General features: G+C 42.9%; 2 long non-coding RNA genes across 2 annotated transcripts; both read right to left on the bottom strand.

The window, feature by feature from the left end:
* Positions 1–47,951: 47,951 nt before the first annotated feature.
* Positions 47,952–49,167, bottom strand: LOC119716248 (uncharacterized). Its single transcript, XR_005264020.2, has 3 exons — positions 49,054–49,167; positions 48,473–48,677; positions 47,952–48,389 (listed from the first exon to the last, which is right to left on the bottom strand). It is a non-coding gene; the product is annotated as an uncharacterized lncRNA (long non-coding RNA).
* A 237-nt stretch (positions 49,168–49,404) lies between these two features.
* On the bottom strand, positions 49,405–64,351 carry LOC119715983 (uncharacterized). Its single transcript, XR_005263582.2, has 5 exons — positions 64,146–64,351; positions 63,348–63,446; positions 51,032–51,201; positions 49,798–50,073; positions 49,405–49,526 (listed from the first exon to the last, which is right to left on the bottom strand). It is a non-coding gene; the product is annotated as an uncharacterized lncRNA (long non-coding RNA).
* Positions 64,352–72,089: the final 7,738 nt, after the last annotated feature.

The following is a 72,089-nucleotide window of genomic DNA, read 5'->3' as shown; positions in this document are numbered from 1 at the left end:
CCAGCAACAATCTTTATTCTTCCTCATACCTATACCTTTTCCGTTGCAGGTAGGCTTTTTCCTTTTTCTGTCCTGCCTCTTGCCCTAAAATAAGGGCAAGGGTCCTAGGGTACGAGTGCCGCTTTCGAGGGTGGGTCTCTTTGCTGCATAGCTGACAAACATCACAGGGAACAGTCTCCATCTCGTGCTCTTTAGACTTTACCCCAAAATTTATGGTTTCTCTGGGAGATGTCATGTCCACCCCTGCTCTGCTGACCATAGGTGTGGTCTCCCAGCTCACTCCACACAGCACCCCACCTCCACTTAGCACTATTGTCTTTTCATCCCCAGTGGAAAGCAGGGGGACTTCACTCCTACATGGGGCAGAAACAAACAGGCTGAGCAGCATTCATCATGATTAAAAGGAGTTGTGCTCCTGCTTCTCCAGTCTGGAATTCATGGAGTTGAAGAAGCCTGGAATGCAGTTTTGCTGTTTCACATCTTTCTAGTTCAGTTTTATCTTGGAAAATGGACACAGAAAGAAAGATTTTGCTAGAGACATGACATATAAAGCACTTCATCTTTTCTTTGTTACTATGCCTGGCACAGTTGTATGCTGAAGTCATCTAACAGCACAGCCTACTATTTCTCTCCAGCAGACAAACACCTCATTCTCCAAGGATCACATTGTTGAGACCTGGGGAGTAAAAAGCATCTTGAGACAGCTGATGAGAGCTGAAGTGACAACTGTGTCCTGAAAATACACCAAAAAAAAAATCAGAATTTTTCCTAGGCTGTTTGGTGCCCAGGCTGTGACTTTCTCGGTGTCTAGCCAAAGGTCTGACTGCCTACAGCTGAACAGGTAACCAACAACACTTCTGATACTTAGGGCAACGACTCCAGACCATTGTATTTGTTCTTATTGCTACAACAGAGCTGCCCGTCATCAGAGAGCACAGGGGAGGCAGAGTAACCAATTAGCCTTAAGTTCTTAGCCTTGCCTTCCTCTGATGTATGCACCGCTGCCCGGTGGATGCACTCAAACCCTTTGGTGCTGTACACCATGTTTCCACAGGCACGCATCACTTTGCACTTCACTTAATCTAAAAACGCAGACCGCAGACAAGATGAGGACAAAGGCAGTGATGTAGAAGGCAGAATTACAGTGGGAATTTTCCACTGGTTCAATAGGTCACAGAGGGGCTTCAGGCAGTCTAAGCCTATGCAAGCCAGTTCTCAACACATCCTGCTTTGTACCAGCTCAGAGTAGGTCCTGGGACCCCTAATTCTGTTCCAAGGTGCATCAATGTGCACCTGAACTCACCCCACTCTTTCACCTTTCCTGTAGTTACCATGTATTAATTCTGATGTAATCCAACACTGGACAGGTAAACAAACAGGAATTCATTATGATGACTCTATATAAAACCTACCTTTAATATTTACCTCAGAAGCTAAATCTGTGGTTGAATTTTCACTATCCATGAATATTTATAGCAGGCTATCAACATGTTTTCAACCACATCTCTTAAGCATCTTGCTACGATACTTGTATTTTCAAAGTGATTTCTCACTTGAAAAACGAGGTCAGAAATGTTCCTTGGGTCCAAAGAATCACTTGGCTGTTACAAAATCTATCAGTGGCCAGATGATTCCTAAATTACTGGTACTTTTCAGGAAAAAGGGGGTAGTAATCTTTAATTATTCCAAATCAAATATGCAGAGAATTTAACTTGATCAATTAAGCAATTACTACTACAACTTCTAAAGTCCTAATATATGAAAAGGAACAAGCAGGGAAGCCACAGGAAAAGAGTTTTTTTAGCCATTTTTGTAAGGCTCATTTTGTCCCTTTCTATTTTGCCTCTGTAAGTTATAAATGTTAATGATTCTCTCACAAGGATCCCCTCCACCCGTAAATTCATTGCTGTTGGAGGGAAAAAAAAGTAAGCATAATTGAATAAAAGTCAATACTATTTAAATGACATTGTCACACAGTAACACAACACAACAAATTTCTCTGAAAACTACCCCCACTGCAAGGCAATAAATCCTGGTGTAACTCTAGTTAAAAGCAGCCAAATAGGCGTATGAAATGAAAGAGGAGTTGACCTCAGCATTCAGCTTGGTCAACAGTCATACTGGAATGAGAGACTGGGATCACAGAAAGATGTTGTAAACAAACAGTACTAGGAAGATGAACGTCTGTATTAGCAGGCCATGGTAACACTTCTTGGCATGCTTTGGGAGCTAGAGCAAGTGCTTTGTGTGTAGCCACCTTGGTGTGAAGGCTAAGCCCGTTTATCAGCATAGATGTGGACTCTTCCATGACAGCTGGCCTTTCCACTCAGGTATTTTATTAACAGGCAGAGCTGAGAGTCGGAAGGTTCTTTAATATATCCACCTCCCTAATCTCCAGTCTCACGAGCTAACACGTGCGCCCTGGTGTCTGTGTCCCTCATATTGCAGTGCTTAAAACATGTCAGGCAATATGAATGTGAGTGCCAGTATCTGTAGAAATATTTCTGTGAACGTGAATTGTCTCAAAAAGTCGGAATTGCAGATTTAACTCTTTTTAATAGCCTGTTAGAGATGGGTTGACCTTTCTGCGAGGATTCTGCCATTCTTTTCCTGCTCTGAGTTTCAGTTTGCACCACACATTTGCTAGAACACAGCCCTATGAGGATAATACGTAATACACCACAAAATATCCTAATCCATCAATATTTTTATTACTATTTTATTAGATCTTCTGAAGTAACAAAAGATGGCAAGTGAGAACTGGCTATATTTGTCAGTCTGTTAGGACTTGTCCACATCCTTCTGAAAAAGTTTTTCCATCTAAAACCATAATTCCAGCCACCATCACATTTTTACTTCATTATGCTTCTCTTAGTTTCTCCCTTCAGTTTTTAATTCACAGTTTAAGGTGAGATTAACTGTTCCTATGCTGAATCATGTCGATGCTTTCCTTGGGAATTCCCAAAACCCAGCTTTTTCATTCAAAGCTCCTTGTAGGGAAAACTTCTGACTTACCTGTCAGTTCTGCTCTTGGTTTAGAGTTTAAACTTGATTAAACTTCTCAACACAACAAACAACTCCGTCTCACAAAACCTCATTCCGAGACACCAATCTTGGTTTGATATATAGACATTTAAATCACCACAAAGTCCATCATTGCCTTCAACAGGCTTTAGAGGAGAACTTCAAATGTGCAAAAACTGTGGTGTATCTTCCTATTTTTCTCCCTGAGAAGAGCAAGAACCCACTGACAAGAAAAATCTAAGACAGCACATAACTGTGGATAATGCTATTATTTATCAAAATATTTTCCTCTAGCTTGGAAGGGGACATGTTGGGAACAGCTCTTTTGCCACGTTACGCTATGTTTCTAGGGATATAAGTAGAAAATAGAATGATTTAAATCTAACTCACCTAGCATAAACAGAAAGTCAAGCCATTCTAAAGTAAACGTGCCCAGAATACATTGAAATGTAACACTTGACAAAAGGATTAAAATGCAGCTCTAGCTATCCTATGTCTTCCTGGATTTCGTGAAACTTTATTTGCATTGAAAGTTGGAAAAATATAAGTCTGATGGCTTTGAAGTCACACAAATGCATTTTAAACACGAATTTGCACGATGGCCATGTAACTTCTTGCTAGATCAGTACAAAGAGGATGTACTGATATTACAACAAAAATTAGCTAATGTTTTGAAACTTACTTTCCCTATCTAAAAGCTGGTTAGGACTAAGAATATTTCAGCCACTGCTTATATTTCCTCAATTAAGATAATTATTGAAGATGTAAAAAACTACAGATGTTAAATTGAGCTAATTATCACAGAATTGTCTAGGTTGGAAGAGCTCTCCAAGCTCACCTAGTCCAACCTCTGACCTAACACTACAAGTCCTCCACTAAACCATATCACTAAGTTTTACATCTAAACATCTTTTAAAGACCTCCAGGGATGGTGACTCAACCACTTCCCTGGGCAGCCCATTCCAATTATATCATGTGTTCAGTGTTGCTTATACCTCCCTTCACTTGCTGACCTTCCCTTGAACACCACACAATTCTCCTCAGGACCAAATTCAGACCCATGAGGAAAAGATGCAAATCATATTTCTCTCAGTACAGCTGTCTCTCCTCAAAGACTATCAGGCTTTGTATGATACAAATCTCAGGAAAATATTTTCCCATTGTGGAGGAAACCTTTGCATGTCATGAATTCTAAAGTCCTTTTGGGTGGACTATGAGCACCTCTACTTTCTTTCTTTTCCCTTCAGCCAGATACAAGTTTGTCATGTGCTCTAGTCATGCCTACTGGCGTTAGCACGCACTTCCTGATTAAGCCCTATCAACTAGCATAATCGCTTAGACCTTCCCTGTTATACTCCATTATCCCTTAGGCTCGATGGAGCTCTGCTATCAATAGCCACCTCATTTTATGACAAATGGGAATGATTTGAACAATCATTTCTGTGGGACTTGCAATCACTCTCTCAAAAGGTTTTCATTTCTTAAAATTAGAGATGATGATCTGATATTTAGCAATAGGTTTGTGTTTTTTCTTCTTCAACTAGCTTTTTAAAACCTGAAATGTCCAGTAAGAAAATGCCAATAATATAATAATATTTCAATGCATTTGGATTAGATTCAAGCAAAAAGTTTACATTAGGATTATTCATATTCAGAGAACCAACTGCAGAAGGTACTGCACACTCCTCTTTTCCAGTAAAGACCCATTCATTGATGCAAGAAACCCTGACTTCATTTTCTGTTAAGGATGTTTCAAGTAGGTGGACAGAGTCTTTTCAAATAAAGTCAATGCCAAAATGTATCACAGAATCATAAAATAATTGGTTGGATGGGACCTACAGAGGTCATTCAGTCCGATCTCCTGCTCAGAGCAGGCCAGCTGTGAGGTCAAATAGTGCTATCCAAACACTTCTTGACAACTTCAAAGCATGGAGACTGCACAACCTCACTGGGCAACCTGATCCAATGTTAACTGTCTACACCATGACAAGAACATTTCCTTTTATCCAGCTGAACCCTCTGTTACTTTTATTGCTTTTGTCTATCGGCATCTCACCACGCACCACTGTGAGGAACCAGGCTCCACATTCTCCAGAGCTCTCTTCTTCATGTTAAACACCAGTTCCCCAAGCCTCTGATGGGTCTCTTCTGAGACTGGTTCACTTTGTCAGCAACAGTTCCAGGGACAGGAATTGTTGGGCCTCTGTTCTTGTTGAATTTTGTGGGGTTCTCACTACTCTGTTTCTCCAGCCTGTCTACCTTCTGAATGGCAGTCCTACCATCAGTGTTATCTGCCAACACCAGAGAAAGCACCTTACTGCCTCTTCTAGGGTATTCATTTATAAAGATCTTAAGGGTGTTGTTCTCTTAAACACAGGAGATTCTAGTTCTGGAAGGAATCCTAATTACAGAAAATTGTGTCTTTTTTTTTTTTTTTTTTTTTTTAAATGAGCAATTTCTAAATAAAGGATCAAAATAAACTGCAAACTCATTTGCTGAAAAAAGGTCCAGACCACCCAATTCTTGCTCAGTTTGGTAATTATGCTTGGCAGTGAAATAATTGATGCTTGCAGACTCAGCAGTTACTGCTGGGATTGTAAACACACAAGGCACAGAGCATTTTTTCTGCTACAGAAACTCTATTCACCTTTCCAGGCTTCAGCCAATCATACTTTGCTGGAACATACCACTCCTTCCCTCACCAATAACGAAGGGCTGATAACCAAAATTCTGTCCTATCCCATTTTCCTTTGGGATTTCCATTTCCATTTCTTCTGCTGAGCTGGAAGAAATAAAATCTAGATCCATACTGAGGACAGAAAAACTCCTTGTACTAGAATACACAGAGACTGTCATCTTCTGTCAAAGAAGCAATTAGGGAAATGATATAGTGAAGATTGCTTCAGAGATAAGAATGAAATAACCTTGGGGGATTCCATCTAATTTTAACACCTTTTCTTTATGATTTTATGGTGCTACAGAATCATTATATTTAGCTAGTGGTACCTTACCATTTCTATCACTTTGCTGTTTTCCCTTTGCCATATTACAAAGTCATTTTCAAAGCAATATAAAAAACAGACATGGCTTTTTTGTGAACAGAGCCCCTGCTTACACCAATAGCAGCACACCCAGATAAGGTTAATCCACAAAATGCAGTGCCAAGAAAGCTCTTTCTGAACATTTTACCTTTTCTGTAGGAGAACACAAAGTGTTCTTGCCAGGCAAGTTACAGCTGTGACTTGCGTTTTTTCTTTCCCCAAGGACTTTTCTGCAAATAAATAAGAATTTCAGAGACAGGTTACTAACATGGAGCCTAGATGACCTGGCTCTTCCAAAGATTCTGGGAGATCTTGATCGCAGAATACAGTTTGTGCCTCTATTTCTTCTCCCGTCCTTTGTCTGTTTGGGCTGTAAAAATTCTGTGACAGTCTCTTGTTACGTGTGCAGGTCACATACATACAATAGGGCTTTTTATTGGCAGCTGTTTTGCAAACCACATGGCACATGAAATACTATTCCTACAGAGATTTGAGATCCGTCACCACTTCTGACACAGAAATACACCGGCCCTCCTGAAATTCGAGAGTTTATTAAAGAAAAGAAGAATTCAAACTACTGTTTGTTTAGTCATTCCATCAGGTTAGAGGTTAGGGAAAATGTAGGGTGCATCATTCATGTTAATGGAAACAAAACAGCAGTTTCAGGATCCTTTTCTCTCAAGACACGAGGAAGCAACAGCAGTGACATCTACAAAGTACAAGCATAATAGGGTGCCTCCAATCCCTCCTCCTCTTCCCAAGGGAATGAAACAAAAACAGCAGCCCTGACAGTATGATTCTGCAGCCTACCTGAAAAGGTTCATTCAGCCACCTGCTTGGTATTATAATAATAATAATAACATTTATAATAACATTGAATACGCTTCCCCAGGGAGGTGGTGGAATCCCCATCACTGGAGGTACTTAAGAGATGTGGGGACGTGGCACTGAAGGACATGGTTTAGTAATGGGACTTGTTAGGTCAGGTTGACATTTAGACTTGATGGATCTTGAAGGTCTTCTCCAGCCTAGGTGATTCTTTGATTAACACTGGTGGACCGGCACAACCAACACCCCAGTTGTTCATGCTCAGGTTTGAATAACACCACCACATGTTCTTCTCCAGGTATCACACTAAACTATAAAAAGATGAAGAATAACATTACTAGAGGTTGAGAGAGGCAAGAGGGCAAAAGCATTTAGATACTGCCAGAATACAGTATAAAGAAAAAAAAAAAAAAAAAAAAAAAAAGCTGGCTGGTATGAAGTTTGACCCAATGCTATAGGCAGGAAGCTCTATGGGATTGGAACGGTGCTGTAATCCCACAACAGCCAGGGAGGAGAGACACTAGAACAGCATGATTTTAGCAGTCATAGCTGTGTTGGAAGGTGGCAATGCCTGCCACCTAGTGACTCTGTGACTCTAAGCCAAAGACCTTTCAGTATGGTTGGGAGGCTACAGAGTTGTGCACGGTGGGGAAACTACTGATACACCTGTATAAACTTTCTTTGCAGTTAGTGGAGAGAAGCAGGCACTTCTCTCCACAGATTATAAAAGGCAGTCCCAGTAGTCAACTCTGGTGCACTTAGATGAAACAACTCTCATCTTTAGGGGGTTATACTAAAACAGACAAACAAACAACCCCATGAAAATGCGTATTTTTGGGTCAGATAGAGAAATGGGGTCTAGCACCGCCATTCCATAACAACTGCCTACTACATGGCAAAGCCATTTCTCTGTCCTGGTTGATAAGAATTAGAAAAAAAAAAAAAAAAAAAAAGAAAGTCTATTAAATAGAACACAGGCTTGAGTTAATAACTTTTCCCCTGAAGAAAACGATATTTAGAGGTCCCAGGTATTGCTTAAGCATCAAAGCCAAAGGACAGTAGCATTACATCAGGCCTTTCTAAAAGCTTGTGATGATTTTTTTTTGTCACCTTTGTGAAGGCAACTTCACCTCTCAAAGATTCCTTGTTGTGAGTCTTCATGAAAGCGCTTTTGTTACTGTTAATTGATCGTCTCTGATGATCTCAAGAAGGGATATTTCTGCTTCAAATGTACATTAAACTTAAAGCAGAAGTTGGGAGTGTTCAGTGAGTGCTGATTCATCACATGGTGTTAGCGGAATTCATCATCATTAAAACCTTAAAATGCAAGAAGTTAGGATGACTTATGTTTCGAAATAGCAAAACAGCTAATATTTTGTCTATTAATAATTGATGCTTGCAGTTAAAGTATCTGTGCTCTGTGGTAATTAATCTTCCTAGCAGTATCCCAATGGACAGTATTTCTACTAGAGGGCTTTCCCAAACACTACATAAAATGGAGTTTTTGAAAGGTCAGTTGATGTAGCAGAAGCCGTAGCAGTAACTTATGCTTAGATCGGTAATACACTGGCATTTCTTAAACAAGCAGTTAGGTTTTAATTGTATTACCTTATGCTACAGTAACTGACATTAACTCAGGGTAAAGCAAAAATAATTTGGCTTAAATCTTCCATGCACCACACTACACAGCACAGTCTCTGTGAATGATAACTTGCCAGGAGCTCTTAGGAATCCTATTAGATCTCTTCATTTGGAAGCCAGGAACAGATATCGGAAACAGCAACAATTATGAGCTTATTTCACTGATTCATAATAAGTGCAAAATACTAACAAAACCATTGGCAGCGAAGTTTGGATTTGTTTTAACTAAAAACATTCTTGTCAAAATTAGATATTTAGAACAAGATACCAAAAACAATAATTTGAGAATCCCTATTTGCCAAATATACTTTATGTAAAACATTTAAGTCTAATTTTTAAACAATCAGATGTCTAGTCATCATTGAGAAGTACTCACTAGGATTTTCTCTTTTATGCAGACCATCAACTAAGGTTTGGAAAGAGATTTTGCAGATGAATAAAAGAGACTGAAGCTTTTGTTACTACTGGGGCTAGCAATCAAACCTACAAAGTCATTGAGATCTAGAGATGACTCGTCTGTCTTTAGTTATTTGACAATGCTATTGAAGACTAGAGCATCGGATACTGTGACAAAGATTTACTGAAGCAATGATGTGAGGATAGACCTAACGTATAACAACATTATCATGATCCACTGCAAATAACGTGGCTAGCCAAATCTGTTGATTCACTGTTATTTACAAGTAGCTTTATAATGGTGACACCACGAATTTGAGAGAGAATTCACTAGATAGGTATAAAAACAGTATTTTATCTGCATGTGCTATAACAATTAAAGAACTAGAAGAAAATAAAACTTTTTTTTCTTTCTTTCTTGAACAAGTAAGTCATCTCTCCATCAGGAGTGGTTTAACTGTGTTAGAAACAAGTGAAGATATTTAGATAGTTATCATTAGTAATTTGGAAAACCATATAAGACATGAATTAGAGAAAATTCCATGATAGTAGCTTAACTGAATGAAAACATTTTGACTGTCCCTGAGATTAAATAATACAGATAATTTTTCCTTCATTCAGTAAATACTAGATATTCCTTCCCTGAGTAGTCTTATTACTTGGCAGAAGAAAAAAAAAGATGAGCCTCTGCTAGAGAAAGGGGATGAAAAATCCTGTGTATTTCCATACAGCATGCTGGATGTGTTTGTAACAAGGTACCCACTGAGTGAAATCTTGTTCCCATGACTCTGTTGAGCTACAGGCTTGGACCTGACCATTTACGGGTCAGCAACATTGAAAAACAAAACAACCACTACCAAACTCTGCCTTTTTTTTTTGACAAGCCAAGACTCTTCTGTGCATTTGTAAGAGGCATTTTCCCCCTGAGAGGCCACTGCTGGGTTTCCATTCTTTTCCTTCAGAAATGACAGCCACCAATTTTTTACCTAAAAGCTAGTGTTTTTGTTTTCTTGTTTGTTTGTTTGTTTTCCAGTTTTATTGTTGTTTTGTTTTAGTTATTGACTCCACATAATGATACAAAAGAAGATACGGGTCAGTCACAAACTTTTGCATTGTGTTTCCTGCAGAGAGGAAGATCTGAAAAAGCGTGGTTGGCAGCAGTTCTACCATTTCCAAGCCAAATTCACTCAAAGCCAGGAAAAACACCAGTACATAATTTCCTTCAGCAGCTACTCTTCCATGCCCTTTTCCAGTCGTCATCATCTTTCTCCCACACCATCTGTTTTCTCTTCCTTGCACTACTTGTGATTTTTGCACCTCCCTTAGCTTAAACCTGCTTCTTAACTTCCAGCCTGCAGCCTCACATTCCAGTTCCCTCTTCCCACTTACACCTCGCCCCAAGCCCTCAGGCCAGCTCAAAGAACAACTGCTCACCATTTCCTTATTCCCCCTTGCACCAACAACTCATCTTCCTGTGCATTGCCTACTCAATGTCTCTTCTTCCTCAGGTTACTTTTCTGTGCTCCTCATGCTCCTGTTGTTACTATTTTTGTCCGATGTTAATAAATTCCACTCTTTGAGTTCTGTAGCCAAACACTATAATCCCCATCAATGTCATGCTGCATCTCTAATACTGCTAGTTATCAAAATGTTGCTAATTACCTTATCTTAGTAATGCACATCATCTTTTCACTCTAAATACTTTCATTGACTTACCAATTGTAACTGCTCAAAATCAGAGAATTACAAATTGATGTTTCTTTTCTTGTTTCTACTTCATTCCATCAAAAAGGGAAGCACGACTCCAGCTTTACAGAAAGGTTTATACTTCCCTGTGTGATCTACTGTTGACATCATTACCAACAAGATGATTCAACAACTTACAATGCTGGCTGATGGCAAGCTAGGTGCTCTTTTAAGACACAAAGAAGGCAATCATACTGCCAAATTCTCTGCATTTTCCTATGCTATGCAGTACAATTTCCTTAAATTCAGTTTTCACAAACTCATTTCTACCTTTTCCCTTGTGGTACATCTCATTAGCACCAGCCAAGCCAGAGGAACTGATCAGCTCTGGGGACGTGTAAACGTAAAGTGAACAGTGAAAGTAAATTATGCTGTGAAAAGGATAGTGAGATTGATGGAGACTGCTCATTTTGGTACTGAAATGACTTGTAGGATGAGTAGCTTCAGGAGAAAATATAATTTTATGCCATAGTACTCTACCCAAGGTGCTAGCACACCAAAACACATTCTCAAGTTCAAAAAGGTTTGCTAAGTGTTCATTATATGGCCGGGAAGCTCCAGTTACGCTACACGGCTGTTTATGAAGTCATTCATTCTGTGCATGCAATGTTCTCGCTGCAATTTTTATTAGCCTTTAGAGCATGCTTTCCATGTCTCCTTTGTAAGGAGAGTACAGGGTGACTCAGCAAGCTATTTGCTGCAGCCCTAAGCCCATTACTGGTACAATCAATTTAGATGCAACTACAACCAGGTTGTTTCATTGTAAATCCCTGAAGTCTAGGCTTGAGCCACTGAGAATTAGTTCTGAAATAGTTACTGCATCTGCGATTGACTGACTACAGTATTCTGGAAACAACGGAAACAATTTTAAATAAAATTACCGTAATGAGGATAAAGATAATTGCTGGGGGGTTGGGTAGTGACACATGCAGTTTTCATAGGGATTCTTCTCCTAAAGCTTTCTTGATCTGGAAGAATAAATTAAAAGACTTCCACCAATTTTTGACAGATAAATGCAGATCAGCTTCTTTCTGCTCTTGTCTCTCAGGTTCCCAGTATGTGTTGGGGAAGGGCACTGTCATTTGAAGATGTGCATATTTTCGAACCTTAACACACACCTGAGCTGGTATTTTCACTGTAATGCATATTTCTGATCACAAATTTAGAACAGAGACTAATTCTTTCTTCCTTCTGAAATGTAACACCTCCCAGGTTTCAATAAAAGCTAGTTTATCAGAGTCCTACTCACTGCCTCAGGTAAGGGCTCTAGAACCCAATGTTGCCTGTGTTGGCTGATATCTGTTATAAAGGGTATGCCCCACTGACACATAGCAGATACAGGATGTGGGCATAGCCAGGTTGAAAGCCTGGTATACCAGAAGATGCCAAGATGTTTGATTGTCTTAGGTTTAGGCTGCACATTATCTGGTAGGGAGAAAGATTTTGCAATTGGAACATGTTATAGGAGGATGGGTTACCAAGCTCACCTCAGATACAGTTTTGAAGTGGCATCAGTAGTACCCACAGAGCTTACTGAGGCTAGCTGTAACTAAATGAATCAATGCTTGTCACAGCTTGGCTGGCTGGAAGGTTCTTTTCTCATTTATGTCTTTAGGTATTTTCATAAGGGTCTGAGGAAAATTATGTTTCCCTTTAAAATAGCTTGAATCATGTACCAGGAAAAATAATCTGCCAGTATATTTGCTCTAGTTCAAATTATTTTTGCTAGGCAAGAAAGGAGAGAAAATGATATGTAAGAGATACATAAGTATATGCAACTAAACATTGAAAAAATAGATTATACTGTGCTAAAGCAAGAACACTGTGTTTAACACACCCTAATTGTGCAAACTACACAAATCAGAGCCAAATTCCATAAAATGCCCTTCAGATTCTGCAATCAGCATGAAATCCTTTATAAATTCTCCACTGGATTCATTGCATTGTACCAGTCCGCTGTCTAATCCACATACAGATTTCCATTTCCACAATATATTATGCTTAGCAATAAGATATGCTTATAACAAGGAAGCCTTGTGCAGTTTACTTAGAGACAGGATGCTTTCCATGTCTTGAAATAATCAAAATTGTCACCGTTTAGGAAAGCATTCCACTACATTCAAATGCTCTCCCCCAAGAGATACAGTTTGTTAACACTACCCAGAAAATTATCCTATTTCCACAGGTCTAAGGCACACTGCAGTCCCTAATCCTAGCCTTCAACATATCCATGGATATTTGTGACTTTTATCTGAATTAAGTCAAGCCCCACGTCCCATAATGACCATGTCATCATATGATATATCCTCTGCCAATTTGTATTATCAGTTTGAGAGCTTGTGCCTCCACAGCACTTTACTCTCACTGAGCTGCTTAAGACATGGATAGGTTATATAAATAATAAGGAATAGATGTGGAGCTTTTAGCTGCAAGCAGAAAATAAATTAATACACGAATATTTGGCCAGATTTTATTTTCACCTTATTAGCTAGTCATTCCACCAGCATGCCAATTTGCAAACATTTCCAGTTACACAATTGAAACATACTGAAAGCCACTCCAGCTTGCATGAATAAAAGCATCTGAAGTGACAGAGATATGCATCTCCCCTCTCCAGTAGGTTGGCCTGTAAGTCTTTGGCTCCCTGTCTTAAAGGTCAAGTTACCAAACTGGGCTGAAACTCAAATATTATATATTCAATGACCTCCAATGGCTAGGTGCTCCACATGTGAATATTATTAACCAGCTGTATTTTACATAATATTATTGGCTACAAAGTGCTACAGGATTAGCCTGCTCCCCTGCCAGCTGTAATAACTAAATGAAACAAAACCATCCCCAAACTCATCCCAAATTCACGCCATGTCACAGAGAGTTAGCATTTCCTTGGGATGTATTCATAACAAAACATTGCACCATAGGCTGCATCTGCACTAAAGGAACCAAAAAAGTATTGTTGCATTAAATGGCTGTCACAAGCCCCCTGTGATTTCTGGGTTTCACTGGAGGGCATTTGGATTTCCAGACAAAGTATGGTGGGAAGCACGAGCTGTGAAAATTTCAAATCAGCCTATTAGAGAAACAACCAAGAGCTGTACACATGTGTACTGATGGTGGCACTACGACTGCCCATGCCTGACTTTCCGCTTCCACAGTCCACAATACATTCTTCACAAATTTCTGTACCAGTATCACAGTTTTTGTTTGGAAAAGAATGCATCTTTTGCTCAGCTATCAGCTCTTGAATTAAAAGACTTCATTTCCCACGATGAATTGTTCCAAGGCTTAGTTACCCACCCCATACAGGATGTCAGGCTTTCAGGGCTCAGGATGAAAGCAGGACCTTAGTTAACTTCTGCAAACTGTATGACATTACCAGAAATACTTCCATGAAACCTCTAATTAACATTAACTGTAACAAAAGAAAACTGCCAGGAAAAATACTTGCAAATATAACACCACCAACAACAATACAACAACAACAAAAAAACGAGTGCTCACATTTTCCTCTTTCTTCCATAAGAATCTTAGATTCAGACCATGAGATCACTACCAGGAACCTGGCATATGAGAAATACCTTTTCTGTACCCAAACAAAACACTGCTTTTGAGAACAACCTGTACATTTGAAAAAGCTTGTTTTTAAGTTCAGGACAAATTGATGATTTCGGCTAAAAATTCAGTTAAGGCAGAGTGCTCATCCATGCTTGCACATACCTACACACGTTCAGAATCAAATGTCTCCTAAATGACCTCAGAATGTCAAATGCCACAAAAAATTAATGTTTTTTTCTTGCTTGAGAATAAGTGTGGGGCTCACAAGCATAAACTTTTCTTAATAAACTCAATCTTTGTGTCAAGAACAATTAAAAAATGAAAGACAAAAGGAGAAGAAACTCACAAAATTCAATGATTTAAGACAGTACACTATAACGTGTACCTCAAAGGCTAGTGAAAGATATTCGTTAAATGAAATCAAAGTAATTCTGTTGTGAGGAACTTGAAAGGCTGGGTGCTACAAAGCGCTAGTTGAATATTAACATTAAGGATGTGGCATTACATGCCATGAAATACAGCTATAAAGTACATTGACATGAGCTGCCATCCCTCCTTCGGAGTTTCAATAATCACAGAGTAATTTAATCAAGAACCATCAATGTCAATCCTCATTTCTTTAGCCACATGAAATAAAATGAATATGAAGGGGAGAAGGGGGAACCATTCATGGTAGTGGGGGCATAAAATAGAGAAGAGAGGCTACATGAATATTTTCCTACTGAAGGGATGTTGAAAATTATATCCTCTTCCTTCAATAAAATATTTATCAACCAAAGTAGAGCTTTATGTTAATCACCCACTAAAAGACAGGAAAAAGTCCTTAATACCAAATCCTGTAGAAGTAAAAAATCTCGGCTGTACATGCAGCGTGTCCTCACAGACCATGAGTGTCTGCAGCTCAGCTTCAATGAGACAGCTGATACATCCACAACATCGTGACCATAAAAACTCATCCCCTAATAACGGCAGGGTAAAATACTGCACCTTTGACAACACAGACAATCTTGCAAATATATCTTCCATTAAATAAGAAATTATTTATCTAAACCTATCCAATGCCATGTAGTTCACTTGCTTCTCCTGACGTGCACAGGGTGAAGGAGAGGCTGAATCTCCAATGACAGCTCCCAGTTGCATCCTTTTAATGGAGGGCTGCTAGGCACTCTAATTGTTGTGGAAAAGGCTGCAGAAGAATTTCTGTTGCTTTTCAGAGGCTTCTAAAGGGCAAATGGCACAGCAATGGTTAATTCTTTCAAAGAATATAAAGAAAAATGAGAATTCATCACCTGGATTTGAAAGAATCTATCCTCTACCAGAATGTTGTACTTCTGGCACAGTACCCAAATGCTGAAAGATGCCTGCCAGGCACTTATTAGAGTTATTCATTTTAATAGAATTGTGCACAAGAACGAACACTAAACACATCATTTATTTATCTGACTAATCTCTACAACACCTGTTGCCCTGCCTATTTATTAAGTAATGTAAATCAGCAAACACAATGCTGGGAGGAGAAAAAAAAAACAACAGCCATAATTAAAAAAAAATAATAAAAAAATAAAAAGATAATTAAAAACAAAGCAAAACAACCGAATCAAATGACAGGCAGATGCGGAGAGCATGCTTACTGCCCATGCACTGATTTTCCTGATGCACTGGTGGGCTGCTCATGTTTCTGTGGTACTGCATGGAAATTCTTCAGCCTGTGAGCTGCCCACACAACCTCCTCCTCCAAGAAGGAAATACCCTGGACAAGTGTTCATGGATGAGCTACCTGCACCATCTTCTGCTTCCTCTGGACCCTTCCCTGGGTCCCATGAGCTGCTTGCAAGCAAAATACTAAGCTGATGCATAGGTCAGAACCTTGTCTTTACATACCTTGATTTGGTTTGGTTTTCAAATTCTTTGAAAGGTAAATCTAACAGTCCACTACAGAGTCATTGAGTGAAAGATCTGCCTTTTTAAAAGTACTTGGAAAGCAGGAATTTCATCTTTGACAAATCTAGTGTCTGGCATACAGATGCGAGGTGCCTTTTGGTAAATATTTCTAGACACAACCTATATGCAGTGCACTCATACAAATTCCTAGCATAACTCCAGCTGAAGATTTGGGTAGGACTACATGTTAAATTTGTATTTCAATTCTATCACCTTGCTTGGTTTAACTGAATGATCTTGACAGGTTTCATTTTTTCAGTTCCCAGTTCTTCAGACCAGAATAAAAAGCATAAGGGGAAAGCATTCCCCACCTGAGCTCATACTTGACCACCAGTGTAAGCCTTGGATATATCAACATTTAAATTGCAGGAATACCTTATGCTCAAAAATAGCAAAAGGGAGCCTCAGCCAGCACACAGTGCAGGGTATGAAACATGTTAATTCCTGTTGAGCACCCAAAAGCGTGCATTTGCCTGTAGCACAGCTCTCTGCATTCTGCTGCTGCTGACTGAAGCAGACAGCATCCCTCGTTACTCAAACACAGAGCCAATCTTCATGTCAGACGATTTTAGGAAATTAATTCCTGTATGCGAGCCTCTCCATCTCATCTGACCAAAAACAAAGACAGCCTATAAAATACATTCATAAAACAGTCACCAACTTTGTATGTTCATGAAACACTTTTCTTAATGTTTATTTTACTCTGCTGGAATAGTCATTGATTTTCCATGGAGTACAGTAATTACATTCTACCCAAAGTTTTAACGTTACACATCTTAATTATTTACAACATTATGTGTTTAATGGTGCATTGTATTACTTACTTTGGGTAATACATCTCCAACATTATGATACATCAAGCTGGGCAATAAAATTATTATGCAGAGAGAGACAGCTTAACACTTATCTTTCATTGCTGATGGCCCCACTTGCCTTCTAAGTCTGAGTAATTCCCCTCTTTAATTTAGTTAGCTGCCTGGAAGGCTTTTCTAGAAAACTTTCCATGGACCCCAAACTTAACCAAATATGAAACAGGCAGGACATGCCATGCAATGTGGATTTAACAAGCTTATTACTGATATGCTGGTCTTTTGATGGATGATTTTGCATTAGCAAGCAACTAAAAATGAAGCCTTTTGGCTAAAAATCAAACAAAAACGTGCAGATTCCAGTACCATGATGACTTAGCAATTTGTTTTCTCCTTTGGTAATTTAGATTTGTTTTTTCCTTTGGTAATACAAATTTGTAGGTGCTATTGTAAAAAAAAAAAAAAAAATCATTTACAGAGAACACAAGATTCCTCTGAATCATTTCCTACAATAACAAGCACTAAACTACAGAAACATGCTACAGAATTTTTAACTGCCCAAACAAAAATATGATTAAGCTTGGAGTTTGGGTTCCAAATGTACTTTGAAAATTCAGAGGAACAATGTTTATTAGGTGTACAATTTTTAAGCCACTAAAATATTAAGGATTTAAATTTAATCTTTCTAATAGGATACCATTACTCATAACAATACCTAAGGCTCCTGCTCTGACAAAGAAACAGTGAGCTGAGGCCACTGTATGCTAAAGATATCTTCTTTCCTCTCCTCCCCAAATTCTACACCCCCGTATCGCTCTGCACTCAGTCTCATGCTACCCATCCTTTTGCAGGTAAGCAGCATCCCCAAAATGTGAAGTGTGTGCAATCATGGTGGTGATAGCATCTCCAAAACATGAAGTGCATGCATACACGTGTGTCCATGGAGAAAAGGAAGAAATTGTCAAACCAAATTCATCTCAGCTGTCCAAACATGCCAGTCCACTCTGGAAGGTGCGGAAGCCACGTGGAAGGTGGGAGCAGGAAGACAATGGAAAGGAAACTGGGATAGTGCACCTCATCCACAGAAGCTCATACAAAAGTGAAGAGGAGGTATTGCTTGTAGCAATTATAAGCAAAGTGGAAGAGGAGATTCCATAACTGAAATAAAATGTTTACCTGGTTATACACATAAGTTCATGCAACTTGTATACTGCTACTTTCTGAGGGCTGTATTTATATGATCATAGCTTTAGCTCTAAAGATAAAAGGAAAGAAACTCTTCAAGAAAAGGAATAAAATAAAAGAAAGAATCATCAGCTCTCTAGAACACTGACTAACTTTCCTGAGTGCTTTAAATCTGCCCATGTCTAACTAATCTCCAGAACGAGAGCATGCCATTTATGAAGGGTTTGGCTGTTTCTGGAGAAGTGAGGGTATTAGACAATTAAAGCAGAGAAATAACTCATATCAGAAAAATATAGAAAAAATGCATTCTGTAATTAGCATTCAATGCAAAAGACAAACCATACAGATCTGAACAACAAATATATTGCTTGCTGCCATGAAATCAACACAATAAACGATTCCTCCATTCACCAAAAAATAACATGAAAAAGGTGCAAAGCAGTATAAAATACTGACAGAGGTCCTGAATGTTTTCTACAGACTGATCACATTCATTTTCTTCTCTGACTTTCATAGATAGCAAGTAGGAAACTGCAATGCCATACAAGCACTACCCATGCTGAAATATAATCCAGAGGATGGAGGAAACTGCCCACCCCAGGGGGATTCTGTGGCACTCTGCAATCCAAAGTAAATCAGAGTGGGAAACTTGAATGAACAGCAGTGAGCACATTCTACTAGTGGAAGTCACTTGTTTTCAATGGGTTATGAATTTGGCTTTGTGACAGAAAAACGATAGCAAGAGGGACAGCGATTGTATGTTCTTCCACACGTGTTTGCACGCATAGGTGTATGTGTGGAGAAAAACCCATAGTTCCCTGTTTGAGGAGTAAGAGTTGCCTATACGCTGCTCTGCCACAACTCAACCATCGGGGTGTGATCGGCAATATTGTCACCCCAAATCCAAAACACAGCACCACACCAGCCAGTGTGAAGAAAATTACCTCTATCCGTGCCAAAACTAGGACAAGCCGCTACTTCTTCACGAGGGCTGCAGGAAGGCACAGCAGGACTCCCACAATCAGAAGGGGAGACGAGCCTGCATGCAGTCCCCAAAGAGCCGAATAGGAGAGGAGAGCATTTGTACCAGGCGGTGGTATCGGTGTTTTATTGCTTCCTGACCAGTCATGGGAAGAGCTCCTCATGAAGCACCTCAAAGGGACCTCAACGCTGAACCTCAGCACTTCTTTCCTGGCAGACCTGAATGAAGCCTTTTGCTTCTCCAGAGGAACTGCTGCCCCTCTCACTTCTTTGCTCAGTCTCCTGCTGTGCTTTGGGCACTGCCACGGAGGCTCTGGCTGCATGTTCAAGCACCCTCTCTTTAGCCTTCTCATCCCCAGACTGAGACACCTCCCAGCGTCCCCCCTCCCCAAGCCCCCTCCTGTGACACCAGTACAGCAGCCACGTCCCCTCCTCCCCTCTCCCCTGGGGCTCCATAGGGAAGAAGAGATGCCACTTCTTCAAGGGCGATGGGAAAGAAGAGCGCAGAATCACAGAATTTCTAGGGTGGAAGAGACCTCAAGATCATCGAGTCCAACCTCTTACCTAACGCTAACAGTCCCCACTAAACCATATCCCTAAGCTCTACATCTAAACGTCTTTTGAAGACTTCCAGGGATGGTGACAACACCACCTCCCTGGGCAGCCTGTTCCAGTGTCTAACAACCCTTTCAGTAAAGAAATTCTTCCTAACATCTAACCTAAAACTCCCCTGGCGCAACTTTAGCCCATTCCCCCTCGTCCTGTCACCAGGCACGTGGGAGAACAGGCCAACCCCCACCTCACTACAGCCTCCTTTAGGGTACCTGCAGAGAGCAATAAGGACGCCCCTGAAGCCTCCTCTTCTCCAGGCTGAACAAGCCCAGCTCCCTCAGCCGCTCCTCGTAGGACTTGTTCTCCAGGCCCCTCACCAGCTTCGTCACCCTTCTCTGGACCTGCTCAAGCACCTCGATGTCCTTCTTGTAGCGAGGGGCCCAAAACTGAACACAGTACTCGAGGTGCGGCCTCACCAGAGCCGAGTACAGGGGGACGATCACCTCCCTAGCCCTGCTGGTCACACTGTTTCTGATACAAGCCAGGATGCCGTTGGCCTTCTTGGCCACCTGAGCACACTGCTGGCTCATATTCAGCCGACTGTCCACCATCACTCCCAGGTTCTTCTCTGCCTGGCAGCTCTCCAACCACTCATCTCCCAGCCTGTAGCTCTGCTTGGGGTTATTGCGCCCCAGGTGCAGGACCCGGCACTTGGCCTTGTTGAACTTCATGCAGTTGACCTCAGCCCATCAGTGCAGCCTATCCAGATCCTCCTGCAGAACCTTCCTACCCTCAAGCAGATCAATACACGCACCTAGCTTGGTGTCATGTGCAAACTTACTGAGGGTGCACTCAATGCCCTCGTCCAGATCATTGATGAAGATGTTAAAGAGGACCGGCCCCAGCACCGAGCCCTGGGGGACGCCACTAGTGACCGGCCTCCAACTGGACTTGACTCCATTTACCACGACTCTTTGGGCCCGGCTATCCAGCCAGTTTCTAACCCAACGAAGCATGCGCCAGTCCAAGCCAAGAGCAGCCAGTTTCTTGAGGAGAATGCTGTGGGAGACGGTGTCAAATGCCTTGCTGAAGTCAAGATAGACCACATCCACAGCCTTTCCCTCATCCACCCAGCGCGTCACTTTGTCATAGAAGGAGATCAGGTTCATCAAGCAGGATCTGCCTTCCATAAACCCATGCTGACTGGGCCTGATCACCTGCTTGCCCTGCAAGTGCTGTGTGATGACTCTCAAGAGGATCTGCTCCATGAGCTTCCCTGGTACTGAGGTCAAACTGACAGGCCTGTAGTTTCCTGGGTCTGCCCTCCGGCCCTTCTTGTAGATGGGCGTCACGTTTGCTAGCTGCCAGTCAGCTGGGACCTCCCCCGATAGCCAGGACTGCTGATAAATGATGGATAGGGGTTTGGCCAGCTCCTCTGCCAGTTCTCTCAGTACCCTTGGGTGGATCCCATCCGGCCCCATCAACTTGTGCACATCCAAGTGCCATACCAGGTCACCAACCAGTTCTTCGTGGATAGTGAGGGCCACATCCTGCTCCCCATCCCCTTCCACCAGCTCAGGGTACTGGGTATCCAGAGAACAACCGGTATTGCCGCTAAAGACTGAGGCAAAGAAGGCATTGAGCACCTCCGCCTTTTCCTCATCTCTTGGTCGTCTTGGGGGGGATCCACCTCCCTGGGTTCTTCATCACCATGGGGAGGATCCACCTCCATGGGTTCCTCCACGTCTTGGGGGGAATCCACTTCCATGGGTTCTTGCTCGTCTTCTGGAGGATCCACCTCCATGGCCTCTTGGTCATCTTGGGGGGGATCCACCTCCATAGGTTCTCGGTCATCTTGGGGAGGATCCACCTCCATGGGTTCTTCATCACCATGGGGAGGATCCACCTCCATGGGTTCTTGGTCATCTTGGGGGGGATCCACCTCCATGGGCTCCTCCCCGTTGGCTAGCAGATGGACATGCCTGCGTCCCTGGTTCTTGGCAGGACGACTGCAGGGCCATGGTCCCACACTGTTCTTTCTCCAGGTGACACGCTGGGGCCCTGTGTTGGTTGCAGCTGCCTGCAGAGCCGTGCTCTGCATTCTGCTGGGAATGTGGACGCTGGCCATCGCCATCTTGCCAGAGTAGCCATTCATCATCCCGGTCTGCTCTGTGGGATGCTGGGGCCTCGCACTGCTCCCTGACGGCTTCACAGCCGCGCTCTGCGTTCCGCTCTTGACGTGAACGCTGGCTATCGCTCTTGTGAGCAAGCTGATCTTCCTCCTCTCACTCCACTTGGTCTGCTGATGATGCAGCCTCCTCCTTGGGTCTGAGAACACCACCAGACTCTTCAATGCCTCACACAATGATGGGCACCCACCCGTCGTCTCGCTCTGGCTCCTCTTGCTTCCACTCCGCCTTGGCGTTCGAAAGCCTCGCAGCCTCACAAGTGGTGGGCCGCCTGTGGGGCTCCTGTATTGTAGGGCCCAGCAGGAAAGGCGCGGTGGCGGTGGCTACTGTGACAGAAGCAGGCCACTCTGGTAGCCATTGTGGTGGTGGCCCACACCTGTAGCCAAACATGGCTGTGTTGCCATGGCAGGGAGCTTCAGCTTGAGGGCCTACCCCCTCCGGCCCGAGGACCTCGGGAGCCCTCCAACAAACATGGCATTGTTAGGATACTGATGGAGGAATTGTAACCCTTTGAAAACATGCTTGTTACCATGTTGTGTCTCGTGGACCCCAGCACGGGACCAGGAGTGATCTTGAGCCCAAGTCAGAGGAGGAGAGGTGGAGAGCAGTGTCAGCGCTCAAGGGGCAGCCTGTCTCTGTGGCAAGGAACATGGCACAGGGGAGCCATTCCCAGGAAAAGGTTTCTCGGCCTCCCTGACCTTTCTCCTCCTTCCACTTGAGGGCATTTTGCAAGACCTAGAACCCCACTCGCAATACTGCCGTCTTTGGTAGGACAGAAAAACAGGGAGATGAAAAGAATCACAGAATCACAGAATCACAGAATTTCTAGGTTGGAAGAGACCTCAAGATCATCGAGTCCAACCTCTAACCTAACACTAACAGTCCCCACTAAACCATATCCCTAAGCTCTACATCTAAACGTCTTTTGAAGACTTCCAGGGATGGTGACTCCACCACCTCCCTGGGCAGCCCGTTCCAGTGCCTCACAACCCTTTCAGTAAAGAAATTCTTCCTAACATCTAACCTAAAACTCCCCTGGCAAAAGGAAGAAGAACATAAAAGGGAAAATACAAAGCAAGTGATGCCCAATGCAAAGGGTCTCCTCCTGCCAACTGACGCCCAGCCACACCCCAAGCAGCAGCCCCACCTCCCCCTGGCCAACTCCCCCCATATTTATTGCTCAGCACAATGCCATATGGCCAGGCTGGGTCACCTGTCCGGGCTCTGTCCCCTCCCAGCTCCTGCTGCACCCCCAGGCTCCTCGCTGGCAGGGCAGCACAAGAAGCTGAAAAGCCCTTGGCTCTGGGAATGTGCTGCTCTGCCACAACTCAACCATCGGGGTGTGATCGGCAATATTGTCACCTGAAATCCAAAACACAGCACCACACCAGGCACTGAAGAATATCACTTGTATCCAAGCCAAAACCAGGAGTGAAGGTAATTCCCCCCCAAGGACAGCTAAGATATTGGAGATGTAAAGGTACAGTTGACACTGTAGTGAGGCACAAAATTCATAAGGTTGTAAAAGGAGGTTTTCCAGCGCAGCACAGTGTGGAGATCATTTAGCTATCTGTAAATCTGCCATATATTCAACATCCCATACCAGACAAAAGAATAACACTGTCCTGATTCCTTACTTTCCTCACATCAAAATCTGTCCTCTTAGTTGGCCCATGCAGCAGCCTCCATAGTGCTGCTATAAGGCAAAGCTTGGGAAAGAGCAATATTTTACCATGGGCTAACACCAGTCCACTGCTGCCATATTTTTGCCAGGCTCATTGAAGTCCGTTGTGCCTACTTTCCTAGCTGCAAGGCTGCAATTCAACCTCAGCAGGAGGAGGAGGATGCAATTTCTTTCCCCTTTCCAGCATATATTTCAGTTACTCAGCAGAACACAAAACCCATCCCAAGCAGCAACACTGCTAAGCCACCATAGACAACTTTTCTGTCCTTCTATCAAAAGGACAATTGACAGTAGCTTCTCATTTCCACTCCTAATGGTCCACAAGGTAGACAGGTTTCCTCATTTAATACTCTATGTAGCACAGAAGGAAACAACTGACATTTCTCAGCTTTGGTCAATATATTAGATTTCAAGGAGTTTAACCAGTTTTCCTCTTTTCTTCTGACTTCAGATCAAGTTTGGGGTATTTTAAGTGGCAATTATCTGCCATGGAATCAAGCAGACTAGTGCATCACTCCTTCTTTTACTTAAATATTTTATTTAAACATTTAATACCATGCAGCAACAAGTCTTGCTCTCATCCTCACCTATCTGGGCTTCTGAAATTCCCACAACAGGACTCAGAGCAGTCACAGGCTCCTCGCAGGCCATACAAGGCAAAACACAGTTCAGTAGGGCAGAGATGCTTTGCTGGAGGCATTTCTTTGGCAGAGCTATTTCACAACTTCACCGTTGCAAAAGAGAAGCTGCTATCTCACAGAGACACCAGGGGCTTTGGTCAAAATATCCATTCCCTCCTCTTACGAAGAGCAAGCCATGAAACTCAGCACTGGTAAGTGACCAACTAGTGGTCTGCATGTGGCTTTGTTTTTTAATCTTTTTTTTTTTTTTTTTTTTTTTTTTTTTTTTTTTTTATCTGCAATAGAAGCCTTTCTCTCACAAGCTGAAGTCTTGACTCCTTACTCCATGCACAGAACCCTACCCAGGGGGACCCCCAGAATCTTCCTTGGGGTGCAAAAGTAATTACATTTGCTTTTTGCCTTTGTGGGGCAGACAAGAATTTAAAAGGTTTAAGCCAAGTTACAAGAGAAAATGTAATGGTATTTGGAACTTTTAAAACAATTTACTTTTCATGTGTCATTCTGAGCTCAGCTCATACACTACGCTTTCACAGTCAATCTCCCCCAGCCATCTCTCAATACACCACAAACAAGATTAAGCTTTTGTTGCTGTCTCAAAGTCAATCAGGGTCATCCACAGCAGACAAAGACTGAAAGTGGTTTTTTAACTTGCTCCTTATCCTTTGGTGATAAGGTTTATTCCTTTTCAACTACATTCCAAATTGGGGAAAATATTTTTCTTTCTCACTTCTTTGCAAACTTTAGAGTTTTCCCCTTCCTTTCATTGGATACAATTCACTTTGTAAAATATTCTGTCTGTGGAACCTAACTTGGAAATATTTTCAGTTTTTTTCAACAGCAGCAATGGATCCAGCTCATTATAGTTATTTTAGCACTTATCTGTCCAAATCTCAGCTTTCAAGAGGTTGCTTCCTTTTCCTGCTACTATATTAATTTCACTGACATTGCAGTTCCCCTCTGTTGGTGTTGGGTTTTGTTCCCCTCCTCCGCATCCCCAAAGGATTATGGTTTGCCTTTTAGATGTCAAGCTCAACCACCGTGTATAGTACATTCCTTGAAAAGAATGGTTATAAAGCCAGACTCATAAAGGAGATAACTGACATCTGTGAAGACAATGGTTTGCATTTCAAATGGACATTCAGCTGGAAAACATTAATTCACTTCTTCTGAATGAATGTTTAAGGAATAACTTTCATTGCACAAGCACTTCACCATTTTTCCAGTCTTGGGAAGGCACATCAAATGCAGATCACTTAAGTCTATGTTCACACAAGCAGAAGACTCATCTCACTGGCGTTGTACCACACACAGCTCTGCTGCAATGGCTTTCATTTGCTGCTCAGTCTCACAGCATCTCCGCAGTTCTGGTCTTCACTTAGAATCACCGAATGATTAAGGTTGGAAGAGACCTCCAAGATCATCTGGTCCAACCATCACTCTACTGCCTATATCACCCACTAAACCATGTCACTAAGTGCCAGGTCCAACTTCTCCTTGAACACCCCCAGGGGCGGTGACTCCACCACCTTCCTGGGCAACCCATTCCAATGCCTGACTGCTCTTTGTGAGAAGAAATGTCTCCTAATTTACAACCTGAACCTCCCCTGGTGCATCTTGAGGCCATTCCCTATAGTCCTATCACTAGTTACCTGTGAGAAGAGGCTGACCCCCATCCATGGTGACAGGGACAGACAGACAGTGCTATACTGAGCTGCAAAAAGAAATATTTCTCTTAGAATGGCTTCAAATGAAAGTAGTCCAGCTAAAAGACTAACTTCCAAGTTGGAAGATACCTTGAAGTTTCCTCCCTCACTGACTCTTTGTGCACTGACATTAACAGAGTGCTCACCCTTACCATTACCCAGTGCACACGGACTGTCATACTGGCTTCAGGAGAGGAACTGGCTTACCCAGGCACATCCAGTGCAAGAAGTTAGGTTCTTGTCCAGGTTCTTTCAGGAGTGAAATCAAGCTTATGTGATTAAATGGATGAAAAGACATCTGGTGTATTCTCTGACCTCTGCTAGGATTTGCACATTTCATTCATTCTGACTCATTCTATTGGTTTCAGGTGACCACGAAGCGCATAAACCACTCAGTACATGAAGTTAAACATTTTCACTGTGATATCACAACCTGAAGTTGAGGGCTCAGCTGCTAGATATAAAGAGGAATAAGGAACCAAAAACGTGTGACAGCAGAAAATTACTCCATCTGCAGGGAAACAGGATGACAAGGTTTGAGTCTTGGAAGTTGGAGAATGTTTGGCTTTGCTTTCCTGCTCATACACTGAAATTCTCTTTGCTGAGAAGATTAATGCCTTAAAAACAAACTCTTGCAAGGTTTGTGTGAACACTTTTTATTTGAAGAGAACAGAAAGTAAGCATAGCTACATCTCTCTTGAGATATACCCCGTTCTCCTTTCAGGGTGCAGTCTCAGTGCAATGCAGTTAACATAACTGATCACAGGCAAGCACACTCAGAACACGCAGGGGAAAATCTGCTTGTGTGAAACGAATTACAACTACGTTCATGAAAATCACTGTCTGCTCACATGGCTCTGAAGGCCAGCAACAAAAGAGGACTCTTAATTCCATAATCATGCTTCATCTCAAAAAAAAAAAAAAAAAAAAAAAAAAAAAAGGTCTAAACAGATTTGGTTCTTGCCACCCTTTTACTTTCAGAGCTAACTTGTGTTTTCAAATAGATTTGAATAGGGGTGTGGAATGCAGTTGAACGCAAACACATGAACTTTGGATGAGTTTCAGACAGTTTCTAGATTACTGCTAATAAAGAGAAAACCATTAGGTATTGGTCTATTAGGCCAGATCAGGCGTTAAGCAGTGAAACAAGGCTACCTTCCTCTTTCATGAAGCTGCCTGTGCATTTCCACACCTCCCGAGAGCTTCTGGCAGCTGGTGTATCTGCTTTTTCCTCCTGATACTTCTGCATTTCCTATGTTGCCTTCAGCCATAAATTTTTCAACATCACACCTCACGTTGAAGCGAAGCACTATATATAAATAAAAATATATGTATGCACCACCATATGCAAGCATGCATAAAAAGGGAGCATATAAAATACAGTGTAATTCTGTGCTTTAAAGGAGTGTGTACCAAAGATGATACTTAGCATCCTCACTGTGTCACACTCTTCAGTACCATCGCTGGAGACTTTTCTTTCTCTCTTCCTTTCTAAACATACACACAGACATATATATACACACACAGCTGTTTACACACACTAGTGTGTGTGCACACATATAAAGAATTAAACAGCAGGGTATTTGCAACACATAGGAAAAATGAGGAGCACAAGCTGTCCTGTTTGCTTGTATTCCTGCTTTGATGCAAAGCAGCACAACCCTCGTGCACCACTTCTAGACAGGAGCCTCCAGAGACTAATCCTGAGTCCTGGCAGCAAGATTTGTCAGGTTTTCTAAAGAAGGAAGCTGCCTGGCAGAACTGGCTGAGTTACTACACCACTGCTTTAGAGCTCTGTTAGTGCCTCCAAGGTCAACTGTCCACTTTAAAAGAATGAAAAATAGGATCCAGACAAGTTCACAGCCAGGCAAAAGCTTGAGATCTTTGTCCTCCATTCTTTCCCTTTCTCCTCCATTGTATAGACAGCAGGGTGGCAGGAGTATTGCCTGTATAAGGAGGGATACTGAACTGAAAGACAGAAGAACTGAGTGTGTGCAGAGGCATTCTTATACAAGGAGCACAAATAGCAAGAATTTTAGCTTATGCTTACCTTTAACTTACACCTTTTCTTTCCGCAGTTAGCAATCGCACCTGGTCTACAACCCAGTTCTGCACCAGCAGAAGCCACCTGTAAGCATCCTTCTGGCATAGTTGGAAGCAAGTTGATTCCCAATAAGTTGGGAAAACAGATTTCATAGGTGAAAAAAAAAAAAAAAAAGAAAGACAAAAAATCCAAGAGCACTTCCCACCTAATCCTTGGATTCAGTGGGATGCCTTTTCCCCTCCCAGCCAAGAGGTTCATCTTTACAGCATAACTTCTGAGCAAAGGGAGAACATACTACACACTGGTATCAAACTAGGCACCCTTACAATACATCTGTCAGCCATGATACTGAAAGGAGACATAAAACCTGCCTGTACTTCAAAAGTCCACCTCTTCTCATTTTGGCACCTATTACTATCACCAACTTTTACATAATCTAGCTCCAGAGGAATCCATGGGCTATGATCCTCCTTCACCTGACTTCTGAAATAACTAAAATGACAGCCTTGAAGGGAGGGTTGCCAAAAGAAATTTGATTAATTGTTTAGGGACTTCCATCTTTACTCATTACTCCCTGAAATTGCCCTGTCAGTCAGAACAACACATGTTTTTCGCACGGAGGATTTAGAATATCATACTGAGCTAGAACCAGGGGACCTTGTCTGCTCAATTTACAGTTTATATTATTTGCAAGGCGCTTCCTTCAAAGAAACAAAAGCACTGTCAGAGAAGACAGCAGTGACAGGTTGCCAAGTCTTTCCACTCCTTCTAGTTTCTGCAGTAGGAAACAGGAATTTGGTCTCTTGAAGACATTTCACTGCTAAAAAATTGCTGCTAACCACAGACTGAAACAAAACAAAACTCAAGCCAGCAACAAAAAAGATACCCCTTCACATTTACAACCTCTGATAAAGAGCTGTACCAAACAATATTAGTAACCACTCATCTGATCTCAGCATGTACCAATAGTCCCCATAACGAGGATTATGAGATGATTTAAAATGCTCTGAAATGAAATTCTTGCACCAAGCAGAGCTTTTCTGGAGTACGAGGAGGGAAGCCTTCACAATTACAGGAAGGAAGGAAGGAAGGAAGAAAAAGAAAGAAAGAAAGATGAGGGAAAAAAAAAAAAGGGGAACTGCAGAGACTAACGATTTGGATTGTCTTCTGTTCACGTTGCTCCCTTGAGCAATATGACTGGACTCCAAGCCACTAACTTTTCTGTGCTGCATTCATCCTGCACAGAGCTGCTGAGCCCAGTGGTGCCCGTCAGTAGGGGTGTACAACTAATTTATTTCTGTACACAAAGCCCAGAGCACGTGACATGCTGCACAGCAGTCAGCATGGAGTCTTTATCTGAATTGTAGAAATTTGGGATGGGTGGGGGAATTAGGGTTTGGGTGGCAGTTGTTCATTGTTGCTGTTTTTTAATCTCTTGAAATTCCCGTTCAAATTCCCCGTGTCTGCTATGGATCCCTGCAAGGGTGATGCACTAAGGAGGAACTGAGTCTCACTGCAGGGCTTGGAATGACTTTCCCAAGTGCAGCTCTGTACAAGCCCACCCAGGATTCAGGAACACAGCAGAGACAGAAAACCTACCTATGTGGATCTCTGCTCTGTGCCTCGTAGCACACTGCAGATATGCCCTTTTTGTGTTTCAGCACAACTTAGGACATCATAACGTGCTTAAGCTACTACTGAGACCAACAGCAGAGTTGATGCGGTATAACAAAGGGAAGTTTCCTAAAACCTTCAAAAAACAGTCACAGAGAAGAGGTCCACTTGTGTGTGCTATGGGTATACTAACAGCCTGCATAACGGCATTCAGCAATGGTATAATGCTTCACTTGACATTTTTTACTGATAGGGACAAACTTACAAAATATGAAATCCAGGTAATTCTTCACTTGACTTTCTTTGGATAGGTCTAAGTGCTTAAAAATGTCAAATGAGGCTAATTCTTAATACGATTATTTTACAGAGAACCATCAAACACTGTCTGACATTTAGGATTCATTTCTCTGAGGAGTGAATCCTAAATGGGCACTTTAAAACATTTAAAGGCTTATTTTTTTCCCTTGACATTGCCTCTTTGAGCAAAGGCAGCAGACAAATAAGACACTGAAGAACAACTGAGGCTTTGAAATGTTGCAAACCTCACCTTGCTACTACACTCCTGTAACATTTGCAAAATGGCAAAAGGATTTTCCTCCCTCACCGTGTTATTATACTGTTGCCTTTGAAGACAATAAATATTAGTGAGATATTAAAGTGGTGTACGTTTACGGATGCTGTTTGAAAGAGAAAACAGTTTGTTATTTTTAGTTTCTAATGTACTAGAGCAACTACTCACAAATCTACGTGGCAGACATTTAGAAAGAATAAGGGCACACCTTCCTTTTCAGAGCTCTAAGTTTGTAAGAGTTTGGGTTGCTTCAGCACCCAACCCGTGGCTCCCTATACAAGCCAACAAAGCAAAGGAGAACGTGCATTTTCATAACTAAAAACAGCAACCCTTAGGGCTCATATTCTTGTGATAAGGATTCACCCTTTTCTGCTCTGGGAAAGAGACTAAATCTAAAGATGCAGTGCAGACCTCTCTCTCAAACACAGCGGCTGAATAGAAATCTGCAAAAAGAACAGTGGAGTGGGTTTGCCATCAGAAATATACTGCAGCTCACCAACAGAAACAGCTGACAGTCAGACATCTGCTACTTCGCCTCTGCACACCTGCAGAAATATCTCAGGTCTCCATATTCCACTTTATTGACTGGATATATTCACTGGAAACTTGTTTTAGTTGGCTACAACTGATCCGTGTTACATTAAAAAAGTGGCAAGACACTTCAGTGAAGCTAATACCTAAGCTTTTGGGGGATTATAGGTTTCTTTTCCATGCATTTGAGGCCAGAAGAACATTAGTCAGCTGTGAAACAATGATCTGCTATGAGCAAATACAGATTATTTGACATTGCCAGGGTTCTGGACAAAAAAAAAAAAAAAAAAAAAAAAAAAAAAAAAAAACACAACTGAGTAAGGTATTTTGGAGAACTCCTGCATTTCCATAACAAATGGCTTATTCCAAAACAGAAGAATAAGCAGCCTCATTTCTGGCACAAGTTTTTGGGTCTGGATGTGAAAAGTGAACTTCTGCAGTAGGCTGGGAGTTGTGGCAGGCTCTGACAAACATAAACCCTCGGAGACGGCAGCCTGCAAGGCAGTAAGTTAGCAGCAGCAGTGCCAGGGAGGCGTGGAAGGAAACACACTCAGCTCTCTCTGTTACACTCCTTACCACAGCCTCACTTCTCTGGCATGGTGCATGTCTTCAAGATTCAACGTGTTTTGACATACTCACAAACCTGCTGAAAGACGTTCTGAGAGCTCAGTGCTCCCTCCTTGCAAAAGCTCCCTGGGCTTGATGCCCAAGGACTCCTTACTTGAGCATGAGTAGCTTCTCTGCTCATTTTCATACTGTTAAACTGCACTTCAGACCTGGAAATCAATACAAAGAGAACCTGAGATCTCTGAAGGCAGCATAGATAAGAACCGTACAACAAGGAAAGAGCCATTGCTTTCCATCCCAAGAAACGGTGTGTTTCTCAAACACCTCGTTAAGCAAAAAATGGGGTGAGAAGTGAACTTTAAGCTGAGCTCGCTAACACAGACAGATATAAATACTCACATTAGCTCTTACTCTCAGCTTAATTGCTTAGCATGCATTAAGTTAGTATCCCTCCATCTGCATAACCAAGATCTGGGCTTTTCACTGCAAAGGTTTGACATGAAGGTGGCCCAAAGTAATCCCATTTGTCTTTTCTCCGAGAATCTCTCTAACACTACCAAGGCTCTCATTTACGACACCAGATCGTGCAGGTCACCAATGACAGCAAACATTTTTGAAATTACCAGCACGCTTGCCTGTCCCAAGGACTAACAAAAACCAAGCCAGAGTCCTGCATGAAGTACATGCAGCAGCAGCTGTTCATGACATGATTAACTAGCACGATTCAGCAATGACACTGTAAGGAGACGAAAGATGGAGTATATCCTTCAAGTGACTTGGTCAGCTATGGAGACAAAGAGAGATTAAAACAACCTGTCCACACAAGGCATTTGAGAGGGTATTGAGCAGTCTGTAATATTCCTGTCTGCTGACTGCTCTATCTGCCCATCACGTATCTGCACGGTGCAAGACCATTTTACTGAGCAGATCTAGGTATCAAAATTAAGCCAACTATAACATTTTGGGTGATGACTACTTTCCCACAAAGTAAAAACAAAACCTGTCTTAACCGACAAGATATTTTGCAGAACAATACTACCTTAGTCATCAGGAAATGTTATAAAGAAAAATCCACTGGATAATGAGGGATAACGACAAGCCCTGAAAGGAAAGCTGGGCTTCCAAAATGCTTCTGAATAAACAAGTATTTTCCTTTGTTCTGTTAATGCCTGGGAGCTCCTGGGACTTTGTGCATCTGATTGAAGTCTCAATGCTTTGTCTGATCCCAAAGTTTGGACCGAAAAAGCCCCACAGCCATGGCCCAAACCAGGCTTCTCAGCCTACCTGCTGCACAGTTCAGGAATCCTGAGATGGCCACAGAGCCATCTTTGGCAGCCCCTCTCACAGACAGCTGATCCTGGGAGCAGCTTCTCGCCTTACACATTCATTAACATCAGGCTTTTCAAGCAGCCATACACGAGCTACTACAAAGGATATCAGACTTAATTTCAGATTTGCTGGTGTTGCAAAAGAAAAGTTTTGAAAAATGAGTTTCTGAAAAGATATCTGTTTAGATCAACTCAGAGCAATAAAAAACAAATTCTGAAATGTCAAAATTCCATTTCTTTAACATTGCAGAGTAGCCTTGAAACTTGGGAGGAACAGGCTGGCTCATCAGTTCTCTTCTTGATGATTTCTAAAGAAACAAAAGATTTACTGAGAGGGTTCTCTCTCTTGATTTTACATTTGATTTCTCATTTTTGGACACAGCTGGACATTTGCATACAAGTTTGCGTCCATCTTCTTTGTACACTGTCAAGACAAGTTATCTACACTATATATAACTTCTATCTTTTTACAATACACCACCTCTGGAAAATCAGTTTCATTATTTCACCAGCAGGTCCCATTAGGGCATCCCTGCAGTCACATCAAATTCTCTTTCCTGAGAACGTACAGTAAAAAGTCAAAATGATCAACGCAAAGGGCAACTAGTAATCTACTCTCAGAAAGCCTCCGAGGATGTCAGGCATTCGCCATAAGCACAGCAGATGCCAAAAAGTAATGATGCTCTCGGTCTTGTATAATCATATAGAGCTGATAGAGGCAAATCCAGGGACTCTTTCGGAACAGGGGGATTGTATACTTTATTGTATTGTACACTTACTGTATTCTAAGTTTAATTGAATTTAATGCTAGAGTTTTATATACCAGGGAAAACTCAACCCGGAGAGCTTTTTTTAGAACTAAAATTAAAAAGAAACATCTGTATATGCATGAGTCTGAATTTCAGGAAGGAAAAACAGGAGTTAGATCCATGACTGTCAGATGGAACAAGTGGAGTTTGTGCAAACAACCCACAAAGTCTCATTCTGTTACTTCTGCCACCACATCTAGATGCATAGGATATGGGTTTGGAGGAAAAGGTATACACCTCCAAACCCCGCATGTGCCCCCAGACTAGGGTCTGCTCAGGGCATGCACTGGCTGTGTTTCCTGCAAACACTAGGAGAAGTAAAACAGCCAAATATTTTATTCAGAGATGCAGTGTTTTTCTCGCTCTCCCTCCTGATTTCTGGCTCTGACATTTCCTGGCTCACATTTAATATGTCCGCAGCTAATCAAAAGTTCATTAAGACATCAAGGAGACAGGAATAGCCAGCAGTTCCAGGAGAGCATGGTTTTATCCATAAATTATTTAAAACCTACTCATTATTAAGAAGTAAGCATGAGGCTGTCACCATGAATCCATCTCTCCCAACACAGGATGATTATCCACTACATTTGGAAACAACTCAGTAACAGTGCAGAGGAGACCCAAGGGGACTGAAACAGGAGCATGACCTAATGGATTTTAATTGCTGAGGCAACAAAGGCTAACAGCATTCCTGGTGCTGCACTCCTAGCAGGTAAAAACAGTGTAATGGGTAAGCCACAGGAGGAGGAGAAAAGGCATAAACAGAGGATTATTATAAAGAAATTAAATAAAAATAAAAATCACAGCTGTTTTTTTGCTACAAAAAGTCAAGAAAACAAAACAATGTGTGAAAGAAAATAAACATTGTACCTTCCAATAAGCATCACAAGTTTAAACCGTCTAAGAAATAAGCTAGAACACCAGAAACCACGAGTGTCATAAATCATTATTGCTTATTTTCATAAAATTGCACATCTTGGGAGCTAAGTTTGCAAAAGTGGCTATCAACCTGAGCAGTGGGGGCTGTGAGTTGAGATGCACAAATGCCCTTTTTTGCATACCTACATGCACAAAATTCTGAGTGCAAATGGCATTTTCTTCGTTTCATTGCTATATATACTTTATTTAAAAAAAATAAATTAAGACAAAGCCATTGCCTACACAATCTACTAGTGTGAGGCCTACACCAACTGGCCACAATTCCTTCACAAAAAAAGCTGCTTCCTTTTTCTGTCGTTCCTCCAGAAGCCTCTACTACTAATCAGATCAGTCCCTTACAACTTGTCACATTAAAAGATACTGCCAGCAATTCATGTGATCACATCCCCATTAAGGCACATCACTTCAGGGGTAATGAGATTCAGAGTGACCTCAGCAGGGTTTCTGATAACGATTTCTGTGAGGAGACATCCTGGGTCCACGCAACGATCTGCTCTTTGGTCCCTCCCTTCAGAGCAGGGTAACGCTGAGGGCTGAAGCAGGCTGACACTCCGCTCTGCAGCACTGGCAATAAGCTATGGCTGGGAAGGCACTCATGCTCTAACACTTGATTTTTTCAATCACATCTGCGCTACAGAAACAGCCTCCTGTGAAGCAAACAATTTGACAGTGGGATCAAGAGCACCCTCAGCAAGTTTCCAGGTGACACCAAGATGAGTGGTGCAGTCGATACAACAGAAGGAAGAGATGCCATCCAGAGGGACCTGGAAAAGATTGAGAAGTAGGCCCATGTGAACCTGATGAGGTTCAACAAGGCCAAGAGCAAGGTGCTGCACCTGGGTTGGGGCAATACCAGACATGAGTACAGACTGGGAGAACTGACTGAGGGGAGCCCTGCAGAGAAGGACTTGGGGGCTCTGGTGGACAAAAAGCTTGACATGAACCAGCAGAGTGTGTGCTTGCAGCCCAGAAGGCCATCTGCGTCGTGGGCTGTTTCAACAGAGGGGTGGCCAGCAGGGCGAGGGAGCTGGTTGCCCCCCTCTGCTCTGCCCTTGTGAGGCCCCACCTGGAGTGCTGCGTCCGTGTCTGGGGCCCCCAGCATAAGAAGGATGTGGGGCTGTTAGAGCAGGTCCAGAGGAGGGCCACCAAGATGATCAGAGGGCTGGAGCTCCTCTCCTGTGAAGAGAGAGTGGGTGTTGTTCAGCCTGGAGAAGAAAAGGCTCCAGGGTGACCCTATCACAGCCTTTCAGTATTTAAACAGGGCTTATTTAAAAGAGAGGGAGTTCTTATGCAGGCAGATAATGATAGGACAAGGATGAACAGTTTTAAACTGAAAGAGTATATTTAGATTAGATATTCAGAAGAAATTCTTCACTCAGAGGGTGGTGAGGCACTGGCACAGGCTGACCACAGAAGCTGTGGATGCCCCATCCCTGGAGGTGCTCAAAGCCAGGCTGGATGGGGCTTTGGGCAGCCTGGTCTGGTGGGAGGTGTCCCTGCCCATGGCAGGAGGTTGGAATGAGATGATCGTTAAGGTCCCTTCCAACCCAAACCATTTCATCAATGTCCCCTTACCTGCAAGATGCAAATGCGTAATTGCACATAGCCAAATATCTGGGAATCTACTTCTTCCCTATGTCCTTATAGTTAACAGCACTTGTGGATTTACATTTTTTGGCTAGGATTTGTGAGGGTTAATTTCTAATGAAAAAAAAAAAAAAAAAGCGAGCTGTTACTAGCATTTTCAGAGCTATGTTGAAAAATCCTCATCCTTACCATCCCAATGTTTTCCGAGCCCAAGGGGCCAGAAGTCCTTCAGGGGACCCAGAGGCAGCAGAGGAGAGAGGAGTGATCCCAGTGGGCTCCTCCAGGGCTGCCAGTTTAGCTAAAGGCAGGAAGGAGCATTTTAGCCAAAGCCAGGCTCCAGAGGGATCCTGTACAGCTCCCCAGGTCCAGGACAGCAAAGGATCCAACGTGTGTGAAGGGAACGGTGAGCACATGTGAGCTGAGAACCGGCAGAACACACAACTGTAGAGGAGGAAAAGCAATGCCTGCATTCAGCAACTGACACGGGGATGCACATAGAGTGGGATAAGGACAATTTCCAAATATCTTCTTTTAATCCTCACAGCTCTCCTTAAGAACAAACCTAGCCCAGGTGGCTGCAGCCTCAGACTTGGTTAGCAAACCCTTGATAACCCCAGACACACAGGAGTTCCGGATTAGCACGGGAAACGCATGATGGCAGTGTAACTAATTCAAGAGTTTTTCACTAAAATGTGTATTTCAAGCAGAAAAGCCTGTATTACTGATTTTTTTTTTCCATAATCCCTCAGGAATTTATTCTTCGTTGCTCTCTCTGTTTCCAAGTCCATTTTTACCTGCACAGTCACTTTATCTGAAGTATTACAAATCCTAGAAAAATGAAAAGTAGTTGTGGTCCAATTTTCTCCCTCCTGGGCCAAGACTGATACCTGTATTATTGCCATCAGTTTTTGCTCTGCATCTAGCTTTAGCACACAGTCAGAGATAAGGTTTCTACCACCTCCTGACTCAGTAGATCCCACTGCTAGCAACACCGTGTACTTTGCAAATGCAGCCCTGCCCTGTGAACTGCACATAAGCGGCATTTTTTAACTTTATTTTTTTATTTTTTCAATTGCAAGAGCTGCTCTTCCTGTTCTGCCCCATTCCTCATATAACAAAATAAATGCTTCCTAGCACGGAAAGACACCTGGCTCAGAGTACAAGCCTCCCTCCCAGCCACATAATGAACTAATTCATTCCCAGTTCACATAACAAACTAAATCTCCAGAAGGCACGGTGGGGCACAAACCCTTGAGCAGCTGCCCTTTCAGCTCTGCAAGGACTCAAGCAACTCACCCAGAGCAGGTACAGGAGCCATGCCCTTTATTCCATCAGTACTTGATCTCCTGCTGACCATACAAACCCATCTGCATACCACAGTCAGAAACCGCTTCTGATCTACCCGAAAGACTATTCTAGGCTCACTGTGAACCTTCTTACCAAAAAATCATCATGGTCCATGTTATTAATTACTCTTAGCATTGTCCTGATGTGTTGTGCTTAATTCTTTTTTCTACTTCTGCTTCAATTACAATTGGTCATGTTTTATGCTAAAATAATGAAAGTGCATAGTTCGTATTTCCTCCACTTCTAACTGTGCCTGTTCGATTTACATAACATTTCAAATTATAATTCAGCTCTCCCAGGGTTTTGTTTCTCTACAATTTTGTCTTGAGCTAGGAGACATAATAAGCAGATGGGATTTTCATTTTTTCTAACTATTGGTAATAAGAATATATATTTTTTCCACAGACATAACTGTCTAGCTCTAGGTAATATCTCAAGGTAACAATTACATGAAGTGATTAAAAGTATCCTTTTAAATCTGACTCAAGATCAGTCAACTGTAAATGATAATTTATATTTTTGGACTATTAACTTTATCAGAATAGTAATACCTGGAAATATAACCAACTTTAATTAACAGCTCATTATGATGGATACTTGTTACTTATGGAGAGACACTGTGCTTATAAATATGTCCATTTTTTCCATAATGAATGCATGAAAGACAGTTTAGGGAATCTGTCTATGTATGATTCATGAATTTCAATCTGATTTTATGAACCATCTCTATTCTTAAACCTTTTATTGTGTTCTGTCTGCTCCCACACATACTTTGGAGAAGGGAGAAAAGTGTTGGAAGATCTGTCTCAAACAAGGACGAGTACTAAAGATGATCAATACCCGAACCAATCCTACCCAGGGACAACAAAGGAGTAGTGACATCCATAAAAAAAGCGGGTTTTCCCTAACTTCTCCAGAGGGAGCAGAAAGAATCCAATTTCCACAGAAGCAGAACAAAGACTCAGGTGTCAGGCTTGAAGACCACAGAGCTTAAAAGAGCTGGAAGGAGGGGGGACAGGGAGGAGGCCAGTACTTGAACAGATGATGGGAAGTTGAGCAACACTGTGGGAAATGGAGGAGCAACAGACAAAGAAAGGATGCTGTCAAGAGACACAGAAATGTGCAGTTCAGAAAAGAAGCCATGCAGAAGGGAATCTGGATCCTTTAAAACTTGTGCCTAATGTCAATTAGTATTCCCCCACAAAAGGAAGACTGAAGCAGCTTACTTTATTGTTCTGTGCACAGCTCCACAGTTTTTGTGGTAGCTTAGCTACAAGGTGCCTCATCTGGGACCCCTCACAAAGCCTCTTCTTGTCGCCTCTTCCATCTCCTAATTAGCTCAGGAGCTGGCACGTTCTCCGAAGGAGCTGTGGGATTCACTATTTGCTCTGGACTGGGGAGGTACCAAGGCAGTTGTATCGTGAATCCGTCTGCACACAGAGACAGTAAACAGGGAACAGTGTGCCTAAAAAGCATGCCAGGAAGACTGAGAAAAGGGAATGGTAGGGCTTATGTGGGATCAGACCCACCAGGACCTGCCCAGCCACTGCGCCCCTGCAGGAGATCTGCTGGAGCCTTCTCCTCCTGGAAATGACTGCACAGCAAAATGCTGTTCAGCGGAGCCTGTGACATCTTGGATATAACACTGGTAAATCTATTTAATAGTAAAGTTGAGAAAGATCACCTCTAGCTGTTCAATTTCTGAACCTGTAATTGCTTGAAAATGCCATTAAACTGCTCTATTTTAAAGGCAGCATTTTAAGAGGCAAAGTCGAGAAAGTCTAGAAAGCAGTTTGGAAAATTCATTCTTTTACAAATATATATTCGGTAATTACCAGTGAGATCCAGGCACTTAAAGCCAGGTCTGAATCTCAGGAAATGATGCAGGGTACACACCTCAACAAGAGATGAATTTCAGCCCCAGAACCGCAGCAGGGCTTGTAGATGTTTCTTGGTGTCACATAGCAGGCAAGCACAGGCAACCCGCAACACACAGCGTAGCACAGCCACCAGGGAAGTGATGGCAACAGGAATCAAGCCAATCCATCTCCTCATTCCCAATAGGCAGACATTTCAAATAAACGGGACATTTTCGGTGCAAAGACCCCTGAGCTGCACCTGAGTGAGCTGGTGCATCCCAAGGGCAGGTTCCAGCTGGGACACAACCCACGTGTGGCACTGCCCTGCCTCCAGAGCTAGCTCATTCAGGTCAGCCTGCATGATGCTGCATTTCACAGCACAGCTACGTCCACGGCGTTCCCCCTGTATGAAGGGCTAATTACTACTGCACGAAGGTGAGTATAGTGACAGCAGGAAGACCGATCCAATCATTAAAAGTCAGGTACTTGTTTAATACTGCACCAAAATTTGGATAAAGTCCCCCCAAACCTACAGGACAGTGCACTTCAGCAATGAGCCATTCAGAGAAAAATAGGCATCAGCATTAATGCGCAATTATGACGGATAACTCATGGAAAATAAAATCTTTGTCTTCCTACAAACTCAACAAAGAAGCCTGGTATCAGTTCAGAGTGGGCAAGCTACGACCAGAAGGGTATTTGTTCTCTTGTTTGCTCAAGTTCTGCCAGAAAAACCCATCACCCACACTGTTCTGGTGCCACATACAGCACAAAGGGCTGACTGAAATACAGTGGGGTGGCCTTTGATGCAAACAAAGCAGGCCACGTTCCCCTCCTGCCCCGGAGACCGCTTTTAAACCTGGAGAGATGAAGAGTTTATTGGAGGGACCCGTAATCCACTCCCATAATGGGATGTGAGCAAAGCAATCTGGACTGAAGAAAACATAATGCATCTCTTCCAGGACATGAGCTGTGACAGGGTTTGCACAAGGACAGCAGAGTGAAAAACTAGACAAGGTATCTGCACATCTTAAGAGCCCATCCCAAATCTCATTACAACCAGGAATATTTATTCCAAAGCAGAACTAATTTTCTGGATCATAGTATGCTTAAAGAAAATATGGCCCAGTTTTTTTTTTTCGATCACAGCAGATTCATTTTCTTCCCACTTTTATTAACTTGGCATTTTATTTCACTGAAATGCTATGGGCCTTCCATATAAAAATGCCTCACAAACACAATTCTCAACTAAACAGCCTCCTAAGTGCTGCTCGCCTTTGAGTTTATCCCTGTGGGGGTGTTCAAGGAGGAAGGGGGTGTGCGGGGAAAGATTCATATTGAAGAAATTCTCTGAAGTAATTCAATAACCCTGCATCTTTTGGTATAGTTTCACAGCCTCCTGTAGCTTGGCTGTACGTCAGCAGTTATTATATCTGGGTACTTACCACATAAGGATAAACATTTGTCTCAGTTTTTCATACCATGTTCATCTACCCCATAACCAGCACATAATTACAGGCCATTGGTCTAAATGCTAACCATTATTTGAAGACACCAGGTTGCAAACCACTGACAGAAACGATCGACACACAGTGCCCATCTCCTTCCAGCCTGCCCTTCTGTCCATCTGCGAGAATGGCAGGGTGCCTGTCCTCAGGCTGTGACAATAAGTTGGCAGAGGAACAACAGGCCCCCAGGAACTGGCTGAAAAACCTATGCTCCAGCCTTGCCCCTTGATAGCAGCTCCCCTCCCCCCCTCCAGCTCACTGCTTCACTCTTCTGTGAACTTACACCAGTTTTTGAGCTTTAAATTAAAAGTTGCTGGTGGAGTCGCAGCCCTGAAGTACATACAGACAGCTGGCTTGGCTATGTGAGGGCAGCAGGGATCATTCTGCAGCAATTAAAAAAGCATTGTCAGAGAGAGCAGCATCTTAAATGGCACCTGTTGGCACTTTACGTGCCACAGAACAATACATGCAAATGATGACAAATACCCTGTGCAGTTTGGGTTATCTCCAAAGATTTTACTGCGACAATTGTCAGGGAAATGTTGGCACTGGTTGAACGTTGCACTGCAACAGGAAAATCCTACCAGCAGTGACTGTATGGAAATAAGACCGGTGCCACCAGCAGACAGGCAGAACTACAGAGGAAACAAAAATGAAATGAAAAAACCTCACTGCTTAAAAACACAGGATGGGAATCAGACCTGAGCTCTACACAGGTCTACTGAAGTCCAGCATTTTCATACAGGTACTGCAGAGCCATATGGGACAGAACAGGCTGGTGTCCCTCTCTTCTCTTAAAAGGAATAGAGCTGATCGCTGAGATCGTGTTTTGCTAAAGGTAATTTATCCCCCTCCTTCTGGTTTCTCCAAAGGCCCCATCTCCTTCCCCAGAAATTTTCTCTGCAATGGTTGAGCCCCATGCAGAGACATGGAGAGACTTTAGTTTCATTGAGAGCCTTTACTAGTAACACTACTTCACTTCCAAGGTCTTAATTCAAGGGATGAAGCAAAAAAAGTTTTAAATGAAGGAGAAAAAAGAGTTGAGTGGAAACAAAACCTCAGGAAAGACAATGAGTGATAAATCAATAGTATCTTCTGGGTAAGGCACCCCCAACCCCAGCATTTCTTGGCAATGCATCTGACTTCAGCCTCTCGCAGCTGTGAGTGGCTATTGAACTAACACTTCAGTGCTAGCATGAGCCATATCCCTCATTCTCTGCTGTCACAGTTGCAGTTTGCTGTTCAGGTTCAGCTCTGGGCGCTAAGAGATGAATGGCTCTGACGGTACTACTTAAGGTTTTCTCAGCTGCACTGCACGTGCTTTTACTTGCTGATGAGTTAAAAAAAGGATTCCCTTGCTAGAGGCTACCTCTCCATTCAATCACTGCCATCCAGAGCTTCAGCACAAGCAATCTATTCCTGCCAGCTCCCTCAAAGCCACAGATGCTAGGTACTGAGTCTCCGAGGAGGAAACAAGAGGTGGATGAAAACACTTAAACAGTTCTTCTAACGGAGGTGCAGACGCAAGACAGAAAAAAAGCAAGAGTTGCTTTTTGTTTTGTTTAACCTGACTTGCCATGGAAATGAAGCCGATGCAGTCCTTGCTGTTGGCTCTGCTCCTCAGCTTCTTGCTGGTTTTCTTGCTGATGTCTCTACCCCCTGTAACTTCAGAACACACATGAGTGATTTCAGCATGGTACAAGTCTCTGAGGTTGCTACAGATTTCATAAAGACAGACACCTGAGTAGAGGAGGGATATTCTGTAAGCCCCACAAGCAAGAGAAACAAAGCAGTGGAAACTTTTACTGTATAAGGCAGCAGAAAATACACAGAGTAAAAAGCTTATACCCATGCTGACTGAAGCTGATAGTCACAAAATAAAACAAAAACCTCTTGGTTCCAGCATTATGGGCATGCTGTATTCTGCTTTTCAATGGCTTACTCTGAACACATGCAGGACAGCATGACTGGCCTTCTGCATCAAGGAGGAATACAGGCCCACAGGCATGACAGTGTAACTGAATCAAGTGCAGTAGCCTGGAACATGCAGTTTCTTTCCCCTGCACTCATTCACAGGCACCAGAGAATATTCCCGTCCCTCCACCTCTTCTGTCTCACTGGAGTTACAAAGCTGCTCTGGGCCCTTCCCATCCCTCCTCCCCTACAAATGCGGGCAGCAAGCTCCCCACTGTAGAGCTTCAGGCTACAAACCAAGTTCTGGAGCAAAACACAAGAAGGAAAGAAAAAGAAAAAAAAAAAAAAAAAAAGATTCTTCTTTTTAATTAGCTACTTCATTGCACAAATAAGGCACAGATACACCAAAATAGAAAGGAATGTGCAAACTCGGGAAGTACTATAGCTACAGAGTTGTTCTTACTAAGGAGAGGGCCAGACACGAAGAGGGAAACTGTTGGCTCAGTTCAGCAAACATCGGTTACCAATACCCATAAATGATGATGAAGCTGCAGATCTCCAGGGCCCTCCACTGACTGCTGACATAAAATGCAGGACACCTCCCCTTGTCCTGTGTCGGATAAAGATGCTGCATGCAGGTAGAATTAGTTATAGTGACACCATGGACAGAACAGGGTAACAGTGCTGGCCGCGAATTTTAAGAGCCAGCCGGTGGACAGGAGTCTGAGCAGAACTTCAAAGAACAACCCATTAAAAAGACATACGCCTCCCTGTCAGGGTGAGAGGTCATCACAGCTTTTCTGCTCCGGGCCCCGCGGTCAGCGATGCAATGGATCATGGTCACCACCTGACTTGTAACTGTGCCACGGGTGAGGGAGCATGGCTTGGCTAAACCTCAGGAAAGGGACACGAGGTGCAGTGCTGAATGAAGGTCTGAATCATGTCCATGCTTTGTCGGGGGCCTAGAGCCATAAAACAACTCGCTGTTACGATGTGAGCCGGTGATTCCTTTTTCCTGGAACACAGCCCTTTGATATACTTCTGCAGCACACCACAAGTCAGAAGAAATACATCAGCATTTCTGTGGTGAAAGCTTACTGAAAACATGCAAAAGAAAAAAAAATACATCTACTGAAGACAGACAGCATTCTCAGACCCCGTTTAAAAAAATAAAATCTCTTTCCTCAACATTTGCTTTGGCAGTCTAACAGAGCGTAGCGTGCCAGACCAGTACCTCCTAGTAATCTGTTAAAACATCGTAAGCACAAAAATATTTTCAAGTCATTGATAATTTGGGGGTGTTGGGAAGACTGGAGGGACCGAGAAGAATAAAAGACCATGTGTCTCAACACCAGCCTCAAATGCCACGGTGCAATGAGGATCTCCGGGCTGGCTCCAGACATCAACAGCCTGCCAGAAGCCCTGCATCTGAGCAGCTAGACCTTTTCCAGCTCCTTTAATTGCCACAAACAGGAAGCATGTGGCCTGGTACTAAGCGTTGAGGTGTTGTCTCCCTTTTTTCCTGTGGGTTCCACTGTGGTTTGCTACCCCACATCCTCCTGCAATTTTCACTCCTTCCCCAAAAAAGCCCCGTAACTCAACCAATAAATCACCATTTTACAACCAGACATAACTCCATCTGGGCAGGGTCACCACAGGCAAGCAGTTTCCTAAAGCAAAAATATATATCTGTGCTCACTGTAAAACAAAAAGAAACCTTTCTGGTCATCTGTGCCATAGCAGCCCAGCCTTGTCAGAGTAATAGGGCTCTGCTTCACATCCATGGAGCCCTCCTTCAAAGGCTGACACGGAGATCCTGGTAAAAAATGCCTGTGTCTCTCTCCTATCTCCTCTACATTGAGAAAGGGGGTCTCTTTTGTCTGGCTGAGAGTTGAAAGATCCCAGTGCCCACTTCCCAGCCAGCTGACAGGTGTGTAAGAGAGGTTGTCAACTCATTTCCCAAAAAGCAATTAGATCAAATCTAACATCTTTCAGCTCACAATGAGCCGGCTGATTTCACAACTGATGGGCAGCTAAACACTGCTCCACCACACTGCTCTCTTGCTGTCCCTCCTCAAAGAACAAAGGGGGAGAAAATACGATGGAAAAATTAAGCTCATATGTTGAGATAAGGACTGGGAGAACACTCACCAAATACCACCAGAGGCAAAACAGACTCAGTGCAGAAAGATTAATATAATTTATTACCTATTGCTAACAGACTAGAGCAGTGAGAACTAAAAGCAAACCCAAAACACCTTCCCCCACATTCTACTCTTTTACCTCCTCCTGAAGAGCTGAACAGGAGAATGGGGTCTGCAGTCAATCCCTAACGCTCTGTCTCCACCGCTCCCTCACCATATCCCCTGCCCCTGCTCCACGTGGGGTCCCTCCCACGGGATGCCGTCCTTCCCCAGCTGATCCCACACGGGCTGCCCACAGGCAGCAGCTCCTCAAGCACTGCTCCCACACGGCTCCGTCCCACGGGCTCCATCCATCCATCCATCCCCCAGGAGCAAACTGCTCCAGCACGGGTCCCCCACGGCTGGGCGGCAGCTCCCCCCAGACCCCCTGCTCCTGCGGGGGCTCCTCTCCACGGGGGGGCTGCAGCTGCGGCCCGGGGCCTGCTCCTGCCCTGCGGGGGCTCTCCGTGGGCCGCAGCCTCCTCCAGGCCACATCCACCTGCTCCACCGGGGGCTCCTCCACCCACGGGGGGGCTGCAGCGTGGAGATCTGCTCCATGGGGGACCCATGGGCTGCAGGGGGACAGCCTGCTCCACCGGGGGCCTCTCCCTGCACAGCCCGCAGGGGAACTGCTGCTGCCTGCCTGGAGCACCTCCTGCCCTCCTGCTGCACTCCCCTGGGGGGCTGCAGGGCTGCTTCTCCTCTCTTTCTCCCTGGGAAGCAACTTTTTTTTGTTCTTTTTTTTATCCTTTCTTAATTACGCTCTCACAGAGGAACAAGCGACATCGTTTCTTGGCTTGGCTCTGGCCAGCAGTGGAGCCGTTATCTAACGGGGGGCAGCTTCTAGATTCTTCTCACGGAAGCCACCCCTATGGCCCCCTGCTACCAAAACCTTGCCACGTAAACCCACCAGAGCAACTCTTTCGGTGAAGAAATTTTTCATAAGAACCAACCGAAACCTCCCCTGGTACAACCTAAGGGGTTTTGTTCTTGTCTTGTCACCTGGGTCTTGGGAGAAGAGAACGATCCCCACCTCTCTGGAGCCTCCTTGAAGCTTCCTGTAGAGCACAGGAAGGTCTCCCCTGAGCCTCCTTTTCTCCAGGCTGAACAAGCCCAGCTCCCTCAGCCGCTCCTCACCAGACTTGTTCTCGAAACCCTTCACAAGCTTCAGAGCCCTTCTCCGCACACGCTCCAGCACCTCCAGGTCTTCGCTGAACACAGTGCTCGAGGTGCGGCCTCACCAGAGCCGAGCACAGAGGGACAACCGCTTCCCTAGTCCTGAGGGCCACTCTATGGCTGATACAAGCCAGCTGTAGAGATATTTCTATGCATAGATATGCAGCACTAGTACATGTTCCTTGGAACACTGGTCCAACTCTCTTCAAACCCCGTAAATTGATGGTTTCCTCTAACTGGCACTGGATCCTCTAAATCCCATGTTACTGCTTCTGCTTCCCAAGCAGGTGACGGAAACTCCTAAGCGGAGAGCAGAGGAGTTGTAGTTCTGCATCCAGGAAATATTTGGAAGTTTGGAAGATGCTTCCCTTGCTCAGCTGCCATCCCTACGTTAATCAGTCAGCCGATCTTTTGCCTTCCAGCAAAAGTCTTGATGCAGTTCTTAAGGAAAGTTATTTCTGAAAATCCTCAGCCACCTCTGTGCACGCCCAACCTTTCATGGCACTGTGCAATGCGCGGATGGCAGCGATAAATCAGGTTGTGGAATGAAGGGCAACGTGTGGGGAGGGAATTTGCAGGTGGCTTCGCGCTGTTTCGCAGGTCCCTGAATTAGAGGTAACGAGTAAACACGCGGTAGAAACAAAAACTTGAGCCAGGCTGAGATCAAGAATTGAAGTGTTAAAGAGGACCTTTGGGCAGTGGGCAATTGCTGGCTGGCTCCAGGCGCGTGTCTGAGGGTCTCTGACCAACTGTATGATAGATTTGGGCGCGTGGACAGCACGTGGGGCTACGGGGAGAGGACATGTAGGAGTGAAAAAGGGCAATAAACGCCTCCTGTTCCAGAGCCATCAGGAGTCTGTGTCTTGCATCCCTTCAGCAACACAAATATTTGGCTCCAGATCCAAAATGTCATGTATTTGGCAATTTTATTTATGGTAGCACTCCCCTCCCCTCCCCTCCCTTCCCCTCCCCTCTTTTGCTTTTCCTCCCCTCCCCTCCCTTCCCCTCCCCTCTTTTGCTTTTCCTCCCCTCCCCTCCCCTCCCCTCTTTTGCTTCCCCTCCCCTCCCCTCCCCTCTTTTGCTTCCCCTCCCCTCCCCTCCCCTACCCTACCCTATACTCTCCTATGCTCCCCTCCCCTCTACCACGCTACACTACGCTATGCTACCCTACGCTATGCTATGCTATGCTACACTACCCTATCCTACCCTCCCCTATCCTCCCCTCTTTTGCTTTCCGTCCCCTCCCCTCCACTCTTTTGCTTCCCCTCCCCTCTCCTCTTTTGCTTCCCCTCCCCTTCCCTCCCCTCCCCTACCCTACCCTATACTCTCCTATGCTCCCCTCCCCTCTACCACGCTACACTACGCTATGCTACCCTACGCTATGCTATGCTATGCTACACTACCCTATCCTACCCTCCCCTCCCCTACCCTCCCCTACACTACCCTATACTCTCCTATGCTCCCCTCCCCTCTACCACGCTACACTACGCTATGCTACCCTACGCTATGCTATGCTACACTACCCTATCCTACCCTCCCCTAACCTCCCCTCTTTTGCTTTCCCTCCCCTCCCCTATGCTCCCTGTCCCTACACTCTGCTACACTCCCCTCCCCTGCCCTCCCCTACACACCCCTACACTCCCCTCCCCTATCCTACCCTACACTCCCCTTCGCTACACTACCCTACACTACCCTACATTACCGTATGCTCCCCTCCCCTATCCTCCCCTCCGCTCCCCTACACTACCCTATACTCTCCTATGCTCCCCTCCCCTCTACCACGCTACACTACGCTATGCTATCCTACGCTATGCTATGCTATGCTACACTACCCTATCCTACCCTCCCCTAACCTCCCCTACACTATCTTCCCCTCCCCTGCCCTCCCCTCCCCTCCCCTGCCCTCCCCTCCCCTACACTACCCTATACTCTCCTATGCTCCCCTCCCCTCTACCACGCTACACTACACTACACTACGCTATGCTACCCTACGCTATGCTATGCTATGCTACACTACCCTATCCTACCCTCCCCTAACCTCCCCTACACTATCTTCCCCTCCCCTGCCCTGCCCTCCCCTTCCCTCCCTTCCCCTCCCTTCCCCTTCCCTCCCCTTCCCTCCCCTCCCTTCTTTTTATTCCCTCCCCTTCCCTCCCCTCTTGTCTTCTTCCCTCCTCTTTTCTTTCTTTCAGGTAACTTCAGATCGCTTCAGTCGTTCTCATAGCTCCTATCCCTGGCTGATTCACGGGAACCCATCAGCAGCAACCAGAAGCGCTCCAGCTGCTGTGTCACTGGTCGAGGAACAGTCTCCAACTGGGAATCGCTGACTTCGTTGTGTGGCTCAGACAGGTGCCTTGCAGTTCCAGCGTGGCCTGGACGTGTCCTCTTGCTGTGTCCCCACCTACAGCGCAGTTCTGCTTAGAAGCAGCAGCAGGCTTTTGAAGATGTCCCACTCCTTCCATTTTCAATGGGTTAGCTTGGCTAGCTGGGTGGTGTCTGTCAATAGAAGACAACAAAGAGATTTGGGTTAGAAACAGCTAACTGAGTAGTTCCTTTGCACAAGGGCAAGGAATATTTACCCCTTCCTAATGGAGACTGCAGTGTCAGAGATAATGACGGGTCCTTCAGAGAGCTTGGAAATATCCCTTGGCGATGCTGAGTCCAGAGGACCAGAGGAAATCTGTCTAAAGTACGCCATGGAAGCACTCTGAATTACTTCCTAGCATAGAAGCATCTCTGCTGATACGGCTTCAGCTGGTTGCAGTGTTCTTCTTCACCTAATACCTAAATTCAGATAAGAGGTCTCAATGCAGATGGGAAGATTGAGAAATATAGAAATCACTGATGTGCTTTGAGAACTTCTAAGAACTGAGAACTACATCAATCCAATGTTGTAACATTAAGGCTTGGTTAGAAAAGTAAACGTTAAAAACAAGTAAAGGAGAAGGACAAGTAAGCTTTCTTAAAGGATCTACTATATTTAAAGGATCTTTAAATAAGTAAATTAGTAATGAAATATATGCGCAGAGAGAGAGAGAGAGAGAGAGAGAGAGAGAGAGAGATATACATAAACCTAAGAAACTGCTGTGCAGGTTAGCTTCTTGCTCTCTTTTCTCAAAGTGCTAGTGAATACAGCATCCGTGTGCGTTACAAGCATTACCTTCAGTCCACCACAGGTGCACACGAGAGGACAGCCTGCAGGTTGCGGAGGCAAAGAAACTGCTCTGGCTGGATGTGAAGAGCCAAGACAGAAGTTGCTGTCAGGGAAAAGATACACAGAGGGGATGAAAAACACGGAGTGTGCTTCCGACCTTCACAACTTCTAAGCAAGCGGAGATGAGGGTGTGGAACAACCAAATGAGCTGTTGATCCAGAAGCAGCCTGAAGACTGTCCTTAAGCAGGGCCTTGCATTCTTTGTTTTTAGAGCATTGCTTGCCTTCAAGTGCACGATCATGATTTGATTAACTTTCTACCACTACAGAAATGCACCGGATTCTTTCGCAAAACTTACGGGTGGTAATTGGAAATACTGGTCAGCATTCTCTATTTCCTTCTTCCTCTCAATTCTCGTTTGGCCTGTGAAGCTTTTCAGATCAGAGGAGAAGATCCGCTGTAATACGGAGTTTTGGATACTGCAAAGGAAACGAAGAATCATACTGACAACTCTTTTCAACCTCACCTGCAACCATCACAGAAAAGAATAGCGAAAGAATGCCGCTTTATCATGGGAAGCATAAATTTGAGCATAGGTGTCCCCTAGCTGAAGCGAGGTGAAGCAGGTTCCAAACAAGGTGAAGGAGCACACCCAGAAGCATTTCCATAAAGCTGTTTTCAAACAAATGCTTTAAAGACTTAGATTTTCTTACAAGCGAAGAATGAAAAAAGAAAAAGAAATAAAATTACCTGGACATCCAGTTTTCCTCTAGCTTGCTTTGCTTCTTTCAGAATCTGAGTCTGGAGTGACAGTCAGGGAGCAGCACTGTGCAGAAATGCCAAAGCCTCCCCAGCTTGTTGTACCTTCATCAACAAGGCCTTTGATACTGCCGCCTCCTCAGCAACATCAGCAATTTCCTAGGAAAGCTGGTGTCCACCAGGTCAAATAGGAATGGGAAACCCCTCTTGCCACAGCTTCACACTCACACCAGAGTCGGCAGGACAGGCCGATGGACAGAGAAGTGTCTGTAAGAGTGTTAGAAAACAGACTTTAGATTTCCACCAACCCAGGAAAAATTACTCATCCCTTCAAACTGAACTCTCAGTAGAAGGAGGTGATCCCAAGCTGCATTCCTGACATCTATGCTGCAAAGTCATCGAATGCGCCATGTTACTGTACCAGCCATGTTATGAACAGAAACAGGACTTTGAGGTTATGCTGTTTGAGTAGAATTAAGCTCAAAGAGTTAGTCCTTCGGTATGTTTTTGTCTGCAAGTGTTTTCACTGTCTCCCAGACAATGTCTCCAGCAAGCTAGCTGCTTGTTTCATTTGTTCTGTGCTGTTTTGTTTTCTCAGGAAGGATTCTTAGAGAAATGAGATTCAAGTGATCATCTTGTGTGTCCATCCATCCCTCCCTGCCCTTCGCTTGTCCAGAGCTTTTACCTTGTCCACCAGCTTGAATGAACTCGCTCCTAGGCGCAGTTGTGTCCAAGCCATTCTGCTGCTAGGCGTGTCGTGCAAACAGACAGCTCAGTGGTGTCTGTTGGTGGGGAGAGGTCACACTGTCTGCAGTGTGACCTCAGCGCTTACAAAACAGTAGGGAATACACAGAGAAGGGCGTTAGGAAAACTTCAAGCCCCACATACATTTTACGTGGAAACCATGTTTCCCAAGATAACACTGGACACAACTGCATAATCAAAATGGATTCATTTCTTGGTTCATCCAACTCCTAGGTTTTAGTTTTGAAAAGTTTCTGTCTTGGCTTAAAGCACTCTTCCAATCTCTATTTCCAGTTACTATGATTTCCTGAAATAGCTAATCCCATTTTTGTCTTTGTACAATCTCCCAGTCTCTTTGTTTTCCTCTCCCCAAGAAACTTAGAACTGCTCTCTTCATACTTGACAACTAGATATGGAGCTGTGTCAGCCAGAAAGAAGTTTCCTTCACACTTTACGCTTCTTACGGTACCTGGACTCTTACCTTTACTCTTACTCGCCCTTCCTACATTAGCACAAACAAAGCTGGTTTGGAGATCTGACGTCTTGTTCTCCAGAAGCTACCCTGAATCACCCTTACGAGAGCTGTCCCACGCTGCGAGCATAAGTCTTGCAGTCTGGCCAGATATTTGCTTTCTAAGTCGATAATCAAATCTGTCAAGTAAGAACATGTAATTAATAGAAAGGAAATCCTTTTATTTTGATCCGAATCCCCCCCCCCCCCCCTTTTTTTTTTTTATTATTTTTTTTTTTCTAGACCAAAAGTGAATCATGGGAAACCAGCAAAACTCTGGTGAAAGATGAAATGAAAAATGTTAAGGTCAGGCAGCTTGCCCACTGCAATTGCTACCCTGAAAGCAGATGGAGTGCATCTTCATACACCATAGCCTGAGACACTACACGACAGGCCAGCCCATGTGATGAAGTCCATTGCTGTCCTGAATTTTAACATGACAGGGGGACTCTTAAGCCTCTTGTTTATGCTTTAGTACTTGCGGTCTATGGGAGGACCACAGCAGACTCTTCTCTGTCTACCCTTATTTGTTGATCGTCTGTAGGAAGAAGAGAACGTGCAGAGGCCCTCACCCGTACATTGGGTCTGTTCTCACTCTGTGCAGCTCCATCATTGAGCAAAGTACCAAACTTGATCCTTCTGTAAGGGCTTTACACAAACTACAGAATACTAAAATGAAACATTCACAACAAAACCACACTGTTTTCCCCAGCCAAGCATCAAAACACTTACAGAAGGGCATGGGCCCTCTCTGTGTACCTCGAGGTGAGATCCACAAATCCTCGCGTGGTTTCAACACATCCAGCACCCTTCTCTGTCCCTCCCGGCTAAACGTGCCCAGAGGCAGCTGTTCCCAAAGTGCTGTGGTGACATCATTCAGGTCTGTTTCTGAAGTCATCACCGCAGGCGCCTCCCAGTGACGGCACAACACTCTCTGTTGCTAACGCGTCTGTCTCAGAAACAGCTAGAGAAGTACCACTATGCCCAAACTGACTTGAATTAGAGTAGTTCCCAAATTATTCTCTGCTCCCCTACATCTGTGGAAGGTGTGGGATCAATCTGTTCCTTGAGAAAGGATTACAGGCAAAAAGAGCTTGATTCTGATACGGTGCCCGCACTTGGAGAGCAGTTCACCTTTGATTTCCGTGTAAGAAAAAAGAAGGGGAAATCAACAATTCCCTTCCTCTGATTTGGGAATAGGAAAGAACCCCAATTATCCAGGAAGCCGTAATAAGGAAACTATGCATCTCCTTGTTAAACATCTTGTTTCTTTGGAAAACTTTTCCAGTCCTTTGCAACTGCGGTGGTCTGAATCGGATGGGCAGCCGAGTTCCACCACGGCCGCTCTCTCACTCCCCCTCCTGAAAAAGAAGGGGGGAGAAAATACGATGCAAAGGGCTCAAGGGCTGAGATAAGGACAGGGAGATCGCTCAATGATTGTCGTGACGAGCAAAGCAGACTCAGCATAGGGAGATAGTAAGAGTTATTGCCTACTACCAACAAACTAGACACGTGAGAAACAAAGGAAAGAAACCCAAAACGTCTTCTCCCCATCTGCCCTCTTCCACCTCCTCCTCCTGAGCAGCGCAGGGAAACAGGGGACTGAGGGCTGCGGTCAGTCCCTGATGCTTTGTCCCCGCCGCTCCTTTTCGCTCCCTCCCTGCCCCTGCTCCCCGTGGGGTCCCTCCCACGGGATGCCGTCCTTCTCCAGCTGATCCCACACGGGCTGCCCACAGGCAGCAGCTCCTCAAGCACTGCTCCCACACGGCTCCGTCCCACGGGCTCCATCCATCCATCCATCCCCCAGGAGCAAACTGCTCCAGCACGGGTCCCCCACGGCTGGGCGGCAGCTCCCCCCAGACCCCCTGCTCCTGCGGGGGCTCCTCTCCACGGGGGGGCTGCAGCTGCGGCCCGGGGCCTGCTCCTGCCCTGCGGGGGCTCTCCATGGGCCGCAGCCTCCTCCAGGCCACATCCACCTGCTCCACCGGGGGCTCCTCCACAGCTCCCCCAGCAGCTGTTGTGCAGCAGGGTTTTTTCCCTTTCTTCAATCTGCTCTCCCAGAGGCCCAGCATAGTCGCTCCCTGTCTCAGCTCTGGTCAGCGGTGGGTCCCTTTTGGAGCCAGCTGGAGCTGGCTCTGATCTGACATAGGGCAGCTGCTGGGCTCTGCTCACAGAGGCCACCCCTGCAGCCCCCCCTGCTACCAAACCCTTGCCGGGTATACACAGTACAGAGCAACATTAGCCCACACATACATACACATGCACTGAACCCCTAGGCCCTTTTAAAATAAAAGGTGTACTAATTCTAGCAGTATGAACCTGCCAGATCCTGCCAAAATGTGGACTGCCCAAGTACTTTCAGAGAGGTCAAATGAGTGAGCTGTTCTATTTGGTGCAATACCTACCTCATCACAACTTTACAACTGCACCAGTCCATTAAATTTTATGCTTCTGCATTCAGAAATGATAACTACCTACAGAAAGTAACCATCACTTCACCTTAACTGCAGTAATACTCTATAGAAGTGACAAAAGGTCACTTGATTAAAATATTTTAAGCTGGCCTACAAGGAAAACGAATATGTTTGTATTTCCCTTGGTCAAAGCACAAGTTCACCATTTGATTGCAACTCGTTTGATAGCAATCTGCTAGTATTTGTATAGGAGTCCTTGAAGAATCAGAGGAAAATCAGCAGAAAGAAAACAGAGCAACATAAAACAAACTTAAAGACATCTTGTGAATACCCAAGTAGTGGAAGAAGTGAAAATGATTAATGGTATAGTATCAGTACACAGCAGTACAGTGGAAGTAAGATAGCTGGATTTTAGAAAGCAGGGCCATTAACAGACAAGGTGAAATGACCAGGCAAACACTGGTTGCTGAAGGACAAGGTAGCAAAAAACAAAACAAGTTACTGTTGCCTGTAACACCTGGTACTAAAAAGCCAGGGCAGCAGGCCAACATGCTGATGAGAAAGAGAAAGGCATGGTAATTATTCCTCCCCTCTCATGAAAAACCAGCAGGGTTCAATTTATCCAGAATAAAAACTCTATTCCATTGAAGTAGTATTACAAGATCAGTTCAGTATCTAAACTTAGCTGTCTACTAAGCGGTTCTCTCCTAAGAACTTAGCAATGGCAAAAAGATCACAAGACATTTTGCAAATTATTGCTCCCCCCTCCTTCAAAAGGCTATTATGGGCATTAAATATAGAACAAGGGGAATTAAGGTATAACCCTACCAAAAAAAAAAAAAAAAAAAGCTTCCTTTCAAAAATCCTAAAATCTAGATGAAGAGCCATGAAAACTCAGGGATAAATTCTAAAATTGGACTCGTAGGCTGAGCAAAATTCAGACTTGGAATACAAAATGAGAGCACTACCTCAGTTGTGTCATTTCATATTCCTTTAAAAAGCACACTGCGTGAATTTTCCCTAAAGTGAATTCAGTCATTCTTCTCTTGCGTAACTGGAAAACAAAACCTAATACACTTAAGTAAACACCTTCCTTCTAACTCTCATTTAGAAGAAAATCTTCTAGATGCAGAAGAAATGGAAATGATATAGCTGCATTTTGCCATGCTGGCAGTCAGACCAAATAAGATTCAGAACAGACTCTTGACTTCTTTTCGGGAGCAGAGAGCAGCTAATGAAGATTTAGATGAGCATGAAATAAATGACACCTCATATCAGTGCAAAGAATGTTGCCCTTTTACACATCATTTTTATGTCTCGTCCAGCACAAGCCTCCATTTAATGTTGTAACTGAAGAAGCCATACACTTTTCACAATGCTACTGAACTCATCTTGGATGTTACGGATACCATGGTCACTGCACACATGATGACTTTTGCAGAGATGACATCTAACCTCAGCACGAAGTGACAAACATAACAGGTTAATCTAGAGTGACCTCAGATCACTCCCTTCTTGTTACAGGTGTACGTACTGCAATCTACTGCTCATTCTGTGTTCAACAGCCAACAACCATTGGTCTCTATTTTCTAGGATGCCTAAAAGATAAGCAATATCAATGCTTTAAAGAGGTAAATTATTTATCATCAACAGCAATAGCTTTAAGACAATCACACTAACTTTCATATCTTAAAGAGGCTTTAAAATTCTCTTACAATATAAGCATTATGGAAAGAGTTGCTCTTAAGTGCAACCCAGTAGCACATTTTTTTCATTTCTCATAATTCAATTTTCGGCAGGCTGCTCAGCAAGCCTCTCCACTACTGCAGCAGGCAGCAGCATTCCTGCTCAGTGACTGGAACAGCCACGATTACATTGCCTGCTTTTTACGCTGTCTTGCACACTTTCTAGATCCCTTAATGTTGAAGAACTTGTCCCTACTTATGACTTCTTGACCTTACTTCTGATCCTGACCTTCACTCAGATGTGTGTGCTTACTCCGAGTCTTTAAAGGTTTTACTGAGACTATACCCTCATCGTGCAATCTGCTTTTTAGATATTTACCCCACTCTAAATGCTTACTTTTTTTTTTTTTGAGGAAAATCCCATTTTATGAAAAATGGAAGAAAAAATAATCAAAATATTTTTCCCCTACTGCACGTTCACTGTATATGAATTCATAGGACTGAAATGAGGTTGCAATCAATATCCTTCATTTGTACACTAGATCTATTTTAACACCAATAAAGTATGCAAAAAAAAAAAAAAAAAAGATGTTGAAGAAAAGAAGCCATTAACTGAGAAGTTAATAAGCTCAGATTCACTCAGCTTTAAAACCAGAACTGAAGAGTTCTTAATAAAAACAGTCTTGTATATTGCAGCTGCTCATGATTCAGACCCTTGTTTTCTCTTCCTCTTATACAGACCCTACAATGGAGGGAAGCTAAAAGGCAAGGTCCAGAGGTGTTAGTATGGTAAGCATCCCACTTTGTTTAGCCTCCTGTTCCACATAGCCCAAGTACCTAGAAGTACCCATCTTGAAACAGAGGCACTTTGTCTCACGCAAAGCTGGTAATTACTGTTAATTTTAAATGGCTGTTTTTAGCCTGGACAGCTCACCCTTTCTCCAGAGAAGAGGGTGTCTGAGCAGGTACAAACTCACAGGGGTAAAGCAGTGGCTGAGAGATCGAGTGCCCAGCGTCAGCATGAGCTTGCCAGCACAAGCAGGCGAGCAGGGAGAAGCAGCTGCACCAGTACCTGCACCCAGCCTCTCAGCCACCTTCCCCAGCCACTGAGCTCAGGCTGCTGCAGAGGAAAGTTGCTAAAATAGCTCCCATCCTACCCACAACTCTACCCCACCTTCTCTGGCATGTGTCCTGCTGTTTTGACAACACCCCTTCACACTAACAGATTGAGTCTCCAACACAGGGAATGCAGATATTAATTTCTATTCTGTTTCTGTAATCAATAAGAAAAGATCTGTATATGCTTTAATAGTAAACAGATGTTTCTTCAGCACTGCTAGAAAGGCAGCGTTTCTTACAGTTAGAGGCTGCTCAGAGGTTACCGAACAGCATGACCACCCCTTGTCAAAGGGGATGTTTTCACTTGGGCATAATTTAACCTTAATCTTACCTAACCTTGTGTTGCTTCATAATTTTTCATAGTGGTAACTTCTATAGATTAGATGTCTTGAACCATGAAGCTACAATTATGGAGAATTTAACTGTATTTATGTAGCTGACAAAAATTATATATCATTTCCTTGGTAGTTATCCTTTAAAACACAGAGATTTGAAGGAGTATAGTTCAAAGGCGCAAAAAGCAGAAAAGGCTTTGCTGCATAAGGACTTCCTTGAAAACTGCCTTTACACTTTAAAGTTAGCCTGTATCCTAAGTCTCCAAGCCTTTGAATGAGCTTGGATATCTGATCAACAGTTCTGCTTTCCAAAAACTTCTCCATTACTGGTTTCGGAAACCACTTTCCCAGTGTGGAAGGAGAACAGTACGATGGTGTGGTGGCTTGTGAGCGGGGAGAGCTGGGGCCAGCTCCCACCCACACCAGCCTTCAGCCCCTTACTTGTGCCCTCCTGTGAAGGCACTGTTTTTGAAATAGTCTTGCTAGCAGCATGAATGCTAGGGAGGATTTTGTTACCTTGGTGAAAGTGCGAGCACAGATGTAGTTATACCATAGCTTGTGGTTGTAGCACAGCGTATTTTGGTTCCTGCATTAGAACAGCCTTCAGGTCTGCTGAAACAAAGCTGCTTTAACACGGTTCTCTTCAGCAAAACAGTCTGGCATAGGAGAGCCCTTAGCCCCTCTTTACTTTAGATTCCTTATATAAAAACAGTACTTCCATAGCCCACAGCAGCTGGGCTATTTTATGACAGGTTATTTCTAAGAGTGACCAGGGCAGGCTCACAACATGGCCACACTGTAGCTGAAAGAACAGCTTTAAACAGAAGGGTAAGACCAGCTGAAAGGAGGTGTAGCAACACCTAAGCCAGTCTGCCACCCAAAGTGACAAACTGGGGAACTACAGCCCCAGGCACGCAAGAAAGGAGTAATCCATTGAGATACATCATGTCAGGAAAACTGAACTGTCATAACAATATGCCTTAATTCTCATGTACTGTAAAATGGGCTATTAAATTCCAAAGTAAGACACTTGAGAGAGAACATCCTAGATTTCCTTTCCTACCCTTGTTTCTGCCCAGTGTTACCACATCGTGCTGTTCCAGGATCACCTCCTGGCAGGTGCTGCTGACACGGTTTGGAAATGTCCCATACTCCTGTGCCAAATTACCTTCCGATTCCAATCCTCCCTCCCACCTCTCTTTCTCCTCATGGAGGATGTCCACCGTACCACAAGACTCCTCTGCTCCATGGGTGCCAAACAGCAGCAGCTCAAACAAGCTGTTTGGCTCAACAAAATAGCCCTCCTAATATGCACACATGCTACCTTAATGGTTTACATCTCTCCTTCTTAAGGTCACTGTTCTGGATACCCCTAAATATTAGGCAAGGCACATATATATATGTATATATATATTGTATATATACACATTATATATTATATACACACACAAGAATGAAAGTAAACTTCACCTTCAGTTGTGATGGGTCTGATCTTAATCTAAACTAGGTTGTTCCCAACAGGGACACTGGAACAGCATCTGAATCCCCCAACAATGGGATTTTAATTTGGATAATGCTAGAGTTAAAAATCTGGGCAATCTCAACATACTCAAAGTGATAAACATTTAGAGCTTTCATTGGAATTTGCAGCATGTAGCAGCTTCTTCATTTCTAAGACAATCCTCCATATCCAGGAAAGCACTTTGCTACTTCCATTTTTAATCACTCCATACTCCAGACACCAAAATAATATAAAAGGGGGATGAATATTAATACAGTTCTGCATGAACCTATGTACTTACCTACAGAATTGTGTTTTGTGGTGTTTTTGTTTTGTTTTGTTTTTAATGCACAAAGGCTTCTCCACATGAGGTGAAAGCAATGCCTGCTTTAAACATAAAAAACATAATATCCTCCTTCTGTACTTCACACTGTACAAAAGAACTCTATAAAGAGAATCTGTTCTGGCACCTCTTCCAGCTGTGCTCTTTCTGCTGCGTAGAGAAAATTTACAGTATGGTAACCTCTCCCTCTGTCTCTTCCTCACTTAATCTTACAGAAAGCTGAAACATACATTTTTCATTTCACTACCCTGGCAAGATGAAAAACCATTTTTCAAGTTATTGATAATTTTTGTCAAACACAATGCTATTTCTGAATACTAACACAGTTTGGTTTTGAAGAAACACTCTTATTTATGACTACATTTTGCCAAAAGAATAATTAAATTATAATTGTTTCACACCTGAAATTTTAAGGTAGGACACACAGGCTGAAGGAAATACTATGTGAGGAAAACAAAAATACTTTAATTCCTCCAGTGCTCCCACAGCTGTACCCAAGGCTCCATTCAGCCAACACTGGGCTTCAAGCAACAGCATCAAATCACTGCAACATCAAGTAAGGATGAAAACAGTTGGAGAATTCACCAGTGTGAATGCCTTACATGAGAAGGCAAGCTCAAACTGCAACATGAAATCCTGCAGAGGCATCCTTTCCAAGAATCACTGGATGTCAGGTTGAAGGGGGGAAAAAAAGATAAAAAAAAAATCAGGCCATTACTTTAGACTAATATTAGATCATCTCAGCTGTAAGGAATTGTTTGCATTCTTCAACAGGTCAGAGCACTGTTGCTTAAAATCTATTTAATTCCTTCCACAAATAAGGGTACATTGTTCTTCTTGTTTTAATGCCTCAGGGAATCGTTGTGTTTAAAAAAAAATTTGAGGTGTACTACCACAATTCTTATGATGTATCTGTGGAAAAAAAATGTTACACAATTCCTCCTACATTATTCTCTGTAGCTGTCTCTGCACTAAATCACGTTCATTAGCAGAAGCTTCAGAAGACCTTCTTCCTACCAAAAAAAAAAAAATCCCCCAATTTCATATTCTTGCTGTCTGCCAGCCTTGATGCTTTTGCAAAGATTTTCCTGAAGACAACTGCTCCCGTTATTTGCCTTCCTGCTTTGCCTCTTACCTGCTGTATTTATTTTCGCCTCACCAAAGGAAGGTTTTAAGTCAGCTCTCAGGCAGTTAGATCCTATGGCGAATGGAAGTCACAGTTGGAAGATTAGAAGTAAAACCTTTATCCTAGCTTCCCTTAAAAGGTCAGCTTTCAACTGAATTACAAATGTCATGGATTTTTGCGCTGCTCATTTTCAACCCAGTCATATTTTCAAAACTATTTGTAAAACAAATATTCTTGAGCAGTTTTCCCTATGATAGATGACAGGGATTCCGCTTGCTTTGCGAGGGATGTCTGATGAGCAAAGGCCTGTCTGTGCAAAAACATTATGATGATCCATGGATACAAAAAATACATACCCAGAAAACCTGTTTTCCAGCTGCCAGCAATGCTATGCTGCCTCAGAAATTGACCTCTGCACCACGGTGTCTAGGATCATATACTGCTTTGGATGTAGGAAGTGAGAGCTGCAGAAAGCAGCAGCACACAAACAACAATGCACAAAACACTCTGGGAGGGGTTCTACAGTCCTAAAAAATCTGGAAGACACATGCCCTTCACAGCTCAAAAGTATGCTTCTGATATTATGTCACTGCTCATTAACTGCCTGTGATGAGCTAGTAGTCTTAACAGATCTTCCTTCCATGTGCTGACCCCATAAGCCTGTGCTTGAGATAGACTAATTACTGCCAGGGATAAAAGTCCATCGCATTGCCTAAACAAGAGCCCGTGGAAGGACTTTTTTCCATTCCTTGTAAGGATACCATCCCTCCTCCAACAGCTCCTCACCAATGTGGAGGCCCCAACAACAGGTAGAGTAAGCCATACCACGTGGACCCATTTTTAAAAATAATACTAAATGAAATTTAGTATTTCATACTAAATGAAATTGCACCTGGTGTTTAATCCATATCTGAATAGACTGCACTCAAAATCTCAGTGTTTCTAAATGAGAGCAGAATCTGATTTACCTTGTAGCGAAAGATAAAAGAGTCATTCCCTCAAGTGATGAGAAAGCACCTGACAGAAAACACACACCAAACCACACAAAACTCCAAATTGGTAATGTTTGGTAGTGTTAAAAACATATGCAATACAAGTATATACAAAAAAAATACAAATAAAATAAAAACAATACATGTAGAACGTGGTGCAACTTAGACATAGTTCTTTGGAACAGATGTGAAACTTCAGAGGTACCTAGAAATTTTCTGATAAAGAGAACTACAAAAAAAGGGAAATCATACCACTAAATATACCCCTCAAACAACCATAACCTGGCTTTGCTAATTAGATAGACGAAAGTAAGCCAAGAGTCTCCTGCCATCAACAAAAAACTCGGGTGGAATTTTGAATCACATGTGCTCACACCTGAGAGGTAAGGTGCTACAAATGCTGTCATTGATTTAAATCTTCTACATGATTGCTAGTTTATGTAAATCTGAGAAGCTCACTGAATTCACCGATGTTTCTTCATGAGCACACACAGTTTTCCTGGGTACACAGAATTTATATACAAGGACAAAGCTCCTCACAGTCAGCTTTTAATCCTCCTCTAAGTTCCATAAAATTTTCCAGGCTTTTTTTTTCACAAACTGTGTCGCCAAATTTTTGTTGTGTCTTCCTCTATTTTTTCTGTTGGGGATGATGGCAATCCACCATTATGCAGTATCTCACAGGCACAGCTAGCCTCCTTGACGCTAACAAAGGACTGTAAGTTTCTTGGTAAGACCCTTCCCCTTCTGGCTACATCCTATTTCATGTGTATGCATATACATGTACTTTGTTTCACAACTACATTTTAAATGTAATGCCTTGATTCTTCCTACTCAGAACGTAGCTCAGCTGTAGTGGTACTTACAATTTCACCTTTTACATTAACAGCATTTCTACCTTTTCTCTGTCTGCTGATTTATATACATATTAATTATTTTGCTGATGCCCTTGGTATTACATCTGATGCAACACAAGACAGCTGTCAATACATATGGTCCAACAACTTGCCCTTCATTTTCTCAGTGTGTCCTCTAGGCCCGTATTCCTATATCCATGCTTTCAGGTCATGTTAGTGCAATATTTATTTGCATATTTCATCAATTTTTCCTACCGAAGGAATATGCGCCATGTCATTCATTGATTTTCCCTTTGGTTATAATTAGGAGAAAGCTTATCTTCCTGTCATCCTGTGAATATCCAGACAGTCTCAATGCCCCAGTAAAGGTTCTTCTGGAATCATTTATCTCCAAGTTAAATGATACTTAATTGTGTAATTTTAAGAAGGAACCAAACATCACTACCATCAGAAGAAACAGCATTTTCGCTGTTCTTTTAGAAGAAAGCCACACAGATTACTGAAAAGGAAACTTTATGTTAAGGAAAGTCTTTACAAAAAGACTAAGTCTGGGAAGTATAGAAGTGCTATAACAGGACTTTCTACAACCGCATGTTTCTTTTTGCTGCTTACCTTAAAAATCATTTTCCAACATGGACTACAAAGAAACATGGCCAGTAACTGTTACATATTCATAACAAAAATGCATGTCACATCCCATTTCTATAAAGCTACACACCATGCACTGCCTACATCATCTGGTGGTATACACTACACCTATATGCAACCAGACCTACCCTGTCATTCATTCTCCAGCAATAACACTAAGATCTCTACCCCATCTTAATAGCTGGCCACAACAGCACAGCATTAAGATGACATCAAACACTCTAAATCATACACAAAGATATGATTAATTAAAACATCACCCAGAATTTTTCATCTGTCAGGCACTGTTTATAAAGTTAAACAGTCAAGATCAATTTCTAGAGGTTTTAAACTGAAAAATGTTGGTTCAAGCCTCCTCTGTTACAGAAAACTAGAAACCTAGATATATGCATGGGGTAGGGCCTATCAGCGGTATTTCTCTGCTTTCAGGAAGACAGTGAATCAAGTAATCAGTGTAAATGAACCCAAACTTCAATGGGAAGTTGAGAAGGAAGAGGACAACAGGAACTCAGAAAAGCCAAACCCACATTTCAACTTCACCAGACAAGCTGAGATCTCTGGGTTCTTTGCCAACAGCCACAAATTCAGCCCACTTCTCAGAGCTGCAGAGGTAACCAGCAAGTGTCTCCTGTGCTCCAATTAGAAGTCAGTATTGTTCAAACTGGGAGATGGCCAAATTTTTGAAAAGGTCTGTGCCTTTTCCACCAAGGAATGCACAGTTTCTGCTATCTCCTTGGGACATTATCCCTGCTCTGAGGCTGGATGGGGAGGTTCCCCATCTGCACCCCTTTTAGTTCCAGGTAAGAAAAAAATCAAATTTCAAGAGCTACTTGTATATTAGCTTGATCCCACTTAACTGGCAGATGTTCCCCAAGATATTCAACTCCCTGTCGGCTGCAACCCCAAGCGCTGCAGTTCCCTGGGACAGTCAGTGGCAGGCAGGACTGCAACATGGAAAGTGGCCTCCTACATCAACCTACAGAAGGAAGTAGGCCCTCTCCTTTCTTCAGGACAGAGATCAATAACACAGAATAAATTTCATTTTACAGATAAACTGGACACATCATCTCATTATTAGCAAACAGTGTCTCTCTTATCAGACAGATTTGGACCACTTTTCTCCCTACTTACGAGTAAGTGATAAACTTATTCATGGCTTCAAGTCATTGGCTCTGGTATCTAGTTCTGCATATTTCTCTGATTATTAACAAACAAACAAACAAACAAACAACAACAACGAAAACTCAGAGACTCAATGATTCTTACTTTCTTATTTCAGCCATTGTTTCCAAGAAAGGTACGACAAGGCAGCATACGGTGCTCTTATGGGCAAGTTCAAGGAAGGAGCTCATTCATGACAGCAACCTGGGAACACAGGAACACTTCCATGAGAAGCTAACTGGTAAGTGGGGATAACAGAGAGGACAAGCATTCTCAAAAAGCAACCTTCTTCCCATTTCTAGCCATTTGACCATGACATCCACCCCTCTACCATTTATGATAAACAGCCTCCCTTGTGACTGAAGCATCTGCCTAAACTATTTTAAGATGCCAATATCTACCCAGTCACAGATAGCATTAAGCCCAGGTATTGTAGAGAACAGCAGAAAACATTTTAACATTAATGTCTCATATTTACAAAGTTTATATCCAATATATATAATATATGCCACAGACCTACAGCTAACTTTGCATATACACATAAGACCAAAAATAAAATACATATGGATGATATCATACAGCTTTGCACACTCCCAGTTTCCACATTCACTAAGATTTGTGACATCTGAACTCTAGTCACAATTTTATTTTTTATGGCCAATATTATAGCTTTCAGACTGCCATCTGTTTCCCAAAATTATTTCTATTGTCGTGAACTTGAGATTTACAGCCAAAGCTGATAGAATCATTTCTGAGCAATATATATCAAGGGGAGAAAAAAAGCAGTTCATACAGAAGAGCTGACTACTGTCTTAATTATTGAGAAACTGCTACTTCAGAAGAGCAGCATGGGGATTTGACAAAATTCATAATTTCAGAAGCACCATGCATATTAAAACTCACCAAAAGTTGCATTTGACAGTGGGAATCAGATGTCTTCACAACTTCCCATATTTTTAACCTGTGTTTTACTGTCTGGGCTGATTATTCCAGCAGTTTCCTTTGTTGCTCACCTCAAGCTGATATCAGGCCACCCACCAGTTGTTTGCATTTCTTTTAGCTTTTGAGACTCCGGATGCTGTTGTTTATAGTTCATCTGCTTTTTTTCTTCTTCTGCGGAAGGAAGACATCATTATTTGCTTGTTTGTTTTGTATTGCACCACTCTACCTAGCACATTATCCACTCGGATTACAAAACAAGTTGTTGGCACATGGCTTTATGTTCATGACAAAAAGATCCACATGCTGTTTACTCCACTGCCTACAACATTGGCTTTGTGCCAGAGGTAAACGAGATATTCTCTGACATTCTCATTCTGAGTGATGCAGACACAAATCTCACATATGTATCACTTCATTTATACATTGCAGATAACAGTTGTCTGTGCCATTGGCCAGCCCTGTTACATGAGAATAACATTCAAAGACTTACGTTCCAAATCATGAGGAATTACACAACTCCCTGTGTATTCCCTATTCAGTTAGGCAAACAAAAGATCAGAAACGTGCACACACACTTTTATTCATATGCTCAACATTCAAATGTTTTGTGTGTCTCAGTGGTATCACAACTTATTTATCTAAATAGTTTTGCAATTAATTGCAATAATGAGCCCCCTCATGAAGTACCACAGGAGAATTTAATGAAAAGGGGAAAAAAAACAACAACCTTGTTCAAATGCACATCAGTTTTTGCAAAGCAGTCACAACACAGCAATATGCTCGCTGATGCGCAGACAGACACAACTGAGTCTGAATATGTGATTGCTCAGCTTCGACAGCAACAAAGCTGCCATGGGTCTGCTATGCAGAGTTGGAATGAACAGAAGATTTACAAGCACTGTAAATGCTCTTGCTAGGGTTATGCCTGGCTCTACAGGAACACGTGTGTGGTATATAGCAGCACAAGTGAAGCCAGATGATGATGAAAGGCAGCACCTAAGTAATTGCAGTTCTCCTTTTCACCTCGGGGAACACTAGGAGAACACAACCCAATTGATGGGATTAGCTTTCCAGCGTGGTTACCTGCCAGAGGGAAGCTGATGATCACAGGCAGGTTTTACAGTAATTTCAATACCTTTGGTGAGATGCTGGCAAGCACAGGGTAAACTCTTGTTCTGCATGGAGAGCTATGGATCTTCCTTGTGGAACTAGCCATCTGCACACAGCCAGCCACATGCACACAGTCTGCAAATGGACCTTTGGAACTGTCTTTGAAAAGCCTCTACGATATGGCTCTGCTATTAAGGGCAAGCATTACAAAGCAGTGATCTTTTTTCACATGGTCGTATTCTTTGCAATGCTGAAAAGATCACTAGATGTAGCAAACACCTCTGCTTGCCAAACACAGCAACTCTCCTTTCTACATTATGCTGTATTACAACATGGACTATATTCCCTCCCACTCACCCAGGTGCATCAGTGTCAAAATGAAGAACACTTCTGGTGGAGAAATGCAAACAGGCAGATAAAAGATTGCTCTAGAAACTTCACTTTTGCATGAATTCATCCTCATCTTTAAGCCTGCACCTTTAATGTGTGAAAGCTTCCCACTAAAACACTATCAGCCTCATCTTGTTTCTGTAAACACAGTTGAAGTGAGGTGCAGCACAACAAAAATGTGTTATGGTTCACTGACCTCTTGAACAGGACAAGAAGATACTCAGAAGTAGAGAATAAATACAAAATAATCATTTACAAATATGAAAGGGAATTATATGAACTCTTAAGGAAAAATGTAAGAATTACAGAGAGTGCACTGTTCTTGAAGATATCTGTATATTTGCAATAAACTGACAAAACTTGAAGATGAAGCGAGATGTTATTTGGAGAATAACATTTAAGTTCAGCCAGTGGGGAGGGGCTGGCCACACTTTTCAGGTGACTGCTTTGAAGGCAGACTTTGCTTTAGAGAAGGCAAGAAAATGAACAGTAATATCAAGGAAGCTAGTTGGAGCTACGCCAAGGATACTGAAGGAAAACTATAGGACAGAAGGCTCCACAGGGAGAAAAGAGAACCTAACATAGCATGCTTTCTCATCTCCCACCAAGTGCTGCAATAAACAAGGACAATCTGTGTTTAATGTACACCTATTCCCACTTAAATACAATGCCCCAGGACCACAGTGATTTGGGAGGGTAGTTCTCTTACAACAAAGTACTGGTCTATGTGTGGAAGACACTCATCTTCAGTGGGTATCAAGGCAGCTGTTTGGTCCTGCATGTTGCAGACATGCCCATCACTAGCAGGCAGTCTCGTTTCCCATAAGACAGAAATTGACACTTAAACTGCAGAAATGCACTTACCTATCTACAGATCTACTAGATCTACATCCCTCTGCAGCCCTGTTACCCCTCCCCATCGTGCTGGGATTTGGCAGAAACCTGCTTGCCAACAATGCTGTGCTCTCCAATTGCCCTGCTGAATACCGAGGGCAGTACTACCACACATCTCCACCCATGATTTCACCTGAAGTTGTGAGTGCATTGTACTCGCAAAATCTTCAGATTGCACTTTTAGTGATGCACCAGTTGGTTTGTGCTCATCGAAATCCTTGCAAACTAATCTCAGAGTTTGCTTTACCCATTTTATTGCTGCAGAAAAGGAAGACTTTCTGGTTCACTTAACATTTGGAATTTATATCTCGCAAGCAGACTTTTGTTTGCTTCAGATTTCCAGTAGGTTTGTCAAAATTATGTTAACTGATGAAGGATCAATTGATTTATTGTGCTTAAAAAAAAAAAAAAAAAAAAAAAAAAAAAAAAAAAAAAAAAAAAAAGTAAGGGCTTTGTCAGTTAATTATTATTAATTAAAATTATTTTATTTTAAAAAACTCTTCCTGGTTCAATATTTCCTAAATAGAAATAGCATTTAGATATAAAATACACTTCCACCTTTATTTCAATTTTGCTTTAAGGTTTTATGTTAGCCTCCAAAAGCATTACTAAATGATGTCAGTAAAGTCAAGTCTTTGGCATTTGAAACAAGGCAAGCAGAACACTTCCATTCGCAGCATGGGAATAACATTTTGAAATGGCCAAGTTATCTAGGCATTTAGTTGAAGTGAATGACATCAAATGTGTCTTTGGACTTGTGGTCTTAATTCGTAGCTGCACACGTTTCTTTTTTCAACTCTGACAACAGAAGTCAGTATTTTCTACAAGCTTTTAAAAATACCTTGGAGAAAGAAAAGAAGGTCCTCTTTAAAAGTACAAAAATCTTATTAAAATACTTAGTTATTTAACCATATAAGTTAAGCTAAATAACTATTTGTCCTTATGTGTATATAATTACCAGAAAATGGCCATAATCTAATGGTCTAGTACAGTGGTCTCATAATTTTATTTAATGCTTGTAATAAAAGTACAGTACAATTCTTGCAACAGAGGGTCAAGGCATTTATACTGGCAATTAAGCTAGCACTTGCCAAATTTGTAATGATCTTAACCACGTGTGCCCAAACCTGGCAACTGTCCGAAGCACATGATTTGATGCTTGGCTTAAGCTATATCCCTCAGTTCCCAATTCTCAACTGATGCTGGAAAAACTGAGGAAAGGACTGCAAACACAGAAGGAAGTCAAGGAAAAAGAAAGGGATGAAAATGCATGTCTGCAAATGTAAACAAAAGAAACAAGAGAAACAGTTGCGTGGTAGGATTTCCATTAGATATTTAGTTTGTTTAATAAATTCATTAAACTGCTATAAACCAAACGGGCAATTGTGAACTACTTCCAGTCTGTAAGGGGAATTCATGACAACTACAACCTCTTACAACTTTTAGACACACGGGATGCACTCCTTGGAAGATGAGCATATTCACAGATCGTGGTGTACAACCCTTAGTTATCTTCAATGGTGTTTGCCAAGTATTCGCAAGACACTCAAGGTATTCTGCAAGTCGAGCACTGTTCTGCTGTAGCTATGTGGCTAGAAGCACTGGTAGTAGCCACATTGAAGTCAGCCTTCTGTTTTGCTGGGCATGAAGGAGTTTGGGCATGAAGTAGTTTTGAAAGCACTGATGCTTGCTAAACACCAGTGGGAAGAGTGGGATCTTTGGCTGCACACAGGGATGTTCAGTATCCCTCAGGAAGTCTGCAGAACCTTCAACCTCCCAACAAAACATATGCTTGATTTGAGACTTCATTAGCCTGCTACATCTTCTTTTATATGTAATATTATTCACTACGACAGAATAACTTTTTGGTAAGTTTGTTTACAAGAAATGCATGCTAATGCTTCATAATCTTCATGTTAGTCTTGCTGTTGCCAGACAAATCTTTCTGTTTTAAGACAAAGTTAAGCCATGCTCCAGGAACGTTTAGTGCAGAAAAAAAAAATATATATATATATAAAATAAAGTGAAGTAGAAGATTTAAGGAAGGCCATCACTTTACCAGAAAAATGGTACAGGTCTTCAGACAGAACTCTTTCTGCATCAGTATTTCTTATCCTGATCTATGGGCAATTTAGAGTATTCAGCCCTAACAACACCACTGTTTTCAACAGAAAAGAAAAAAAAAAAAAAAACATTGCTATGTATCTACTGTAAATAAAGCTGATTTAAAATTTTGGGAAAACCTGCATCCTGCCAGCTGCCTACAAAGCTGGAAAACAGGTTCCTGCTGTGCTGATAACCTTGAACACCCTGATGGCCCAGGAAGCCTGCTGCGTAGGGAACAGCTTAAAACAAAAACCTGTTTTTCTTTCAGTGGTACTATTCACTGTGTTTCTCCTCACAGGTATTTAAACTACATTAAAATTCTATTTTTATTAACATTTGATCAACCTTAGTACCAAAATAATTCCTCCTTCTAATCCCTTCCCCCAACACACACACCAGCTAGGGAGAACATTTTCCTCCCTATGAAAATTGCATGGGAGAGAAATTCTCTTTCCTAGCCAGCACCATCTGGATGTAAAGCTTAAAATGTCGAGAGGGCATAAGGAGAACTACAGCAGGCCAGCAAGTAGATGGGGAAGGCTAATGTTAATTTGCATAGTCATTAAAATTCAGTATGCTTCAAAGAGATAGAAGAAAATTGAAGGAGATAATGTATAAATGCAGTAAAAAGGAACAACAAGGAGAGATAGCCTAAAACCAGGAAAGTGGAAAAAAAAATTACTGCAGACATCAGGGGAAAAAAAAGTTTCAGTACTTCTAGTTGGAAAACTGAGCTTGAGGAAGGAAGCTACTGAGTAACCAAAACTTGATATAATGCTTTAAAGAATAAACAAACACTTTACATGCAAATCCAGCAGATGCTTCAAGATCAACAGTTCCCACATTTATTTGGACTGGGGTTTCATCCAGCAGCAGAAGTTATTTCCAGATCCCAACCCCCTTGTCATTACCTAGAAGAAGATCAGAGCTGCTGAATACTCAAGACTCCAGATGGATAGTCACTGCTCCTGGTACTTGGAAGCTCTTTCCCAGTTGGACTTTATGCATTAAGACAATAAAGCATGGTGGGTGCAGAAGATGAGTTCTTAATGCAAAAGTACCCTGAAGCTACTGTAATTGGTCCAAGCAGGATTTTCTCAGTTCAGGGGACAGCATGTAACAGGCACATCCATTTCCATAATTACCACAGAGCACTAAAAAAGGCCAGGCTGTACTCCCCCTCACACAGGCGTGCAGGCAGCCTTGTAATGTGACAGACACAGGTTCATAAAGGCACTTTATATAGATTTTTCTACATCTTTCTCCCATATTTACACCAACTTCCTCCACTGAACTCCATAATCATGCACATGGGAGCCGTTTTTGCTCTCTCCATACGACTGCGTTGTTCTGTACTAAAAGAAGAACGATCAGTGTGCCATGCATCAGATTTGGGATCTTAAAGACATAATGGAGCCTCCAGAGCTCACTTAGCATTAACTTTATCCTTCTCACTCTTCACATTGGAACCACTCCAGAGCATGAAAGTTAAGAACAGAAAACCATACAACATTCAGCTTGGAAGAGTAAATTCACTTCATCTTTAAAGTTTTACGTAAACTTTCCTCTCCTAACTAAATAATCACTAGAACTTAGAAGAACATATAGACTAGTTGGAAAGAGTCTAGACATGTGGTCCACCATCAGTGTCCAAATGCCAAGCACACACAAACATAAAAGCCATTGGTTACAGAAGTAAGAACCTGAATTGCAGAAGGGGAAAAAATAATCCAGCAGAATGTGCCAACGTCAATATTTTATGCATTGAACCACAGGATATAACAGAAATGTTCCACCGGCTCTTTTCACCAATATCAACCACACATTCCTTGTAAATCAAAAAAGGATTCTCTGCATCTTGAAAGTATTACTAAGACAGAGGATAGAGTATCAGAGAGTGCTCTGCAGGCTTTACAACAGCCAACTCATGCAATGTACCACCCAAGACACTTCTATCAAATAGCTAGGCTGAACTAAAGAACTATTCCTAGCATGAGTGTATTATACATGGCAACACCTCCATAAGGCATGCTGGTACCACAATCAAGATAAAAGAAATTGCTGAACATGTGGGAAGGAATAGCCTCAGGCTGACACCTGGGGAAAGCAGCTGGCACTAGAATAAGGCTGGCTGGGCCTTCCGTAACCATTTGTCCATAAAGAAACACGCAATCTTCACCTACCCATGAACCAGGGCCTTTTATCAGCATAATATGCACAAAAGCTTCCACAGTCACAAAGCCTCTCTGATGCCCCTAGGAAAAGGCTCATGTTCAGCAACAAACTTGAAAATGTGAGCATGAAGAAGTGTGGGACTGTGTCCAGGAACAGCTGAAGAAGCAGCAGTTTCTTACCTAGGCCTGCTTTTTGCCCTTTCCCTTTCCCAGTCTTCCTTCTTGTTTACACTGCTCTCCTTCTTACCTTCCCTTCACTAGATGCAAAGTCATGATTTCATGGCTTTGTTATTAGCTCTAAGTTTAGCTTTAAATTATTAATATTGAATTCTTAAAATCAATGCTATCCAGCATAAGAAAGTAGTACACAGATCTCTGTTAACAAGTGGTGATATGGAGTCTGTGATTTTGCAGAAGACAGTTTTTGTTTTGTGCTGTGACCTTTGCCATGAAAAATGAGAAAAATAAACCAACCCCATGCAATTGCTTCTCCTGGAAAAGTCTATACACTGGGGTTTTCACTCTGTTCTAACCCAACACCGTGTAAAAATTACAGGATCAAAGGGACTCCAAGGAGATACAAAAATGCAATGCACCTAGTCATTGGCAAAATAGGCCCAAACAAGGTCACGGAGGTGCCTGCATTTCACAGCAAGCTATCAGGACCTGGTGGAAGAACCACGTCAGTAGAAGTGTCAGATGTGGCAGACATTAAGTTTCATCACTTTTCTTCTCAACTTCCTTAAGAGTTTTTAGGATTCAGTATGTCCCAAATTCAATCCCCACCCTAGCAAAGCAAATCCTTGGAAGCAAAAATTCTTACTGGGGCTTAAAGCCATAGGATTTGAGGACTGCATATTTGTTTGCTTAGTAGAGCTTTCAGAGCCCCTTCTTTTACCTTATTTATTTACTTCTTTATTTACTGTCTATATTTAGCGAAGTGCACAGCCACTACAACCTAAAGCACCTGAGTGATGAAGCTGGGGTGAGAATTTAAAGCATGCTAGCTCTCAGGTCTATAACAACAAGGTACCAAATCAGCAAGATTCAGATCAAGTCTCCACAAACCACTTCTTCGTTTGCCAGCTCCTCTGACTTCAGACTCATACTCCTAAGCAAGCAATATCCCCATGCTCCCATTCTGTCACTCTAGATTTCATTGGTGTGCATAGAGTTGTCATCTTGATTTTTGACACACACAAAAAAAGCAAGTGGTTTGAGAAAGTAAAAA

Source organism: Anas platyrhynchos, chromosome 2 (assembly GCF_047663525.1).
Source record: "Anas platyrhynchos isolate ZD024472 breed Pekin duck chromosome 2, IASCAAS_PekinDuck_T2T, whole genome shotgun sequence".
Lineage (NCBI taxonomy): Eukaryota > Metazoa > Chordata > Aves > Anseriformes > Anatidae > Anas > Anas platyrhynchos.
This window is presented reverse-complemented; position numbering and strand designations above follow the sequence as displayed.